The sequence below is a fragment of the Alexandromys fortis genome, unplaced genomic scaffold, assembly GCF_014885135.2.
Source record: "Alexandromys fortis isolate MF-2015 unplaced genomic scaffold, M_Fortis_MF-2015_v1.1 scaffold_62, whole genome shotgun sequence".
NCBI classification, from domain to species: Eukaryota; Metazoa; Chordata; class Mammalia; order Rodentia; family Cricetidae; genus Alexandromys; species Alexandromys fortis.
Genome location: NW_026067942.1, coordinates 6910255 through 6980778, shown reverse-complemented (window position 1 = coordinate 6980778; position 70524 = coordinate 6910255). Strand labels below are relative to the sequence as shown.

The 70524-nt window shown below is 50.2% G+C and overlaps 1 protein-coding gene and 1 long non-coding RNA gene across 5 annotated transcripts; one reads left to right on the top strand and one right to left on the bottom strand.

Moving 5' to 3' along the window:
* Positions 1-36208: 36208 nt before the first annotated feature.
* On the bottom strand, positions 36209-53466 carry Nek2 (NIMA related kinase 2). Of its 3 annotated transcripts, XM_050148217.1 has the most exons (9): positions 53163-53466; positions 51863-51970; positions 48698-48915; positions 48184-48424; positions 44916-44998; positions 44182-44308; positions 43152-43371; positions 40565-40690; positions 36209-37119 (listed from the first exon to the last, which is right to left on the bottom strand). In XM_050148217.1, exons 2-9 carry the CDS (start codon positions 51902-51904, stop codon positions 36899-36901), a joined length of 1278 nt encoding a protein of 425 aa, XP_050004174.1. In that variant the 5' UTR covers positions 51905-51970; positions 53163-53466; the 3' UTR covers positions 36209-36898. The 3 variants fall into 3 exon arrangements, with proteins under 3 accessions (XP_050004174.1, XP_050004175.1, XP_050004173.1); XM_050148218.1 differs by lacking the exon at positions 51863-51970 and having other exon boundaries at positions 53163-53462; XM_050148216.1 differs by lacking the exons at positions 51863-51970; positions 53163-53466 and adding an exon at positions 49516-51837.
* An 89-nt stretch (positions 53467-53555) lies between these two features.
* On the top strand, positions 53556-56640 carry LOC126505360 (uncharacterized). 2 transcript variants are annotated; one of them, XR_007592875.1, is made up of 4 exons: positions 53556-53640; positions 53760-53870; positions 55714-55901; positions 56024-56640. It is a non-coding gene; the product is annotated as an uncharacterized lncRNA (long non-coding RNA). The 2 variants fall into 2 exon arrangements; XR_007592874.1 differs by having other exon boundaries at positions 53605-53870.
* Positions 56641-70524: the final 13884 nt, after the last annotated feature.

Genomic DNA, 70524 nt, shown 5'->3' with positions numbered 1-70524 from the left:
AATATTGTCATAAGCATGAGATCCAGTGTCAGCTGTATTTCCAATCCACTCACCTATGCACCTCTGAGTGCTGATCTTGCCTTTAAAGGCTGATCACCCTTTTACATGCTGAATTAGCATTTTCAGAAGCCAAATATTTAATTAATATTTGTCTATCTTCTGGATCTGATATCATTCTACTTACAACTGAAGTCAATCTTTATAAAAAATCAGTGAGGGCTCCTTTTGGGCCTTTTACATTTTATAATTTGGGCCTTTTATAATTTTATTAAGTGGCTCGGTCCTCTTTCCTGATTCTTCAGTCCCATCCCAAGCATTCAAAGCTGCTCTACAGCATAGGGCCAAGGTGTGATTGTCAAATGTAATCTGTCCACATCAGCGTAATGGTCCTCACTGAGGACTTGATCTTGGGAAATCTCACAACCTCTAACCCTACCATGTTGTTCAATGGCCACAGCTTCATCTCCCCACCAGGTTCTCTATGTAACTGAGGACCAGCTTCCAATACGGCTGTAGCTAAATCTTTCCAGTCCTGTGGAATAATTCTGTTCTGAGTGAACCATGAATTTGGCATCTGCTTCACAAAAGGTGAACGCATGCCATATGAAACTATTGTTTCCTTAAATTTCTTCAAATCTAACATTTCTATAAGTTCCCTGTTAATTTCTGCATAGCCTTGGGGGTGCCTGTCATCTAGTGGTCATTCTCGAATGGTAAATGGTTAAATTAAGGTTGGTTTTCTAATACCCTTGGGCCTCTCCTCTTCAGTCTCATAATGCGATGGTGTGGTAACTTCTGCGCTAAAGTCCTCTGTCTGTGTGTGGATATTTTTCTTAGATCCATTAGTGTGTCTTTCTGATGATTTTATCTTACCAATTTTTGATATTTGGCACTGATATCAAACAAATTTCTTAGGGATAAAACAAGAATTACCAAACTGATAGTGATTATAATTGACATTATGTAAATACCAGCTAAGTTAATTATCCCTTTGTTTAATTGTTCCATTTTTAAATTATCCATTGTGGAATCATAAAAAACCTAATTCCCTCGATCATATTATTTCCTATTTTAACGTGGAGGAAAAAAAATGTTTTCTTTTTCTTTTTTTGGTTTTTAAGACAGGGTTTCTCTGTAGCATTGGAACCTGTCCTCTTGTAGACCAAACTGGCCTCAAACTCACAGAAATCTGCCTGCCTCTGCCTCCCGAGTGCTGGAATTAAAGGTGTGCGCCACCACTGCTCAGCTCCCTTCCTTCCTCCCCCCTCTTCCCTCCCTTCGTCCCTCCCTCCCTCCCTCCCTCCCTCCCTTCCTTTATTTTAAGTGATTCTCCCCTTTAAGAATTCCCAGGTGTCTCACCAAATCTGCTGACGATGACCATGAGGTGACAGCCGACTCTGCTGGCTATAACTGCAGCTGCTGATGGTGGCTGCCCTTGCAAGAAGCAGCTTCAGTGGCTGCAAAGCCAGGAGCGAGTGGCTATCTTGTGATTTTGTGCCCTGAGTTGTATGCCAGGCAAAGAGTTTATCTAATTATTCTTTATCAATAAAAAATCGGGAGTCAGATATGGTGGTAAGGACCTGAATGACCAGAGAAGCAGTGGGGAAAAAAAAAAACCAGTGACCTCCTGTCTCTCCGTCCTCAGTCCTCCAAGACCTCTATAGTTAATTTGGGTCAGCTAGTGGCTAGTTTTGTCAGAATGCGATCAAAACATCATACAATAGCCCTGCCCAGCTTTGCTGTGCTTTTCCCCCATGGTTCTTTCCTCTAACTCTAACTCTCATCAAGTTGTGAATATTAACCCATTTCTTTCCTCCCTGCTTCCTATGAGAAAGTAAGCAAAGGAACACCATCCTAACTGGTGGTGGTGACACACACCTTTAATCCCAGCACTTGGGAGGCAGAGGCAGATGGATCTCTGGAAGCTTGAGGGCAGGCTGATCCAGCACAGCCATGACAATACACAGAGAAACCCTGTGTCAACTCCCCCTCCCCCCAAAGAACATAGTTTTGCCCTCTTTTCCTGAGGCTAGCGCTGTAAGACGCTCCTTGGGTTGGGGAGAAGGCTGTGGTGAGTCCTAGCTCCGGCATAAACTACCCCCTGTGGCTCCACAACTGGAGAGGTGGAGAGAAGCAGGTGCCTGGGGCAGGCTCTACTTTGTGGGATCCAGGCCAATGAGAAACCTTGTCTCAAAAGCCAAGGTGCTGCCCATGAGATGACTCAGTCAGCAATGGTACCTGCCACCGAGCCTGACAACCTGAGTTCAAGCCCCATGACCCACATGGTGGACAGAGAGAGCTGACTCACGCAAGTTGTCCTCTGACCTCCACGTGGGTGCCTTGGAAAACATGTGCCCACACACATATACACACATGCACATAAAATAAACATGGAAAAAAACCCAAGGTAGGTAATTCCTGAAGAAAAGCACATGAGGTGGTCCTCTAGCAAACACATGTGTATACATAGGTGTGCATGCACACACACACACACACACACACACACACCCATTGAATGAGTAAGAGGTTGTGGACATGTGACTGTCTCCCGTGTAAGAATCCAGAGCTCCCTGGGGATGCAGTTTCCCCACAAAGCATTATCCAGAGGGCCTTCTGAGCCCTGCTTCTTCCAAAAGAGGCAGACACTGGAGCACGTGAGGAGCCGTTGTTGAGACCAATTACAGAAGAGACACAGTCCCCACCCAAAGAGAACTCTTGTGCTTGAGGGTTTCCTCGTAGGATTGGGGCAGCTTTGCTACCAGATTTGGAGCTGAGGGACACTTTGAGGAAATTATGGACCATCCCAGCTAAGCCTGCTGGCCCACTGGGTTCATCATTCCCAGAGGATGAGCTAATATGAGCGTGGGCAGTGCGCAGTTGTGGCTAATGTTGTTTTCTCAAGCTCCACAGATAATGAACCCCTGGACATGTTCAGGTAGAAGGGGGCTGTCTTTGTAGAGGGTTGGGTTGCCAATCCCACAGAATTCCTGGAACAGGAAGCTTGATTCTCAGCTCATGATTCCCGCCATTGTAGAGATTAAAGACTTCCTGTCAGAGAGAGCAACTCTCCTGAGCCAAACAGTGGTGATGCTTGGCTTGCTACCATCCTGTTAGGCCAGCTTTCTGTCAAGGTTGGAGCAACTGACTCCCCCTCAGCTAACCCACAGGAGGCAGAATCCAGGCCAGAAGCGGCCCCTTAGGGAGCATGGTGCTCGAGCATAAGTGCTTTTTTGGCCTCCTCAGCAGAGTCCACTTTTTTGAGAGCAGCTCCTTGGCATAGCCTGTGGGATGGACTGAGGCCCTTGCATGCTTGGTTTTGCAAAGGTACCCAGAGAATGTCTGCTATGTGTTACCAAAGTGGAAGGACCCAGACCAGGAGAAACCAAGAGGTGGGACAAGGTCTCTGCCCCCTGCATTGGTCACATTTGCTCCACCAGGAGCCTGAACTAGCTGGATCTCGGACTCCTGCCCTGTTGCCCCAAACTGACTGAAGATTAAAGTCACTTAGAGTTCTTGGTGAGGAGGCAGAACTCAGGAGCCTCCCTGGGATTTCTGGCTATGTAGACCTGGGGTATGGCCTAGAAGTCTGCACTGTACTGGGCACTGGCTAGGAAGAGGCATTAATGTGTTCTCCCCCAGACCCCGGTACTGGGCACTGGCTAGGAAGGGGCATTAGTGTGCCCCCAGACCCCGGTACTGGGCACTGGCTAGGAAGGGGCATTAGTGTGTTCTCCCCCAGACCCCGGTACTGGGCACTGACCAGAAAGAGGCATTAGTGTGTGCTCCCCCAGACCCCGGTACTGGGCACTGGCTAGGAAGAGGCATTAGTGTGTTCTCCCCCAGACCCCGGTACTGGGCACTAGGTGCTCCTGGAGCTTCAGTTCTGTTACCAGTGTCCTCTAAGCCCTGACGGGGACTCTCCTGAAGGTGCAGCACCTCTCCCAACACTTCCATGAGGTAACCAGTATTGCACCAGTTGCACAGATAAAAAAAACCTGAGGTTCCGAGTGATGATGTCACTTGTCCAAGGTTCCACTGCCTTGTTAGTGAAGGAGCCAGCAACTAAGTTCATATTTGTGTGGCTCCAAGGGCTGATCCTGTCGCTTCTGCTGTTTGTGATGCACGAGGGAGCGAAAGGGTGTCACACTGAGTCCCCAGGGACACTTCTAGTTCATTGTCTCTTCTAGGAATGAGACACAGGTCTCCTCACTCCAGAGCCTTCCACTTGCCTGAAGCCCACAGAGGTTTGGTGCTCCATGGTCCTGCTCCACCCATCCAGGTCCCTTAAGAACCTGGGGGGGGGGGGCACCTCACTGCATTGCTCAGAGGCGGGCTGTTTCTGGCTTCCACGGGAATTAGCAGAGACCCACAACTGGCAACTGTGCAGAGTGGGATTCTCAGAGCAGTCAGCCCTGAATGAAAGGTCTTTTCCAAACCCCTCTTCTCAGGGCTCAGGGATGTATGCAGAAGAAGAGGTGAAGGCTGACTCCCAGGAAACTGTCTCCAGACACATCAGGGCTGATACACATGTGAACTCAGAGAGTCCATGACAGCGTGCTCAAGGCCTGCACAGGTTCAATCCGGGCAAAATCTCAGCACAGAGGAGCGGAGGTGGACGCAAAGTTCCACCCCTAGCCCAGAAGCTTTTTGTAAGTGATACCTGCTAGAAGAGGGGAAATCAGTTTTCTCCAGTGGAGTGTCTCTGGGTTTATCAACCACACAAAACAAGTTGAGTGGAAAGGTGGTTACCAAGGTCTGAGGTGCTGAGGGCTGGATTGAGAGATGCTTTCTGAAAGACACAAACTTGAGTAGGCAGTAGTAGCAAGCCTCGGGGATCTGTTAAACAGTATTCTTACATATTTGAAAATACAAAAAGTGAGCCAAGTGGTGGTGGCACAAGCCTTTAATTCCAGCACTTGGGAGGCTGTTGGGAACTGTGAACCCCCAGATCCTGAATTTCCTGAATTTCCTGTAAACAACGTGTTATGCTTGCAGCTGCTCTGAGCACGAGACCCTCAGGAGTTCCTGATGGCAGAGGAGTGGTTTCTGGTGGGTTTGGCTGGGGCGAGGCTATCAATTAAGGGTCCGTATATAAGCTGCCACTGGACACAATAAAGGGGGCATTCCTGTTTTAAGAATGACCCATGTCTCTGTCTGTGTGTTTTTGTGTGCTTAAATCTCCAGCCCCTTGCCCGGCTCGTGAATGGTCCTGTAGTGTAGGTACAGGAGTAGTACCATACAGCCACATAGTACAGGCGGGCAGTACAGGAGGCAGAGGCAGGTGGATTTCAGAGTTCAAAATCAGACTTGTTGACAGAGTGAGTTTCAAGATAGCCAAGGCTACACAGAGAAACCTCATCTTGGAGAAAAAAAAAAAAACAAAAATACTTAGAGTAATCTTAAACATTCGCTCAAGAGAATAAATACCAGATAGGCATGGTGGCTCACGCCTTTAATCCCAGCACTCGGGAGGCAGAGGCAGGCGGTTCTCTGTGAGTTCGAGACCAGCCTGGTCTAGAGAGCGAGTTCCAGGACAGGCTCCAAAGCTATAGAGAAATCAAAAAAAAAAAAAAAGAAAAGAAAAGAAAAGAAAAGGACTGAATACCAAAGAAGAGGTCATGAGTTTGGGAGGGAGCTGGGGGAGGACACGGGAGGAATTAGATGGGGAGAGGTGGGAACGATATAAATAATATAAATACTCATGTTCAACTCTAAATACGTTTTAAATTTTATTAAAAAACACAGCTTCTCAAAAGTTAAAATAGAAATATACAAGATGATGGGCTGCCAGTTCGCTTCAGTCATCGCACAGTTTATATGGCACCCAGCATCACACACACATAACGTGCTGCCTCATCCCTGCGCAGCCTCCAGGGACTTGGATCCTCAGTCCGTGGGACTCTTTGAAAAGTGTTAGGAGGTGTGGCCTTGTCGGGGGAAGTGTGTCACTGAGGGTGGGCTCTGAGGAATTCCCAGGGTCCCCTGACTCTGCCTCGTGGGTGGAGATCAAGACGGAAGCTCTCCTACCGCCCCTTGCTCAACCACAGGCAGATTAAATGCTTTCTCTTGTCAATTTCCTAGGTCATATCATAGTGATAGAAAACTGACTGAAGACCTGGGGTTATTAGACACAGTTGAACAAAGAGGTGAGGCTCTTGCAGACGGACCAGGAGGTCGGGCCATTACAGCGAAGATAGGCGGGTCTTGGTGATCTCGACAGGAGCAGTCTCTGTAGGGGAGCAGCCGTCAGTCTGTAAATACGGGTGAGAGCCCGGGTGGACATCTTCTGCACACTCTGTCAGCACCCATATTTGGTCCCCAGGGAAGGCTCTATCATCCCTTTGAGCCTCACCCTGTTGGGGGAAGGGGGCTTTGCCATTTCCCTCTGGGTCTAAGGCTGTGGGTCCCTTACATGGCCACACCCATGTCAGCAGCACACATTCACTCAGGACCCCCCACTCAGGGTTTCCTCCACTCCCGACAGATATGCGCAACTTCGATTAGTAATTTTTTCATTAAAATGAATTAAAGCGTATGTGTTAAGCGAATGCAATAACCACTACAGTGAGTAAAACTTCCTAGGTATGCATTAGAAAAACAAGGCGTGTGCACTGTCCAGACTGAAGGCTGGGGACTGGGTCAGCTCCCTGGAGTACCACAGAGACCCACAGGCAGTGAACAAGGTGCGTGCGTGTCAGAGGGGTGGCTCGGCAGGCGAGACGAGCCTGACACTATCAATCCACGTACACAGAAAGGACTCTGTAGACTGGCCGTGCTCTTGAATCTCCAGGCTGAACCTTGTGAAAATATGATCTCTATATCCCATCAGCCCTCACCCAGGGGACAGCTCCAGGCCCCACTGCAAGAGTCGTGCGGATCTTCAAAGGAAGGACTTGACTCGGCCCTGGAGAGCCTGCTCTCCCATCCACTCACCCAGCATGTTGCCGCTGAGTCCCTAAGCAGTCTAACCAAGACTGGGCCTGGACCATGGGGATGAAATTCAATGCATGGTCAGGGTTGCAGCAGGAAGGAAGTGTGATTCCTCTGCTCACTCCTGGGAAAATATCAGCTATTTCCTTACAGTCCCCATGCTGGAGACCAGAGGGTGAGTGCCACATTTAGGTTTCTCCTTGGTGTCCAGAGCCCAGCTCACACCCAGGTGGTGAGGCTTCACAGTGAACGGATGCTGGCTGAAGGAGCAAGGGCATGCGGCAGTGAATGAGGTTCTGGACCCTTGGCTCATGCTCTCTGTGGAGGAGGGGCCCAACCCTGGAGAGAGAAGCAAAAATGGAGGCCTCATAGGGCAGCCGGAAAGTTCACTCTGCTCCCCGGGGAAAATCGTGTCAGTGGCAGCGCCATGGGTTGGCAGGCTGGGGAAGCAAGAAAGCCTGATGCTCAGGAACTGCGAGGGACAGTGGCAGTGGGAGGGTTGGCAGGATGGCTCAGAGGGCAGAGGTGCTTGCCACCAAGCACTTCAGCGCCCACATGAGAGAAAAGAATCAATAACAATCCAGCAATATTTCTTTGCCCCTCCCAGATGGGAGCATGTGTGTATACAAGCACATACATACACAATAAATGAACATTTTAGTTATTGAGTGGAGAGAAGGTATCGTGGTTAGTTTTGGTTGTCTACTCAACATTACCTGGTACCATCTGGAAATCAAGCTCTGGAAATCAAGCCTGAAGGAGGGGCCGTGTATCAAGTCCCCTTGGGCACGCTCTTGACGGATTTAACTGATGTGGGGAGATCCCCCTGAAAGTGGGCAGCACCACTCCCTGGTTTAGGGCCTGGGCTGGGTAAGAGAGAGAAAGTTAGCTAACTGCTACGTGTGCCTGAGATTAACCAGGGGCTGTGATTGACAAAGGAGGACACACTGTGAACAGCCTCCCAAGAGCCAATCAGGTAGACAAATCAGATAAGAAACTGGAGCAGCCGGCCAGGAGAAACGAAACAATTCGGGGCCTATAGGATCACTTTAACCTGAGACCGCAGGAGAGGTGACTGTACCCAGTGGCCTGAACCAGCATGAGCAGGGAAAGGAACGGCTGAGGAAAGTTCTCAGAATCCGAAGCTACCACTATGAAAACAGGAGGTTGCATAAGACTACAAGGGAATAGAAGCCACTGAGAACGAATTCAAAATGTCCAATACCCAACCGAGAAAATAAGGCAGAAAAGTCACTAAAGAAACTGCAAAAGACAGCGTGTGGTGGCAAATGCCTTTACTCCCTGCACTTGGGAGGCAGAGGCAAGCAGATCTTTGTGAGTTCAAGCCCAGCCTGGTCTACAGGCCAGCAAGGACTATAGAGTAAGGCCCTTCCTAAATAGAAAAGGAAGGAGAGTTTTCCAAATCTGAAAAAAAAGAAAAATGACAAATTTTCCAGTTTTGAAAGGCCCACCAAAGACTACCCAGGATGCCATGGGTGAGAGGGACCCACACCACAGGTGCATGTTTTTTTTTTAAATTATTTATTTTTAATTTTTTCTCTTTTTTTTTTAAATTTATTTATTATGTATATAGTGTTCTGGGCACCAGATCTAATTATAGATGGGTGTGAGCCATCATGTGGTTGCTGGGAATTGAACTCAGGACCTTCAGAACAGCAGTCAGTTCTTTTAACCTCTGAGCCATCTCTCCAGCCCCATAGGTGCATGTTTAATTTCATGTTTAATTACTGAATTACTGCCACTGTCACAGGCAGAGATACGTGGAAGTGGTGCCATTAGCAACTTCGGCCCCCTGCATTCCCAATGGCTGATTCCTGGCCCCAGAGCCTATCCAGCCCCTCAAAGTGGCTTTGGGGCATCTCTGGCTATGTGATCAGGCAGGATCAGTCTTACCTAGACATTGTTTTTTCTATAACATGGTCTTTTTAAGGGCACTAAAACTAGGTTGGCTACAGCTTGCTGGTTTATTTATGGTCCTGCCTCATTTTCCTGGAAACGTCCCTCCGACATCCTGTAAGCAGCTTTAGACGATGGTTCTCCAAGGAGAAAAACGTGGATCTGGAGCCACACCGTCTGGGTTTGAATGGTATCTCTGCCTTTTATGAGCTTGGGTGAGTTACCCAACCTCTCCGTGCCTCAGCTTCCTTGTCTATAAAACGTGAACGTAAACAGGAGCTACTTCAATGGACCACAGTGAAGACTCAGCCTTTAATATGTCCGAGGAGCTTAGAGCAGCACCGGTTCACAAAGGAACAGTGGGCCAGTGGCTACCAGTAGAGCTTCGAGCATAAAAGCAACAGATGGGAGAACCGCAGAGCCTGATCAGATCAACCAGACTGGGAGAAAGGGCGCGGTGGGAGTGGGTGGCCCTAAAAGTGAGGGACCTTTCTAGCCGTCGGCCCCCCCCGCCCCAGTCAGGCGTCCGTGGGGTCAGCCCTTGCTGCTTTCATCATGGCCGCTCGCAGTCTGGAAGTAGACCAAAGCCTAAACCCACTGGTGATGGGACAGACTGCACGGGGAGGGGAAGGGAGTTTCCTTCCTCCAGCGCTCTATGCTACATGATGTCCCACCACACAGACAGACCACACATGGGCTTTAAAATAAGTCCCCTCTGAGTCGCACGTCGCTAGCTACAGCTACTCCGCCAGGTACATCTAGAGGACCACGGTGCGTATCCATGTGTATCGGTGGGCCCTGGTGGAAATATTTTTACAGCACAGGAATGGGCGACCGCTGTGAGCCAAGGTGATGTGAGCTCTCCTGGTCTGTGCTCACTCCAAGACTTAAGATTTGCCCCTCTGCTCTGTGGGTGCTTCTCATCGTCACCAAGCCCCTGGAAACCGTAGCAACCTGACAGGTGTGGCTGCCTCTACAACATCAGGCTGCCTGGTGGGCTTATTAACTACACAGCTGGGCCCGCCGCAGGCTGGGGGGTCCCGATTCAGCAGAGACTGCAAGCAGTCCAGAAAATCCGTTTGTAACAAGATCGTGGGTGATTCCGCCACCAGCGATCTGGAGGCCAAATGATGGGTGAGCTCAAGGATTCCTGGGCAGGCGAGAGGTCATAGTGACGCTCAGTGAGCTGCCATTTCTCCTCTCATTCCGGAACAAACCTGTTTAAAGTCTCCTGGCAGACTAGGGAGAGAGCTCCACAAAGGGGATTTGCCATGCAAACACGCGGACTTGAATTCCATCCCAGCGCCCACGTAAAAACAATCTGGGTGTGGTAACTAACATCCTAGTCACTGTTCTATTGCTGTGAAGAGACACCGTGGCCAAGGCAATTCTTTGTTTGTTTTGTTTTGATACATGACTTCTCTGTGTAACAGCACTGACTGTCCTAGAACTGGCCCTAAATTTACTGAGATCTGCCTGTCTCTGCCTCCTGAGTCTGGAATTAAAGGCGTGCGCCACCACTGCCTGGTCCAAGGCAACTTTTACAAAAGGAAGCTTTTAACTGGGGGCTTACGTACAGTTTCAGAGGCCTGGTTCATGTCAGGAAGCATGGTGGCATATAGAACTGGTACTGGAGCAGTGTATGAGACCTTTATACTTATGCAGGCAGGGAGAGAGAGATTGGGTGTGGCATGGGTTTTTCACCCTCAGTGACACACTTCCTCCAACAGGGTCACACCTACTCTGGCAGGACCACACCTCCTAATCCTTCTAATCCTTTCAAACAGTGCCACCTCTGGTGACTAAGCATCCAAATACATGAGCCTATGGGAGCTGTTCTAATTCGGACCACCACAGGAAACAGGAGCTTTTAACAGAGTGTGGGGGGAGTGAGGACAAGACTAACTGAACCAGTGAGCTCCAGGTCCCAGTAAGAGCCCTTTGTCAAGAAAAAACAAGGTAGTTGAATGAATAGTGCTCGCCTTTAATCTCAGCACTTAGGAGGTGAGGGCAGAAGATCTCTGTGGATTCAAGGCCAGCCTATGCTCTCTCTCTCTCTCCCTCTCCCTTCTCTCCCCACCTCTATGACTGCTTTAGCCTGTGAAAGAGGTGGCCGATGAACTAAGGCACAGCTGAAAATGGACTCCAGCAACCCCAGACCTGGTGGGACAGACACCGTCCCATGTCAGCAGCAGCAGAGCAGGCAATCATATGTCAGGGCTTAGCCTCCAGTCTCCCACCAGCCCAGTTCTCCTCCCACCAGCCGGCTTCCTCAGTGAGCCGTTGAGGCAGCGATAAGCTGACCTCGTGGGGCTGCTCCTGCTAAATAGGAGGATCGTACACTGAGCCCCGGACACAGGGCTTATATAATACCCTGTTCGCAGCTTGAACAGAAATGATGGCCTGTTTGTACTGGAGGTGGCTTTGTATTGTTTAGAGTGTGTTCTGTTTGCCCCACCAGATGAGCATTTGAGGCAGGGACTGTCACCCTTTCAGATTACCTCTCCATGGACTTTATCTATAGAGACTCCTCTGGGCCAGCATTTACCTTCTCTAAAATGGGGTGTGTTTGCACGTGCATGTGTGTGTGTGTGTGTGTGTGTGTGTGTGTGTGTGTAGTGTTTAGATGTAGCCTTTAGAAGCCAGAAGAGGGCGTTAGATTCCCTGGAGCTGAAGTTATAGACAGTTGTAAGTGGTCCAGTGTGGGTGGTAGGAACTTAACTTGGGTCTTTAAGCTTCTGAAATAGCTATTTATTTTTTTTTTCTATAGAACTCTGGATATTCTGGAACTCACTATGTAGACCAGACTAGCCTTAAGCTCACAGAGATCCCCCTGCCTCTGCCTCCCTAGTGCTGGGATTAAAGACATGCACCGTCACACTGGGGCATAGCTTTTTATTTAAAGGCAGAAGACAGGAGAGAAATTGTATTTATCTGTCTGTATGGACACTTTATGTTCCTGCTTCCACATAAAGCACATATTCTGTCAAAGTTTTTTTTTTAAAGATTTATTTACTTTTATTTTGCATACACGGGTGTTTTGCCAGCGTGGATATCTGTGCGCTATGAGCATGACGTGCCCAAGAAGGTCAGAAGAGGGTGCCGGATCCCTGAGAACTGTTAGCTGTCACATCGGTGTTGGGAACTGAACCTAGGTCCTCTGCCGGATCCCCGAGAACTGCTGGCTGTCACGTCGGTGTTGGGAACTGAACCTGGTTCCTCTGCAGGAGCAGCCGGTGCGCTTCAGCCCTGAGCCATCTCTCCAGTCCCTTCCAAAGATATTTCGAAAGGTGCAGCTGTAAGTTCCACGTGGCCAAAGACTCTACTTATCCCATTGGTCACCACACTCCCTGTACCTCCGCAGCGTGGGACTTGGGAATCATTCAGAAAAGCACTCTACATGTCCGGAATGAATATTGGCCAGAGAGGGGGACGGTGCTGGAACCTGGGATGGAAAGGAGAAGCCCAAACCTTGGCTGGGCTTTTCCAGATGGCAACGAAGTGATCCTGGGAGAGAAGTCACCACAGCCAAGGCCTTGCTGGCTGGCAGGTGGGCTGTGACCCCCGGCCTCATTAGAACCTGTTGGTAAAAGTCGGCTCTGATGCTGGGGACCCCAGCTCCCCAATGTCTGCAAGCCTCACCAGGACCTGTTGGTGAAAGTCAGCCTAGTTGCTGGCGACCCCAGCTCCCCAATGTCTGCAAGCCTCCTTTTGCCTGCTTGCGCTCACTTTTGTTCTTTGCTCTTCTTCTTTCCTAGAATTGCCAGATGTAGCAACAAAAACGGAGATGCCAGCTAACAATGTAGGTGGCTGAGGAGCACCCTTGGGGTGTGCGGATCTCACTGCACTGGCGTGCACTGAAACTCTGGCCGGCTTGCTAGAGTTTGGACTTGACTGGGTATTCAGCTGTTTGGTTTGCTGGTTTTGCACCTGGGCAGGCAATGCCCTGTGCAGCTCGTCCCCTGGGAAGAGTGCTTGTCCTTCAAGACAAATTCCAATGTCACGGTTATTGCTTCCAAGTGCCCCCCTCCCCATCCCACCCCCAGCCAGGTGTTGAAGGGTGGGACCTTTAAGAGGTAAGCCGGCTATTAAGGCTCTGCCCTAGGGAATCTGTATCACTGATGTCATGGATAAGAGTGTGGGTTTGTTACAAAGTTAAAGCCTCCCTCTTTCCCTGCTCTGTTTCAGGTCTTCTCTTGTGTTGGCAGGGTTAAGGTTAGGTTTGGGGTTGAAGGCTGATGGTTAGAGAATTAGAGGGTTAGGACTGGGGGTTAAGATTAGGGTTAGGGTTGAGGTTAGGTGGAGGATTCAGTTAGGGTTAAAAAGTCCGAGTTGGGGATTGGAGTTGGAGAGCCAGGATAATTATGAGGTTAAGTTTGCCTCTGCTCTGAGCTAACCCCACAAGGATGGGCTTCCCAGCTTCCAGGTATGAGCCAAATGAATGACTGTTTCCTTTCTTTCTGCCTGCCCCCCCCCCCGTTTCTTCCTCCCTCCCTTCCTCCTCCCCCCAGACCTCTTTCTTTCAACAGAGTCCCACACAGCCCAGACTGGCCTGGAATTCATTCTATAGCCATATATGACCTTAAATGTCTGCTCTCCCTGTCTCTACCTCCAAGAGTGCTGGGATTACAGGTGTATACCTCCGTGCCCATTTTAGGTGGTTCTGGGAATGGAACCCAGGACTTGTGCGCCTGGCCATACCTCCATCCTCCACCATGAGCTCTCTGTAAGTGACTCTGCCCCAGGCATCTGTCACAGCAGCACAGAACAAAAGTTCTCTAAGACCCTCTCTGCCCTGACAGACGTCACTGTGAGCCTGGGAACCTGCCCAGCACTTGGTCACAGCTTAAGGCTGGTCTCTCCCTCCAAAGTCCCACCCGGGGCTCTGACAGCCCTGCACCTTAGATGCTCTGGTTTGACAGTCAAATACTCTCTGGAGAGGGATGGTCTTAGGTGGGTTTCTACTGCTGTGATAAAGCCCTGACCAAAAGCAGCGTGGCCAGGAAAAACTTTATTTCAGCGTAAGGATCTCAGGCCACACACCATACTGAGGGAAGCCAGAGTGGGAACCTGAAGGTAGGAACCTGAAGGCAGTAACCGAAGCAGAAGTCATGGAGGAACACTGCTTACTGGCTTGCTCAGCTTGCTTGTTCATCGCACCAGGGACCTCCACAGAGCTGACACTGCCCACGGAGAGCTGGGCCTTCCCACGTTAACCTGAAACATGCCCCCCACAGGCCAATCTTGTGGGCGTGATTTCTCAACTGAGGTTCCCCTCTCCCAAAATGTCTTTGGTTTATACTAGCCAGCACAATGACAAGGACGCATGCCTACGAAGGTTTTGTCATGAGGGAGCTTGAGCGACAGAGCAGCTGAAAGCTAGGGTAGCAGGCTGTCACCATCTTTACACCTTCAGAGTCTCGGTGGGAGGCGTGTGGCTGTCTGGTGGCTGACCTCATCAAGCCCTGCACACGAGCACTTCTCCGGCTGTAGGCGGTATTCCTCGGATGTGTTCTGACAGATAGGCAGGGCTGCACCCCCCCTCCTCACCACTCGTGTGAGTCATCACCCCAGAAGACAAGCAAGGCCACCGGTATCAGCTCTGTGGGGCCCCTGGATGGGGAGGCTACTGTCTTATCTCCACAGCCCGGGCTGCTCATCCTTCAGCAACAAATGGTCAAGAAGCCAACTTGTAACCAAGTCACTGTCCCTTGGCCAGTACTTTCTGGGATAAATTCCAGCCTGACAAGGCCCTCTTGCCCAGCGCCTGGCCAATGTGGTTGAGATCGCTCTCCTCATACAGCAGAAGGGCTCCAGAGCTAGGAGTCTCCAGAAGGAAGGTCCGAGCAAGGAATTGTCTGCAAGGCCCACTGCATGCCAGGTTGCGTGTGCATGCTCCCCAGGGGTGGTTCCTGTTGGTTTCTTGCGCCAAGGATTCAGAGGAAGACCCTTCTAGAACAGATGCCTCAGCTGGGGGGAGGGGGATGAACAATCCTCCAACTGCAGGGATCACCCGTATTGGATTGGGCCCATGAAGGATACTAAGTGGAGGGAGTCTGGAGAGGCTAGGAATGATCTTCTGGCCAAGTGACAGAGAACCCTCATAAAGGACCATGGGGGTGGCTGGTCTGGCTGGCTGGGCTGGGGGGGGGGGTCTGGGGGAGGTGGATAAGAGGACACTATGATGTAATTACATGCCTAATTTCCCCTGCAGTGCCAAGGCTGCGAGGCCTAGCTGCTGGAGCTGCTATAATTAGCAGAGATAATAATAATAATAATTCCTAGATACATGTTTCCACTCGAGCAGAGCTGCTGAGAGGGTGGGAAGAGAGGAAGAAACACGCGTCCTCCAGACGGCCTTGCCGCATTCCCAGATGGTATTCCAAGGCCCAGACAGGCCCGTCTCTCATGCTGCTCCCTACCAGGGAGACTTGGGGGGTCGACAAGAGAAGTGACTCAACCGTGGGTGGGTCTATACTGACCTCAGTGCCCTGAGGTCCAGGATTGGCCCTGTGAGGGAAGGGGGCTGTAAGCCAGCCATTCCTGCTCTCGCTCTGGTCCCCCTTGGGATGAGAGCTTGCTGCTCCCAAATATAGCCTCCATGTGATTCTGCACATGTGACTTCAAGGTCTGAGGTTTTTCCTTTAAAGATGACACCTCATCCTTGGACACTATTTGGATAGCGTGCAGATAGCCATCCTGGAGAGATGCTCTGACTGCTAACCTATCATAACTTTTTAACAAATTTTGCTTGTCAGTGCAAGGCCCTCTTGCGGCTGAGCCTTGACCCTGAGTCTCACCCTCCACCACGCTGTTCCAGCCTGACTCCTGACTGGGAGCGCAGAAGAGAAGCAGAGATGATCGGGGAGTGGATGGGACCCTGTGCAAACACATCAGTGACCGTTTTCCTCCTAGGCAGGAGCTCAAAATAGAGGTCAGAAAGGCTCAGCCACAGAACCCCAAGAAGATCAACGAACCTGCCCTTTGTGCTTCTCAGGAAACCGAATTGTCACCAGGAGGGTCAGGAGAGGGCTGAGGGCGCCACTCATGTCCTGAGGTGGTTATGTTAACAATGACAGCTCTTGTATTAGGTGCATACCACCCTCCCCAGACCCATGACACCCCTCCCCACCCCTACCCGCTAGAGTCCCCTCAGCGCCTTCAGCAGTCCTGGATGTCCTTCCATGAGATCCACTCTAGGGATGAGGAAGTGAGGCTCAGGGTGATCGATAACTTGCCGTAATGAGCAAAGGCCTAGAGTGTACAGCTGAGTCCACCCTTGGGGCAGAGCAGGACTCCACTTGGGATCTCTGCAGGCAGGGCCAGGTTCACACTTGGACACTGCACCCCCTGGGTGCAAAGAGGAGGGTACCCCTTGGTGTTATGGGTCTTTTTATCTCAGGCTTGGGTCTCCTAAAATCCTCTCTCCACCCAACCAGAGGGACCCAAATGTCCTGGTTACTTGAGGAAGACAGTCAGGGGTTGGTGACTCAATGGCCTTAGGTTCCAGGACCCTTGGAGCTATCCTGGTTCTGCTAGCCTGTAGCTACCGCAGCCCTAGCAACTGCCCCCAACTCCTCACACAGCTCAGGCCTCCAGCTGTCTGTGTGGGGAGCTCAGCACCAGAAGGATACTTGCTAAGCCAAGCCAAGCTCCCCCAGGCTGTCCCCAGGCTGCCCCCTCACCTCCAGAGGGGAAAGGGGAAAGCAGAGCTAGAACCAGGGTTCAGCCTGTCAGGAAAACTCATCTCAGCTCTACCACTTCCTGGTGTGACTTTGGCAAGCAGCCTGGCCCCTGCCAGGTCCTGGCCCTGCTACCTGTGTATGGGGATAGCACTGACTGGCCCATAGAGCGGCTTGTAGTGTCTCTCAGGCAGTAGGAAGCCACTGAATATCAACTTAGTATCGTCGTTGCCATCTTCTCTGGTTCTCTTCTCCCACCACATGGGTTGCAGAGATGGATGGAGGTCACTAGGGTTAGTGGCAAGGGCCTTTACTCCCCGAGCCGTCTCCACACCCTTGGGACAGTTTTTAAAGATAAAACTGAGGAAGATCACATCAGATATTGTGAAGCAATAGTTGTTGGCCACAGTGATTAATAACAGAAATGATGTCAGTCGGAGATTGAGCAGTTGCTGAGTAGGTGGCCTTGTAGAGGGTCTGCGAGTGAGTGGGAGGTCTCTGTGCAAGGTCACGGCAGGCCTGGGGCTCCTGTGACAGCAGCAGCCACCCTGGAGCTCTCCTCCACTTCCTGTCCTTTGATTTTGGCTCAGGTTGACACAGTGATTCCATGCTGACAATATTTACTTCAGTCTGTCCCATAGATGAAGAAACGGAGACCTAGGGACCACCAGGCTTTCCCAGGGCGACTCAGCTGGGAAATATCTATCCCAGGGCTACGGTTCAATTTGTGGCTTTTTTTCTCTTTCCTTTCCTTTTCTCTGGTTTTCTTCTCCTTTCTTGTTTTCTGTGTGTGTTTGTGTGTGTGTGTGTGTGTGTGTGTGTGTGTGTGTGTGTGTGTGTGTGTAGGGGACAGAGGTCAGCCTCGGGTGTCATCCACCTTGTCTTTAGAGACAGGGTTTCTCCCTAGTGTGACTCCACTGGCTCAGCCATCATGGCTGGCCACAGAACCCCAGAATCTGCCTGTCTCTTCCTCCCCAGCTATAGAATTACAAGCATATACCACCACGCTGTTAAATTCGGTTAAATTTGGGTCTTATGTGTTTGCGGTACAAGCACTTTACACACTGACTTGTCCTCCTAGCCTGGGTCAGGGCGTTTTCTATGATGGAATGCCACAGTACAGGTTAAAAGAGACAGGATGGGTGGGGTGAGGTGGGAGGGACCTCCGAGTCCCATCCCTGCAGGCCATCCATCCGCTGAAGTGGCAAATGCCCAGGGCAGGCTCATCATTTAATTCTTTATTTGTTTTTCAAGATAGATTTTATTTTGTTCTGTGCATGTGTATCTGTGCGTTGTGTGCTTGCCTGGTGCCTGCAGGAGCCAGAAAAAGGCGTCAGATCCCCCGGGACCGGCGTTACAGATGGTGGTGGGTGCTGAGAACTGAACCCAGATCCTCTGGAGGAGCAACCAGTGCTCTCAATCACTAAGCCCTCGCGTTGTACATTTCTCCATCAGCGCTCACATTAGTGAAGTACTTCCTCCTTCTTCTCATCTGGTTCTGCTCGGTTTCTGTTTCCCTGGCAGTTTCAAAACTAAGCATCTTCCTGAGAAACGCATCCGATAGCAGTTCACAGTCACGCGGTGCCATAATTTGGTTCTTTTTTTTTCTCTAAATATCCACACAGAATTTACACAACAAATCTATCAGACAACCCAAATTTTCCTTTCAGTAAGTCTTTCTTTAAAGGTCAGAAATTGGTGCTGTATGACGTGTTGGAAGTGACAGGGACTTTGTAATCTAACCCAGAATCTTGTTCCGTTTCCTCATCAGCCCCTGTGTCAGTCTGGTGAGCACGGGGTAGAAGCCACTCACGAATTTATAGGTACAAAATCTTGTTCAACACGTTTTACGTTTGTCATCAGCATTAGCAAAATACTTCCCCCTCCTCCCCCTTTTTCTCCTTCTTCTGGTTCTGCTCAGTTTTTGTTTTCCTGGCAGTTTCAGAACTGAACGCCTTCCTGGGAACGCACCGACAGCAGCTCACAGTCACAGGGAGCCAGAAACTCATCTGACAACGGAGAATCCTCATTTCATAGATCTGCCAGCTGAAGCGTCCCGATCCTGCAGGCTCAGCTCAGGCCATGGCTCAGCCTCAGTCCTGGCAACCAGTTCAGCTGTTGCTTTTCACACGCTGGCTTCCTTCATAGGCGGCCTCGGGAGCAAAAGTCACAATGAAGAGTCGAAGGATTGCAGCAGCTCATCTGTCCATCAGTGAGTGAGCGGGTAGCTGTCAAGGACCATGGCCAAGGTCTTGTGCATGCTCGGAGCTGAACCATATCCCCAGCTAGGATCTATGGAGAGATTTTAGTCAGAGAAAGTCTCATGTTCCTCAGGCTGGTCACGTATTCACTATGTAGCCAAGGATGGCCCTGATAGTCTGATCCTCCTGCTTCTGTTTCTGGAGTAGGATTCAAGCATGTGCCCATACTGAGTTGTTTTATTTTCTGAGACAAAACCTCACTATGTAGCCTAGGCTGCCTGCATTCAGATCCTCCAGCCTCTACCTTCCTGTACCCACCTCACCCTGCCAGGATCAATCTGTGAAAAACAAAAAGAGAATAATAGCACTCACCTGTGGATAAACAGAGCCCATGGCCATGTTGAACTTGCACACAGAGCCCATGGGTGTCTTCAGAGGGCACAGGGTCAGAGCAAAGGGCAAACTGAAGTGATCGGCGTTTTAGCCTCAAAGATGAGTGGCAGGGAATCAGAGGCAGGTGGATCTCTGTGAGCTCAAGGCCGGTCTGGTCTATATAGTGAGTTTCAGAACAGCCAGGATTACATAATAAGACCCTGACTCAAGCCGGGCAGTGGTGGCGCACGCCTTTAATCCCAGTACTCGGGAGGCAGAGGCAGGCGGATCTCTGTGAGTTCGAGGCCAGCCTGGTCTACTAGAGCTAGTTCCAGGACAGGCTCCAAAACCATAAAGAAACCCTGTCTCGAAAAACCAAAAAAATAAAAAATAAAAAAATAAGACCCTGACTCAAAGGAAAATTATATGTGTGTGTGCGTGTATACACTGTGTATGTATGTGTGTGTATGTATAGGTATGAATGCACGTGTATACGTGTATACTCCCACTTTTTAAGGACTACAGTGATCCCAGAGTTCCTATCAGTTCCCTCTAAGGAAGAAGATGCCCCTCTACCAGGAAGAGTGAGCACTGTTTTCTAGACAGGAGACAGTGGTGCAGGCCTTCATCCCAGTGTCTGAGAGCAGACGAAGGAGGCACAGAAGTTCCAGGCCAGTCTGGACGATACAGAGGAATCCTGCTTCAAAACAGAAAACAAAACAAAAGAATGTTTCTTTACCAGAAGCTGGAACCAAGCAACCAAAGAACTAAATCCCACTCTCTCACTGGGGCCACGCGCAGCCTTTCCAGAGTCTCACCCGAGACCAGGAAAACTGCTCTCCGACTGCCTTAAGCCCCTGTCAACCCAACCAGCATGGCACAGGCTTGGAATTATCTCCAACCACATCAGCTTGGCCAGGATTGCATGAGGGAGAAGTACTGTGTGGAGACAGTGAGAAGTGGGAGAGGAAGACTGTTGTCCGTCCTCATCATCCATCCCCCCTTCTTCCTGGACAGAGACTGGACATTTCCTGGTGCCCTCTCAGGTGTCTCAAGGCCTAAGTCTTAAGGGGAGGCCTGACTGCCCATCCCCCACATCTCTATCTCGCTCCCCACATCATGCCTCCCATCCAGTGAGGATAGGTGGTGAGGGGTAGACACACACACGCTCACACACGCGCACACACACGCACACACATGCACAGGTGCCCGACTCTTAGGGAAGGCAGGACAGCACAGTTGAAGTAACCTGGGTCCCTAACACTTCGTAGAGACACTCAGTTCACCATTGACACAAGAGCAATAAAAACTTCAGCTTCCAGCTGGCTTGAGAGGCAGAGGCCGGTGGATCTCTGTGAGTTCAAGGTCAGGCTGGTCTATGCACAGAGTCCCAGGACAGTCAGACCCTGTCCAAAAAAAAAAAAAAAAAACCTCTAGTAGAAAGAAGATAGGTCATCAGGTGTGCCCTCGACGGGGACATTAGGACCCCAGCCCTTTGACGTGGCCCCCTCTGCTCTCCCATGCTCTCCTGTCAGGACAGACTGCCCAGCAACCATGGCTAGAACCTTTGAAAACATAAACCAAAACAAACTTTTCTTCCTTTCAAGTTAATTTATCTGAGGTATTTGTTACAGCCACGGAAACCTGCCTGGTGCAACTACTTTCACTGTGACCAAGAAGTAGAGCAGAGACCACGTGACATGCAAGACTTAAACTATTATTTACTCACTGGCTCTTCACGGGGAAGTTTGCTGAGTTGCCGCCTCCGCCATTGCGGGGCCTCTTTATTATGACAGCTACCTCCCTTTGGCCAGCACAGTACCCAGCTAGCACTGTACACTAAGAGTCACGCTGGCGACAGACGGCTCCTCTCAGAAGCAGACACAGAGGGCATCCCACTCCAGTGGACTTGGGTGGTGACCTGGGCAGAGTTGATCCAGGAAGCCTGTGGGAACATCTCCAGCGTGCCAGAGGCTGGTCTCTGTCTTTTGTCTTCTCCAGGGCAGAACCAGAACCAACCTCCAAATGACAGTTGTAAAAATCAGAAACAAAGGCGTTGTGTGGAAGCCAGTGTGCTGGTGCTTTTTTTTATTTTATTTTTTATTTTTTTGTTTTGTTTTGTTTTTGTCAACTTGGCACAAGCTAGAGTTATCTAGGAAGAGGAACCTCCGCTGAGAAAACGCCTCCAGCAGCTTACCAGAAAGTAGCCTCTGCTGCATTTTCTTAATGGCTGGTTGATGTAGGAGGGTCCAGCCCCCTGTGGGAAGTGCCACTCCTGGGCAGGTGGGCCTCGGTGGTTTAAAAACAATACCTATTTTTCCCAATGTCAGAAGTCACCAAGTTCATTGCCTAGACCCCAGTCTTTCCTAGAGGCACACTGGTTGAACCAGAAGACATGATTCCTTACCAGGCTTTTAGTATTTCATTCAAAATACTTTTGCGAAAGTTAACACAATTTGTACATTATCAAGAATTTAATAATCTTTTAAACCAACTTTACCATTAAAGTTTGAGTGCGCAGGTGGGGTTTTTTGTTGTTATTTATTTCCATTGCGTGTATTCATTGTGATGCTACTATGATGCACAGGGACACTTTCACATAAGGTTATAATGGACATTAATCATACCCCCTCTTTACCCTGTATCTTCTCCATTCTCACGTTCCCATGAATGACCTATGATGAAATTCAGCTATGATGAAATGCAGGCTCCTCAAAAGACTAAAAATAGATCATCCATCTGACCCAGCTGTACCTATCACCCCTGGGTGATACTCTGAGGACAGAAGTCACCCCACCACAGGGACACGCGCATGCCAGTCTTTATTGTAGCCCTGTTCACTAGAGCTGAGTTATGGGTATTGAGCAGCACAGTGGTGTGCAAGGAAAACGTGGTACATACACAGTAGGATTTTCCCCCAGCCCTGAAGAAGAATGAAGTTACGTCATTTGCAGGAAAACAGATGCAACTGGAGACTATCATGTTAAAATGAATTCAGTCAATCTCAGAAAGACAAATTTCATATTTTCTTTCCTATGTGGTTCCTAGACTTTCAATAGATGTAAATCAGGTATGTAGGTATGACGTGGAAGCAGAAATAAACTGTCTGGTGAAGAAAGGACACATTTACTTGCTGTGGCCAGCACAGCCTGGATAGCCAAGACTGGTGGGGGGGGTGCCGGGATTGAGACGCAGAGGCTTCTTTTCAGGTGGAAGAACAGCAACCTTTATTTTGCCCAGCAACCTTTTATACCTCTATTCCTTCTGTGGAGCCCCACCAGCCAAAAAGAACACAAACATCTTTGTCAATTACAGACCTCAAGGAAGTTCCGCTGTCAGTCTGGGGGAGTGAGGGCAGCCGGATCACAACATTTACTGCTTGTTTTCTGAGACAGTCTCACTATATAACTTTGGCTGGCCTGGAACTCACTATATAGACCATACTGGCCTGGAACTCACAGAGATCCACCTGCCTCTGCCTCTCAAGTGCTGGGATTAAAGCATAGTGTTCCACTACAACCGGCTTAAAGGACACACTTTTTAATGCTTAGTTCAGGCTGGTTTCTGCCTTCCCTGATTCTTGTTATGGTTGACATGGGACCATAGAACACAGAAGAAGAGGCCTGCTTGCTGGTTCTCGGGGGCTTTTTGCAAGCGGGTTCTTTTACCATATTTTTTTGGAGACAATTCAAGCCTGCTGGTTAGATAGGAATTGTTGGCTCCAGGCTCCGAGTCCCAGAAAGGAATTCCTCAGGCATGATTAAAAACGTGAAGGTTCTCAGTGGACATCAGCTGAAAGGACGGGAAAGAAGTTCTTTGGGCCAGATCCAGCCAACCAACCCTTCATGTCCACCAGGAGACAGACAGCCCAGGAGTTAAGTGCAAGCACTCTGGGATCAGCTGCACAGACCTGAATCCCAGCCTGGGCAATCGCCAATGGTTATGCAATGCAGGGTCACTTGATGTCTGTGCTGCAGATGCAGCTGCCTCTCTCCAAGCATTTGGTGAGCTCTTGCTCAACAATGTAGCACTTTCCTCCAGAGTTTCCTTCTCTGATCTGACACAGTTTGAAGGACAGATACAGTAACATGTGAGTTACAATAACCAAGGTTCTTGAGAAAGGTGAGCCTACCCAGAGATAAAGCCAGGCTCAGGCAGTGGAGTCCTTAGTCCGGGTCCTTATTTGCGGCTCAGAGAGGAGCCTGGAGCCCAGAGAAGGAAGGCTGAGGCAGGAGAAAGACTGACTGTGGCTTCCTCTGGACGAAAGTGACTGACAAGTGAGTGGGAGTAGTTGGTGTGGGTTAAAAAATAGTTTGGGGGCTGCCAAGGCGGTGGCAGAGACGGACGAAGAGATGGAAAGACGGCTGCAGAGACAGACGAGAGAGAGAGAGATGGACAGAGAGACGGCTCTGCAGTTAAAAACAGCACTGCTCTTGCACAAGACCCAAGTTCGATTCCCAGCTCCCATGTCAGTCAGTTGTGTAACTCCAGAGGAACATGGTGCCTCTCTGGACTCCACCAGCACTCATGTGTATATACTAAAACACACACACACACACTTAAAAATAATAAAAATAAGTCATTGCCAGACATAGTGGCACACTTCTTTAATATCAGCACTTGGGAGGCAGAGGACAGTCAAGGCTACACAGAGAAACCCTGTCTCAAGAGAAAAAAACAAAACAAACAAAGAAAAAAATGATTTTAATGAGGTAGTGGTAGACAAAATGCCATTGTTTAAGGTAAAAATTTTCATTCTGCTATATTAAATGATTGCCACAGTAACACTATAAACATCTTCATCTGTCAAAACTATCGTTTCCTTCCTGAGTGTACAAATGTGCTCACACGTGTGTGTGTGTGTGTGTATTTTTATGCATGGCAGATCTCTGAAATCCATAATCCCTCTGTACCATTTGACTGGTAGTCACTATGTGGTCATTTCTGTGATTTCCACGGGTGGAGTCTGGAGTTGTCTCTGGGACTGATTTATGTCACCCAGAATAATGTCCATTTGTGTTCTGAGTGTGCATGCGTGCATGTGTGTGTGTAAATTTTTACAACCCGCAGCCTTTGATAGGTGGTATTTTGTCCTCAGAAAAATACATACATACAAACATACACATATACACATATATATGTACATATACACACCCCAATGGCCTCTCTACCCCTTCTCTCTACTCCTGTAGGTTTTTCATTCTCCCTCCTACTTTCAAGTCCCGTGTATTCAAAGGTGCTAACTCTTTTTTGCCTCCAGTCTTGGCCTCCACTTCGCCTCCCCAGGGAGGGCTGGGCTGGGTCAGACCCAGGCCCTGACTCCCTCATCTTGTATATTGCAGTTATAAACTCATCAGACGCCTACTTGCGCTACCTGTTCGGTAAAGACGCGTCAAGCACCTGCCATGTGCAGGTTCCCTTATATGTCTTCCCAGTTGACTGTGTCGGGGTCGGGTCTGGCCACCCCACTGCCCCGTCACACCTACTCCATGGTACTTCTCCACCCAGTGACTATTGCGTATTGTTCAGTGAGTGGGCGGGTCTCACTGGTAGGGGATCTGAGGTTGATCATGTTACCCTCACTCAATGATTCTGTGATGTGGACTTCCCTTTTTTTTTTAATAAAAATGATTTTTTTTTAATTTATGTGTGTGTTTGTGTCTGTGTAAGTGAATGCCACACATGTATGGGTGCCCTCAAAGGCCAGAAGACTGTGTTAGATTCCCCTGGAACTGGAGCCACTGGTGCTGGGAAATGAACCCAGGTCCTCTCAAGAGCAGTACGGATGAGCCACCTCCGCCTCGGAAAGCACATTTCTCTCTACCCCACTTACAACCTAACTGCTGCCCTGCTGGGTCACATGACCCCGAAGGGTCTCTGCAGCTGGACTTAAGAGAATTGCCTCAGTGCTGTCCTTGCTTGCTGAGAAGAGGAAAATCGTGTGCACTGGTTGGGTTTTGTTTTTGTTATTTTTCTTTTCTTTTTACTTCCCCTCCTCCCCAAGTTGATGTAAAGCATGAGTCAATGGGGAGAGGGGACCTCGACTGAGAAAAGCCCCCACCAGATTGGCCTATGGGACATTTTCTTGATCGGTGATTAATATGTGAAGGCCAGCTCACTGTGACCAGGTATCACCCTTGGACTGGTGGTCCAGGTTGTATAATAAAGCAGACTGGGCAAGCCAATATTAAGCGTTCCTCCATGGTCTCTACTTAAGTTTTTGCCTTGAGTTCCTGCCCTGGCTTCCTTCTGTGATAGGGTATGACCTCCTGAGAGTTGTAAGCAAAACTAAACCCTTTCTTCCCCGAGTTGCTCGGTCATGGCGTTTTCTCACAGTAATAGAAAAGTAACCGAGGTGGATGCTTCCAAACTGATTCAGCTTCAAAACAAAGCCAGTAGATCTCAGTCCCCTGTGTTTTCACACTGGCCTTCAGGCTCTTGCTGGGGCAGCTTCTGTCTCTAGGCTGAGGAGGGTCAGGACACGGACCTGCTCCCACTGAGTGGGTCTGTGACATGGAGCTCAGCAGGTGAGCTGTCCTTCTTTGAAAGACCCATTGCATGCAGCGAACTGCTTGGGAGGAAGAGGCCTTGAGGCCCTGGCGATTGGAGCTGGGGAAGCATCACTTGATGGGGCAGAGGTTGGAGCTGAGCCTCCACGCCTTCGCAGCTTTCACGGTGACCACGTCCGTGATTTTCCTGTGACAACTTGTTGAATTCTGAAAACCCCAGTGCTGGCTTCCATGTTCTGCAAGTCAGAGAGAAAACGCCCCAGTTTGGGTCTCGTGGTAAGAGTGACTTGGAGGGCTGGTTCAGAAAATCACAGAGAGATGCACAGCCCACCCGAGAAAGGGGAAGCCTGTCCACCTTTCCACCATAGGTTGTTCCCAGAGAACGGCTCCAGGGAAAGGGAAGAATGGAGGGGGGGTCCTTAGACAACTTCACTGCTACACACTTCCAATCCTCCTGCCTCAGCCTCTGGAGTGCTGTAATTACAGACGTGTGTCATGTATGGGCACCTGATTTACATCATGCTGGCGACCAAACCCGGAGCTCTGTATGTTAAGCAAGCGCTCTACCAAGTCTTGGCCCGTAAGCTCTGCTCTTAACCAGCCGTCCAAAGCCAGCTGGATCTCTGGTTGCTGAGTCTGAGGGAGTCAGGGATCAGTGGCCTGGGAGTGGGCAGTAGAACCTAGTTCTAGTCTAGCAGCTTTGTAGTTGCTTACTCTTTTCATAATCCCTACCCCATTTCACAAAGGAAAATCAGGCTGGAGAGGGAGGTGTGGGCTCCTTGAGCCCGTGTTGGAGGCGGAAGGGGGCAAGTCACATGCCACCCCCGTCTGTGTCCTATTTGAAGAGGGCTCTGGCCATGTTCCCAAAGAAGACGTACTCCATCTCTGGAGCCAGTGCAGACAGGCCCTGGGAACTTGCTTAAAGAAGCAAGGCAGGGGTGATGAGGTCACCAAGAAGTGACCTGGGGTTTCGGTGTCAGATACATGGCAGCGGTCCCATAATGACACAGGGTTGGGGCAGATTGCCTAACCCAGGAGACTCCTACTACTACTTCAGCTTGGGATGGAGGCGGGGTCTCCCAACCAGGTCTTTGTTGTTGATGATGATGATGTTTATGGAGACAGGGTCTCTCTGTATCCTGGAACTCACTTTGTAGACCAGGCTGGCCTTGAACTCAGAGAGCTGCCTGTCTCTGCTGGAATTAAACCACACACCACCAAGCACCCAGCTGGGTCTTAACTGGTTGGTTCTCTGCTTGTGTCCTCAACTACAGAGTAGAGGAACCCCCAGCCACTGCCGGAAGCAAGATGAGGGTGTACCTACACCTGAGACGGTCTACGCTCCAAGTACACTGGCTGCCCTGTGGCTTTCTCCACTGTCTCTTCCCACCTGGGAGGCTGTCCCCAAATGTTCCCTCATAAACCAGAGTGGAGGCCACAGTCCATAGTGAAAGCAGGGCCAGCCTGCAGAAAGGTCTGTCTCTGGCCCAGATGCCCTTAGGAGGTGTCTTGTGTAGGCCCTGTAGCACCAATGGCAGAGGATATACCAAGCTTGTAGTAGGTGTCCTCTGGGGCCCAGGTGCTGGGGACCGGCCCCAGGCTTGGCACCCGGGCGTACATAGCAGGTTCAACCCCGTTGACCCCTGAACAGTCTTGGCCGGCCTCCGAGTGTTTCAGCTACCTGTGTTCACACTCTGTGTAGCATCTGCTGAGAAGAAGAGCTGCCCTTACAGGCCCCAGGGGAAGAGGAAGTCTCCCGGGTCCATCCCACCCAGGCCTCGCGTCCAGTCCCAAGCTGGCTCCCGGCCAGCTTCCCGTCGCTAATTTGCTTATCGCTGCTTGTTTGGGAGACTTCTGGGAAGAGACTCCACCTGAGGGAGGGAATCTTTCACACCTGAGACTTTGGACTCTCAGGGCTTCAGCGGGCCCTGGAGTGGTAAGGCTGTCACTTGCGTGTACTGATTTGTAACCAGCCATCCCCACCCTTCTCCAGATCGGCCCCAGGCAGAGCCTGTGGAGGGCGGCACAGGAAGCCGTCACCAGCTCTGGTCCCCGCTGCCCAGGTGTCCTACCCTGCACAGACACTATAGGATTTGTGTTTCTCCCACAACTCACTTGGAATTTTTCTCATAGCTATAAATTTAGTTATTATCTGTCCTAAATGGAACTAACTCCAGTTTTGTAAGGCTGTCGGGAGTTATTATTTGTTTCAGTTTTGGGGATTGAACCGTTTACATGCTGGGAGAGAGAGAGCACTCTAGCACTGAGCTGTACTCCCCAGCCCTAGTTGCCCAGAGATGCGCACACTCGGACAAAGGGGATCATCTGCTAATAAGGGGAATACCACAGTGTGTTCTACAGTTGGTTGAATGCGAATTTTGTACTCCACCCTCCCTACACCTTCACGTTTCAACGCTGTCACTGTAAGTGGCGTCTTTTCGCCACACACTTTCAGATTGGTTAGCGCGGTGCAGGATGCTATGGCAGCGGGTCTTACTGCTTCTCACGCTCAGCCTGGTGGGTCCCTGGGAGAGCCCATTCAAGTTTAGAGCCGTACAAAGGGGTAGCGGTGTCGTGTTCCAGCAATGGAGGCCCCCGTGCTTCCCAGAGACAGTGTGGGTTCAGCTTCAGGTCTCTTGACTTGGTGCTTGCTGCCCGAAGTCTTTTCTGTTCAAGGGCAGCAACAACATCCCCAGGCTGGCCATGTCCTTGGCCACGACCCTGCCCGTTACTCTGAGAAGGCAACAGGTGGCACCACCAGCGGGCGGTGGTGGCGCACGCCTTTAATCCCAGCACTTGGGAGGCAGAGGCAGGCGGATCTCTGTGAGTTCGAGACCAGCCTGGTCTACAAGAGCTAGTTCCAGGACAGGCTCAAAAACCACAGAGAAACCCTGTCTCGAAAAACAAAAAACAAAAAACAAAACAAAACAAAACAAAACAAAAAAAAAAAAACAGATGGCACCATCAGTAGGCATGGCTGGCCTTTGGCTGATTTGAAAGTAATTGTTTCCCCAACCCAGGTCAGAAGAGTGTGATAAATGCGGAAGGCGACCAGAAAAATGTCCGTTCACTGACCCTTCCAAAGAAGTCAAGGACAGTCTCCAAAACACCAGCGTGTGAACAAGCCCTCCTGCTTCAACACTGGGTCAGGCGGGGAAGTCCGCTGTGGTGCCTAGGGATGGGACCGGAGTTCTCGGCTCCGCCCTTTCCCTCTCACAATCTCCTTTCCTGGGTGAGAATAGTATCCATCCAGATCCAGCATATTAGGACTGCCGAGGCCACGTTTGGGAGCAGGCTCCGCGCACTACAGCAGAGCCACAGGAAGGGAGGGAAGACTCACGCCGGAGAGAAGCACAATAAAGCCCAGCTCTGAGAGACGCCCAAGACATCTGGATTTCTTCGAGAGCGTTATCAGCTCCTGTGCCGCCAGCTGCACCCAGTGAACTTGGCCTTTGCCCCCAGGAACAGCAGATAAAGGCCCTCACCCTACTCCACTTCTGAGGTTACAGGGCTCATACTCTGACCCAGCCAAAACCGCGATTAAGTGGTTGGAGGGTGGAAAAGAAGTGTGGGGGCTTGTGGTCGACAGACACCAGCATCTGTGGAGTCATAAAAATTAATAATTAATTCTGCCCCAAGTGTTGGAGGAGAACAGCCAGGAGCCTCAGCATGGCCGGCTGTCAGGCGCCGCAGGGGATCCCTGGCTCTCTGTGCCGTCTGTCCGTGGCCCTCCCTCACCGATCGGCGACAGGATCCCTGAAGGTCGCCGCAGCTGAGCTGCACCCTTTACAAGTGATTCCAGAGTCTTCCAAGCTGTGCCTCTGCCAGCACCTGTTACCTCCTGTCCTCCTGCGCAGTGTGTTTCAAGGGCAGACATGTCATCGTGCGTGCGTGCGAGCGTGCGTGCGTGCGTGTGTGTGTGTGTGTTGTTCACACATTTGTGTTGGAACAGGACTGGGAGAAGAGGGGAAAAGAAGAAGAGGATGGTATTCCCAGCACTCAGGGCGACTGTCTCTCCCTGGATACTTTGTAGCCCTCACGCTGAAGCTTCCCCAGGAGTGAGGACCGGAAGATGCCACTGAGAGATTAGCACAAGTACTTTGAACACTCTCAAAGCCTTTGCTGGAGTTTGTGTCTGAACTGTTCCCTTAAGGCTCCTGTGCTAAAGGCTTCGTCCCAGCTCTTGGTATAATTGAAGGGTGGTGGGATCTTCAAGAAGTGCAAGTTAATCAGGTGACGGTGGTACACACCTTTAATCCCAGCACTGGGAAGCAGAGGCAGGCAGATCTCTGTGAGTTCTAGACCAGCCTGGTCTACGGAGTTCCGGGACAGCCAGAGATACACAGAGAAATCCTGTCTCCAAAATAAATAAATAAACAAAACAAAATAAAAGAAGTGGAAAGTGGAAGTTAGATCACTGGGGACATGTCCCTAAACACTCTCTCTCTCTCTCTCTCTCTCTCTCTCTCTCTCTCTCTCTCTCTCTCTTGTTAAGGACCAAACCCAGGGACTCCAATATGCTATGCTAGTCAAGCGCCCCATCTCCAGCCCCCCTAACCTCCCTCGTACCCTAACCTACCTCGTAGTCCCTATGCCTATTGGAATGTTTCTGCCCCTCCTAGATTCTGCTGTTTGCCCCTCTCCAGGACGTTTCCAAGGGAACCCCCAGTACTCCCCAAGTTGGGTCCAGCCTCCTGTTCTTGCGTCTTTGTGGATTCATCAGGCAGCAGTGTAGGACTTAGCCCTCTGCAGTGGAGAGCCTATGTAGACTGGTAGGCCCTGCTGAAATATACACATCCCGGCCAGGGAGCAATGGCGGCTGTGTCTCTGCTGGCTTGTGAGGGAAACAGTTGATGCTGGTCAATTAACCGGTTTACAATAACATTGAGTGAACTCCACAGTTCAACTTTAATGAGCCATTTTTCCCCTTCCAGGTCCCCCTAGTATGTCTCTTTAGGAGAATGACCATAGAGGACCATTGCCCCTGACTGGCTCTGGTATGGCTCCACGTCCTGGGCCTGGACTGCCCATGCGCTGGGCTAGACCAGACTGCCCCTGGACACTCTGGGAGCATCTGGGAACATCCAGGTTGAGTGTAGACAATCCATTAGCCACTTCCTCTGATCCTGGAAGCATGGTTGGGCTCATTGGGCCCCTGGACGAGTCTGGCCCTCTCCTTCTCTGGCAGATTTGCCTGAGAAAGCCCTACAAGGCAGATGCAGAGAGCGGGGTGGGCCGCCTCTAGTTTCTTCTCTACCCCATGATGCCAAAGGTTTTGAGGATGTCAAACCAAGCTCTCTCCACCTTAGCGCTTCACTGCCTGGCAGGAAAGGCCTTCCAACTCTGCCTTTCTTCTGGGTTTACCAGCCTGTCCCTGTTCTGGGACGTCAGCCTCAGGCAGGGACAGCAGCAATCACAGGGGTGCCACTTCCTCCCTAGCTGAACCCATCTGCTTTACAGGGCTCTCGGAGCCTGGGGGACTCTGAGCTCTGCCTTCAGTCAGAATATCCCAGCCAGTGAGCTGGTTACAACAGGTTATCTGGCCCACCTGGATAGGATGAATTAAGTTTGCATTTTAACAACATGTCCAGGTGGTACCTCCGAGCCCACTGACGCCCGAGATACAGCAACGGCTTCTGCCACACCTCAACACTGCCTCCCACCTCCTCAGCGAGTGGTCTGCTCCCTCAAGGGGTTGGCTCCCAGTGTAATTACTGCAATTATCAAGTTGGACTCATTCCTGGTTTCGCCTAGGCCTCTTTCCCCCACCTTAATTTAAATATTTGCATTTTATTGTAACCCAAGCCCTGTGAATCCTTCCCAAAGCTGAGTAACATACATTTTTGTTGGGAACTGGTCCAGGTCCTTAAACACACTAGGCCTTTCCAGTACTAGTTTCTGTTGTCCAGGGAGGAACTGAGGCTGGGAGGTTAACAAAGGATCCAGCCCAGGGTAGCTGCTGACTGACTCCACCTTCTGACGTTGTCTTCAGGCCGGAGACCATCACTGCTGGGAGGCAGCAGAGGGTCAGATTTGTGCCTGGCCTGAGGTTTCCCACAGATGCCTGTGGCTCTGCCCCCCTGCTCTGTGGGGTGGTGGGAACCCTGGTCATACGGGGAAAGGGGAAGAGGAGAAGGTGTGGGCGGGGGAGGTCTCATCAGCACGCCATCAGCTGGCAAGACCTCCCGGGATGAGGGCTGGTTTCAGCATCTTTCTGGGAAAACCACCCTTCAGTGCGGGTCCTGAGCATCCCTGGTACATCATACATTTTCGTCATTCTTCTTAAAGCTGCTGCTGTGTTGGCTCCCATTCCTGTTGGGAGCCTCGCTTCTGGTCCCGCGAGAACTGGGAAGAGGCCCGAGTGACGTTGCCCCGTGAGGTTACCGGGCATCTGACCTGGGCTTTTGAGGGAGCGGGACTCCACATGGCGGGGAGTGGGAGGGGAGAAAGACCGTTCTAGACACACCGTGTCCCAGGGTCTTGCTTTAAAGTCAGCACCGAGCCTCTACCCCACGCCAACCTGCCCAACCAACTCGCTTAGCAGCAGGTCTACCAGGTCCCATCACGCCACTCTGACCCACCTTCATTAACCACAGTTAGTTTGGGTTGGGGGTTTGCTGTTTTGCTTATTTTGAAAGGGTTTTTGAGATAACCCAGGCTGGCTTCAAACTGTGTAGCTGCAGGTAGCCTCAAACCCCTATTACCGTGCCTCTGCCTCCGTAGTGCTGTAATTAGAGGCTTGGGCCACGCTCAGGGTCGGGTGTTCACCCCATCCTACCTTAGGTTCTGGGAAGAAGTCCCGCTTCAGGGGGTGTGGAGAGCTGGAATGTTTGCAGGTCCAGACCCAGATCTTGGGCCACTTTAGCCCCGTACACGGCCACGTGTTGCCCATTTCTGTGTGCGTGGGGGCCTATTGTTGTGAACAAATCTCTAGCTCCTTCCACCCCCAATGCTGAGACCCTCAGCAGATGGCATCTGAGGGTCCCCTGCCACACCCGCCCAGCAGGTGTTCCCACCTAGTAGGAAGGAGTGTACGTTTATGACTTTCTTTGTTCTGTTACTATAAAAACTCCATGGAACATGGTGTTTGGGGCTCCAGAATAAACATCTCTCGTCCCCCGCTTTCGAAGCAAAAGCTGTTTTAGCTTCAGCACCCACTGTGGGGAACAGAAGGGCACCTGGGCTGTCCTGGGAGGGGAGCGAGCAGGGACAAGCCAGCTGTGCCTGGGTTGCTCTGTAATAAAATGCTGCCTTTGACGCCTCCCCGTGCCCGGCTCGCGGCGCTCCGGCGCCCCCGTGCGGCCGCTCTCTGCCATTGCCGTGAGGCCGCTGCAGCACTTGGGTGAACCTGTTTAAACCCTAACGTTCACAGAGGTGCTGGAGCAAGGCCGCTTGAAGCAGCCCCAACAAAGAGCTTCCTCTCTGGTCCGACACACGGTTCAAATGCCGGCTTGTTGTCGGCTCTTCAGGGGCAGGATGCAAATGTTGGCTGTGCAAGATCAAGGGCTCTCCGACGGTTAAAGGGTTAATGTCAGCGCTTCAAAAGGCACCAGCTGGTGGTGGGTCCATTGACTGAATTAATGAGGAAGGGTGGAGTCTGAGGCAACCACGTCTAGCTGACTCCAGACTTCAAAAGGAAGTAGGAAAGGTCCGTCTTATTTTATTATTTATTTTTATGTGCCGTGGTGTTTTACCTAGAAATATCTATGTCTGTGTGGAGGTGGTGTTGGATCCCCTGGAGCTGGAGTTACAGTTGTGTGTGACAATGTTGGTGCTGGGAATTGAACCTGGGTCTTTGAGCAGTCAGTGCTATTAACCTCTGGACCATCTCTTGAGCACCCCAAAGGCTGATTTTTATGGGTGACCGAGCAGTGTGGAAGGTCTTGGGCCTATGGTTACTTAATAGTTCTTTGAATTGGTGTTCTGTCAGAAAACCAAACATGGGAACTGGTAGGGATGGGGAGAGCCTGCAGCCTCACACAGCCCTCCTTCCTGCCACTTCCTGTTGGGACCATTTGGAGTCCTGGCCTCCAGCTGCTCTTCCCTGCTAGAGATCTTTACTTTCCTTCTGATTTGAGTTACTGAAAGCTGTGTCAAAGTTGTTTACCAGCTCTGCTTCACGAGCACGTGTTGCCTTGGCCTTGAGGATCAGAGGATGAGGTTTTCACCTGTTGGCCCACCTGACTGTTGGGTATATATGCCTCCTTGGTGCTATTGAATAAGGGTCTTTTTACCAGTGACTAGAGGTCCGTGTCTCTGTCTCTCTGTCTGTGTGTCTTTGTGCGTTTTGATCTCCAGCCTTTCCCGAAGCTTGCGAACTGTCTGGTAGCACATAGAGTGCAGACAGGCGTCGTGCGCTGCAACTTCCCAGGCTGCTCAGAGCTTCCACAGCCCCCTCTGCCCATCCCCTCTCAGCAGGGGCCTGGGCACAGGTGTGAAGGGGCCAGTGAGTCCATGGACCACTTGCTCTGTCCTCTGCCCCATGCTTGATTAGACCTGCTGGAGGGTGGGAGCCTTGGCGAGGGGCATCCCGCATAGAAGAAGCTCATCTAGGAGAGGTGAATATGCCTTGTCTGGGGCAGCGGGCCTGTGGAAAGCAGGGTACCTCGCTAGGCTTGAGACCTGGCATTGCGTTACACAGGGCTGGAGAGGGGAGCAAGACCGGGGCACAGGTGCTGGGCACCTGCTGAAGGCTGAGCGCAGTCCCTTCTGGCTTGGGTTGGGGCTCTCCAGGTGTGAGCTGTGCAGTTCACGTGCACAGGCTAAAGCTCTGGCATTTCCACCTAAAACTGGCATTGCAGAGTGAAGACCATAAAACTCGTGTTAATAATTTCCCAGTGTTTCTTAGAACACTCAATAGCAAGTAACACATTAATCGGGGAAACTGTAGAGAAAAGTGAACCTGCCCTCCGACCGTGCTGGCAGGGAGCGAGACTCGACACAACTCTGGAGGGCGCGTGGGATTAATCTCTGTGTCTGGCCAACAGTGCCATTTGTGTGAGAGCTGCACTCACTGCCTGTGTGCTTGCTACCTCTGTACATCTGAAGGAGCTCGCTCTTCTGAGCCTTCCGCAGCCTGGTCTATACTAGACTCACACAGTCAGCAACACCAGGAAAATGTTACATAAAAATATGACGGGCAGAGGAAAGCTAACTGCTTCATGCTCAAGGAAAAGCTGGACCAGGAGAGGGCTTGTGCACAAGATGCTTCCTGCATAAGCCTGAGGGCCAGAGTTCAGATCCTCAGAACCCATGGGGAAACTGCTCATAATCGCAGCAGGGAGGTGGATGGGGTCACTGTGGCAGGCTGACTCACGGACTAGCTGGACTAGTGAGCTCTGGCTCAGGGAGGACACTCCCTTCAATGAAGTGAAAATCGAGAAAGACACCCAACATCAACTTCGTGCCTCCACACAGGCACGTGTCTACACACACGCATGCATGCAAACACACACACACAATGTCACTAAACAAACCCATCAAAAAACAAATTAAATCCTCTGTGAGGGTGGTGGTGCATTCCAGCCCATCCCAGCTTCCTACTCAGTCAGCAGCATCACCGGACCCTAGCAACGGACACGAGCACCCTCTCCTCAGTACGACTTTCAGAAGTGTCCAAACATGACCCGGTGTTTCCCAGAGAGCAGACTTGCTCGGGTCCACACTGCTGGCCTGTGTGACCAATGAGAGGGTGCATTCTACCACAGCTTACCAACAGAACACAACTCCCTGGGCATCGCCCACTTTTCTTCCATTCAGAGACCAAGAAACAAAAAAGACATGACTGTAGGAAACTGATTTACACCGTGGGAAAACGGGAGATAACAGCAGAATAAAAATAAACACAAGATCTGGGCTACGGAGACAACGGCTCGGTCGGAAAGGTGCTTGCTGTGGAGGAACTAAGTTTAGGCCTGCACCACAGAAAACGTTAGATGCGGTAAAATGTGCTTGTAATCTCTACACTAGGGAGGTGGAGACAAGAGTGAGCCCCGGGGACGTGGAAAATAGCAAGTCTGAAAAAACCTGGTGAGGTCCACACCAGGGAGGGACAGTTTCTGAACAATGCCACCCGAGGTTGCCCTCCAGGCTCCACAGGCACCTACACACAGCATGTGTACACACGCAGAACACAAACATCACAATGACGAATTTCCATAAAATAGATTTTACTGTACTGGAAATGTTATAAATAAGATGACTGGTTATTCATAAACAGTTGTATCCAGTCAAGTTTTCTACAGTTCAGGAACATTTAAAACCTCACACTTATTCTGCACTTGCTACACCAATGCCATTATAGCCCAAAGGAGAAAAAAGAAAAAGTAGGAAAAACCACCACTGAGTTTCTAGTCCCACCTGGCAGACAGAGCAGACAGACAAGATGCTCCCCATATTTTAACATGACAAGCTGCCACCAAAGACCTAGCTTCCGAGAGCCAAAGGCTTTGCGTTCGCAGCTGCAAGAGATCCCTGGCACTGCTTCTGCAGCTCCAAGTGCCAAACAGGAGAGAACTTACACAGCATTAGAACAGTCAACCGTGCAAGTTACACACCCAGGCAAGTTTTATAGGTCTAGGAAATAAAGGACACAGAATTTTAAAATGCAAGAAGTCTGGGTATTTAATCATGAGACGAACCGCATTAAAATGCTGGGCTGTTGGGTCGATGGCTGGGTCTCCGGTCTCTCCCTAAAATATCCCATACTAAAAAGGCCTCCCCTGCCTCCCTGACCTCTAGAGCGTGACCCTAAGAGGGAAGAGTCACAGCGGCAACTGCAGTGAAGGCAGGAATCACCAACACCCGACCACCACTAGGCAGCTGATGACAGTAAGAGGCCAGACCATGTTCCTCATCATGGTTGCGGACAGCAGGTGCTGGGCACACCGCTCCTGCTGCACAGATTTTCAGTGTAAACCTAAGCGTGACAGATACAGGCACACCACTCAGCCATGTAAACTGCTCAGTAGGCCTGCAGGTTTGTATTCCTTCCCTAACATCATCTTCCAAATCTGCACTGTCCCATCTCATATTCCCAGTAGTAATGGCACACAGGATAAAGGCCTGGCCAGCAAAGGCACCGTGTTTTCTACACAGGGATATTAGGGGGAAAAGGGAGACACGTCCATCTTGTAGCCCTGCTGCTGAGACAGAGCACAGACAATCCCAGCATCACACTCACTGTGCACAAAGGCCAAGCTCAGAACCAGACACACAAACTACAGCAGCGAGGACCAATCTCCAGTGGGCTGGCAGCGTCAATACTGCCCAGCTCCACCCTGCTGGTCTAGCGCATGCCCAGGATCTGCCTGCTCTTTAGCTGGTAGTTTTTTTCTATATCCGACAGGGCTTGGGCCCGCAGCTGGGCAGCATGAAGCCTCTTCTTCAGGTCCTTGCACTTGGACTTGGCAAGCTGGCTCTCGGCATCCTCGCTCCTTGAGGCATTCTCTTTGCTCTCCCCACGGAAATGAACCTTCTTCCTCACTGCTGACGATGGAAGGTCAAGTTCTTCAGAAAGAAAAAGAAAGGGGTCTGTGTTAGCAGAGAACCGCCATACAGGTCAGACATTGCTGACACCTGTGTGAAGCTGTCTGGGACAAGTAGTTAGGAGCATTTTAAAACAGTTGGCTTTATGATTTCTAAATTGTGTGTGGGTATAAGCATGTGAATGCAAATGCCCTCAAGTCCAGAGGAGGGCACGGTACTGGGTCCCCTGGAGCTGGAGTCACAGGTGGAGTCAGCTGACGTGGATGCTGGGAGCTGAGCTCAGGTCCTCTATGGAGCAGTACGTGCTCTTAACTGAATCGTCTCTTTAGCCCCAGCTTTTTCTTTTGTCTGTCTGAGCTGTGATGCTCCTGCCTCTGCTCCCCTCATTGCTGAGTCTATAGGTTACACACCATGCCCCAAAACACACCAAATAATAAAGGAAAAATGCTTCGATCTCTGACGAATCAACTTTTCTCTTAGGGTTCAACGCACTGGGGGTGAGGGAAATCAGTGTTTACTCTGTTCCTGAGAACCTACGACAGGACACACCACGGCACAGAAGCTTTCTCACAGAGCACACCTCCAACATCCAAACAGCTCAGGCACCAGAATGTGTTTCTAAGCAACTGCAGAGTGAGCCGGAGTGGATGGGTGATGTCCCTCTCGCTCGTACTGATAACCCCGCTGACATCCAGTGACACCCCTAACCACAGAGGGAGGTTCCCCTGGCGTATCTAAAGGAAATACGCTTACAGACTTACTGGGTTTATACCAGGGCCACTGTGAGTGAACAAAGGCCCTGTGCTACAGGGGATGACAGGCCATGAACAGTGCAGACCAAGTAGTCTAAGTGACACGCTTACAGGGAGAAGGCACAGAAGCGCAGACAGCCAGCTGTGCGTGCTCGTGAGGAGAGGAGGGAGCCCTGGAGACCAAGTGTGAGCTGAGCCCGAAGGAAGACAAAGGGAAATAGCTCGAGGGAGAGGCAGGAGGCTGACTCCCGGAAGGGCCCTCAGTTCCTCCATCACTGCACTTCGAAGCACAAGCTGTTGCCAGGGACCTTACCACCATCGTGGAAGGTGCAGCTGCCTCCTGCCACCACAAACACGGCATTCTCCTAACGAGACGGTCCCGAGGAAGCGTCTAGGCAAACAGCATCGCATCCAATAGCAGGAGTGCTTTAGTGAGTAGACAGAGGGGGCTTTCGAGATGCGGCTGCCCACTGGCCGCGCTTAGTGTAGCTTTACAGCCCCACTGTGTAAAAGGACATCTCATGACTCCATCGTCCCGGGCCTGAGCTGGCACCTGCTTCCCTCCGCTCTGACACACTCAGGTGAGCTGCAGTGGGCTCTGTAGCTTGCTCTAAACACCACGACCCACACTGGTGTCGTTACACACCCATCTGTGCGGCCCTAAGGTGGAGCCCAGCACCTCACCCAGCTATTACCTTTGCTCCAACACACCCTACGTGAAGCGCAGTCCCAGAGGTTTCGGTAATTATCCGAGTGGGAACGAGGAGTGCACATGTTTCTTTTCTCCTCAGTTTATCAACCTAACCCTGGTTTAAATCTGTCCTGTCTTTATGGATGGCAGTGTGCTCTCTAAAAGTTGCTGAGATTAACCAGGTGTGGTGTTGCACATGGACAGGTAGACAGCTAGAGGCCAGCGAAGCCTCCATGGCAGGTTCTATAAAGTGAGACCCTGTGTCTCCAAGAAACGAAACAAAAAACTCAAAGGTTTTAACAAAGATCCAAAGTGCACTCTGTGGTTGGCTTTTTTTTTTTTCTTTTGAGACAGGGTCTTGTTCTGTAGCGATGGCTAGCCTAGAACTTGCTATGTAGACCAGGCTAGCCTAGAACTTGCTATGTAGACCAGGCGAGCCTAGAACTTGCTATGTAGACCAGGCTAGCCTCACACTCAGTTATCTGCTCACCTCTGTCCCGAGTGCTGGGATTATAAGTGTGCAAGTCAGGGGCCAAGATTTGGGGGTCAGCGCCCCCTTCTACGAGGGTCCTAGAGATGAAACTCAGATACCAGGTTAGGACAGGCACCTTCACTCACTGGGTCATCTTGGAAACCCAAGCCCTATTTTCTGTTTATTTTGTAAATTATGTGCATGTGTGAGTGTTGGGGGAAAGAGGGGTTACGGGCACATGAGTATGGGACCTGCGGAAGCCAGAAAAGGACCTCAGTCCCCCGGAGCTGGGGTTCCAGGCAGGTGGGCTGGCTATGGGTGGGACCCAGACTCAAGTCCGCAGGGAAAATGGTGTAGAGGTCTGAGTAAGAACTGACTCCACAGGCTCAGATATCTGAATGCTTAGCTGTCAGGGAGCAGGGATACTTGAGAAGGACTGGGAGGTGTGGCCTTGCTAGAGGAGATTCAACTGTCACTGTAGGTGGGCTTTAGGGTTTCAAAAGTCCATGCAGACCCAGACTAAAGATGTGAGCTCTCAGCTCCTTCTCCAGTGCTGCGCCTGCGGCCATGCGCCCGCCTCTGAAGCTGAAGTCAGCCCCAGCTCAGCTGTCCCTGAATGGTGTCTCTCACAGCAGCAGCAAGTGACTAGGACAGGCAGCAGGCGTGCTCTTACCTCTCTGGCCCCCTCCCCCTTTCTCTTGCTATGCAGAACAGGATGGTCTCAAACCCCCAGCTTCTGTCTTCCAATGCTAAGGTTACAGATTTTCCCCACCATGACTGCTAAGCCACGCCTTCTAAGATGACCGGAGTGTGGCAGTTTTAAAATACGAGGGCTTTTGCTTAGAAATGAAGAGAAATACAGTTTTCATAACACAACCAAAAAAAAAATAATATCCAGGCAGGCAGTGGTGGCGCATCCCTTTAATCCCAGCACTCAGAAGGCAGAGGCAAGAGGATCCCTGTGAGTTCGAGGTCAGCCTGGTTTGCAGAGTAAGTTACAGGACAGGCCCCAAAGCTACACAGAGAAACTCTGTCTTAAAAAATCAAAAAACAGGGGCTGGAGAGATGGCTCAGTGGTTAAGAGCATTGCCTGCTCTTCCAAAGGTCCTGAGTTCAATTCCCGGCAACCACATGGTGGCTCACAACCATCTGGAATGAGGTCTGGTGCCCTCTTCTGGCCTGCAGACATACAGACAGAATATTGTATACATAATAAATAATAAATAAATATTTAAAAAAAAATATTAAAAAAAAGACAAAACAAAAAAGAAAAAGAAAAAAATTGAAATATATAATTTTGAAAATGTTTCAATTTCAAAAATTAAATACTGAAGTCTGAACCATGTCGTGTGATAGAGTGAGTGAGGAGGAGACCAAACTGCGACTCCCGCCTTGGGTCTCTCACCCAGGACACCAGCAGACTCTCATGGCCACTCAGTGACGTCACCTGAGATCTCAGCCTGCGAGACTAAAGCACCATGAACGCCTCTGCCGGCCATGCCAGGTGCGCGTGTCCACGCGGGCCAGTGTGTGTGTAGCTGACGGACATACCTGAGGCACTGGCCTGGGACAGGAACCTCTGCTCCTTCAGCAAGCTGTAGCTCTTCAGCAGACTCTCGGCTCGGGCCAGCTTGTCCTCTGCCAGTCTCTCTCGAATACAAAGCTCACGCTCCTTCTCTTTAAAAAAGGGAAGGAGAAAAAAGAAACAAGTAAGGGGCTCTGGCCATCAAACCGCTTACGTGTGTCTGGCAGGCTCCCCACCCCCCTGGCTGGGCTCCAGGGACGGTTCTCAGTCTCCGAATGCCGCAACACTTTCCCCAGGTCCTCATGCTGTGGTGACCCCAACCATAAAATTACTTTTGCTGCTACTTCATAACTGTAATTTTGCTACTGTTATAAATCATAATGTAAATATCTGGTATGCAGGATGGGCTTTCATTGCTACAAACTGAACATAACTAAAGCATAGTGACTAATCACAAAACAATATGTAATTATGTATTGTGAAATTGTTCTAATTACAAAAATCTGAAATCTTTGTCTGAGTGGCCCTGCACAGAAACTCTCATTGCAACTTTTGATCGGTTCATTGTCTTGTTCCTCAAGAAAGCAAATAAAAAGGTAACATGTGAGTTCTATCTTCATCCAGTTTGCTTCTGTTTTCGCCACAGCTCAAGTGTGATTTGGACTGGTCTGGTCTTTTCGGACAAATTGAGGCATAGTGCGTTTGGTCCTTGCCGTATAAATTCAACTCATTCAAGATGGCAAAGATGTCAACCAAATAAATTCTTTTCTGCAATTCACTTTTTATCACTGAAGAGAGCTTTGAACCACAGCCTTGCTTTCTGATTAAAAACATCTGAGTTCATCACGAATTTCAAAAGCACATTTTAAAGCTTTTCCTCTCGACACCATCTCTCTTCAGTGTGAACAGCGGAGCTTTGTGCACAACTGGCAGCACAGCCGAGAACCGCCAGCGTTTACAGCGCTCGCCTCTACGAGACTGGCAGAATTCATGCTTCCCACGGCTTCTCGAAACTCTTGCAGCATTGTCTTCATTGCTGATATTCGCCAATGAATCACACGTGGGTTCAAATGACTTTGGTGACTCTCAGTACCAAACGCTGGAGCCCACAGCTGAAGCACCATCTGTGCCAACACCACAACCTTTCCCAAGAGCTCCTCTACTCTTTTAGAAATGAACCGTCAGATATGTCAGGTGCAATCGTTGTTTCAAGGTGTTTACAAAAGAGAAACTCATCTTTAAAGTCAACACCATTAACATATCTCACGGAAACCAGTACTGAAGAGTTTGCAACGTCTGCAGATTCATCCAACTGGATACTAAATATTGGAAGTGGAGCAGATTTAATTCCCTGGATTACCCAACAAGAGCACCAGCAGACGTGGCGCCTACTACGTGGACAGTGTTGTTAGAAAAGGAAACTGCATTCACTGTGTAACAAATTCATCTCCGATCAGAACTCAGAACACTGTCTCTGGCCGCTGGCGACAGCAGATCCTCAGCAATGGTCTGAGGTTTCTGGCCTGACGACTCTGAGCACCTCCATACAGGATGCTTCAGCGGCTGCCGTCTTGTTTGTGGAATTTGCCACCAGTGTCAAATCTGGCTCTCTTGAGTCCGTCAGCTTTGGTGTCCTTGCCAGCAAAGCGTGGATGCTGTTATCAGTTATCAGCAGGGCATTCCAGTGTCTTCAGCTTCTGCTGACGGAATGTCACAACAGAAAACATGCCGCCAGCTCTCAGTTCCTGCTGTAATTATTGAGGTAAAACCATCCTGTAAAAAATCCTCACTATGTTTTCTTAATGTTCCTCTCTACACGACCCATTGCCATGGGATGGTTTTCTAATGAGAATAACATATAACCAAAGCTTTACTGATACAAAAGAGGATGTACGGCATACTTCAGTCAATACAGTTCATCCAAGTTGCCTGTGTTTTACCCGTGTTGATTTTTCACATACCAGTTACTAACACAAGGGGGCACTATTCACACCACATCTGAATATAAGACTTCGCAGCATCCACACTGAGTTCCCATGGTCTGTTCCGGTTGTTGATAACTTTAGAGCACATGATTTTACGTCTACTAGTAATTATAGCTTATAAAGCATCGTGTTATCTCAAATACTGATGTTTCTAACGCAGCTGCTCTCTCTCTGTCTGTCTGACAGGTCCGCAGACACACATCAGGCACCAGCCCTGCCACATACCATACACCTGTCTTGGTTCCAGATTTATGTGACAATGATTTCATCATGCCGGGTACTTGTAGTGGGTGTATCTGCATGTGGGCAGACCTGCCTGGAGATAGGCAGAGGAGGTCCCTAAGAGCGTTGAAAGCCAGTATTTTCTAATGGTCTTGGGTCCTATGAAAAGGTCGTTGGACACCGACCCCCAAGAGGGTTGTGACCCACTGGTTGAGAACTACTACTCAAAAGAAAAGGCTGGGATGTGATTTGGCGGTATTCAGTCGCTAGCACCCTGTCCCACCACCAGACAGAAACAAAGTTCCTATCAAAGAGGCCCGCACATCCAATCTCCTCTGTTGGGACCCCAGCGGCACCTCCCCCATGGCATGGGCAGCTAGCTCCCTTGGCCCTGAGCACCACTCACGCTCCAGACTGTCCTCTCGGGCTCTGAGCGCTCGCTCTCGCTCCTGCAGCTGCTTTTCCTTCAACCTGAGCTCACTCAGCACAGGGCTGGAGGCCTGCAGCTTCGAAGGCTCGCCTAAGCGCTGTCCTCTCCTCTCCAGATGCTTCCTCTGCTCCTCCGCAACCAAGTCTGCTATCAAAGGGCTCTCCAGAATTTCTTCCACTGAAGGTCGGTGGTAATCCTGGAGAAACAGTGTGGCAGGCAGATCATGGAACAGTCATCAAGAAAAGCAGTTACGTCAGGAGGATAAACAAGACAAAAGACAGTTCCTGTATCTAGAAACATCTGGAAAAACAAGTTCACTGGTCACAAGGTGACACAGGTTTAACTCACCTCACCCCACCCCTCCAGGAGGCTCAGGCCCTACAGGACTGAACATACTACACATACACTGGGTACCACTGGGGTCTGCTCAGGGGAGGCGGGACCTTTGTTTCTCTAAATACCGTTAAAGAGGACGTTCTCACCAGCCTTCAATTTCTCTCTCTCTCTCTCTCTCTCTCTCTCTCTCTCTCTCTCTCTCTCTCTGTCTCGCGCGCGCACACACGAGCACGTACACACACACTGTATGCTTTGGAACCCCACAGCACCCCCTTCCACTTCTTCCTCTGCTCACAACAGAATATCTGCCTCTCATCCCATGGGCCAGAAAACCTGTTGTCAGGGTATTTTCCTTCTGCTCTGTCCCCTTCTCCCTTGTTCTGGCCTCTAGTCCCTGAGACAGAGAGTAAACAGGCCCTTATCTACCACTGTACTCTGAGTTCTGCCTTTTTTCAATCTTTCCATGCCATTAACCATCAGCTACTGTGGACAAGGTGGCAAGGAAAACAGCAAGTGAGGCACAAGGGTTGATCAGGATGTGTTCCGCACCTGTGAACTTTCACCTCCGCTGAGCACTGAGCCGGGAAGGCTGATGACCAGTCTATGGCAAACCCAAAGTTTACCCAGGAGACTGAAACAGACAACGCACACATAGCCTCGCAACCGTTACCTTTAAATTCAGCATCTGAGTGATGATGTCATTCAGCCCATCAGAGTAGCGGTAGGGGATCCGCCTGAATCTCCCCTCTCTGATTTTCCCAGCTAACTCTTTCTGATTGAAAGCTGTGAATGGAGGCCTGGGATTTAAAAATAAATAAGAAGGAAAAGAGGAGAAGGGAGTGAAGAGGAGACAAGGGAAGGAAAGGAAATTTAAAAAATGTTAAATGAATGCAAATAAGAAAACGAGAGCCGGCTCCGCCCCGCATTCTGTCTCCAGAGCTGGGACTCTTCTGCTTAGCCGTCCCCTGGGACTCCTACATTTCGGGTGGAAGAGCTGTGACTTGGGATCCCTATACTCTGCAGTCTGCAGCACCCTGGTTTCCACCTGCTGATCCAGTGTCAGTGGGGAGCAGAATTCTCTCCTCCACCCCTGGAGAACCGTGGCTTCGTGGAACAGCTTAGCAGTGGAGGAGGAAAGTGGCTCAGAGTCCTTCCTGTTCTCCAGACCCTAGGCCTCCCTGGGACCCCTGCTGCATTCTTGCTTTGTCCCCTTGACCTATGAACTCTGCCCTGAGCTATGTATGTTTCACTGGGAAACAAAGATCCTTGACCAAAGCAGGACCCAGCCCCATGGGTTCCACAGTTAGTGGAGAAGTTGGGGAATGTCATTTTTAACTTTTAAGTTTCCAGTGACAGATGACCGCCAGTGTCGGCTTGGGCTCGGACGCCGTCTCCCCTACTCACATCAATGCACACAGCTCATACAGCAGGCAGCCCAGCGACCAGATGTCCGACTTCTCATTATAGGACAAGCGGCTCATTTGCTCCTAGAGGACAAGGTAAGGAAGATCCAATGAGTTGAGAGCTTGCTTTGTTTCAAAGTTTAAAATTTTCAATCTCAAGGCTGGGGAGGCAGCCGGGCTAACAGAGCTTGCCTAGCATGTACAACACCTGGGCGGGCTACCGAGCACAAAATCAATGACGCGTGGTGGCTCACCATAATCTCAGCACTCGGGAGGTAGAGATCTGGAGAGATTCCTCAGCAGTTAGGGACCAGCCGCTCTTAAGAGGACCCAGCTTTCATTACCAGCACACACATAACAGCTCTCTGCAATCTTTAATTCCAGTTCCAGGGGACCTAAAGCCCTTTGGTCTCCCCATATATACATATGATGTACATACATACATGCAAAGGACTTATACACATAAAAATAAAACCTTCTAGGGCTGGAGAGATGGCTCAGCGATTAATAGTATTGGCTGCTCTTCCAGAGGTCCTGAGTTCAATTCCCAGCAATGACATGGTGGCTCACAACCATCTGTAATGAGATCAGGCGCCCTCTTCTGGCCTGCAGACTCTCTGTGTACATAACGCGTACACAACGCATACAGAAACTCTCTGTATACATAATAAAAAAATTTAAATAAAACCTTCTAAAAAATTCAAAGTTATCTTTAGCTATAAAACAAGTTCTAGGGTAGTCCAGGTTGTGTGAGTTACGTCAAAACACAGCAAAGAAAGAAAACAACCAACACAAAACCCACAATAAATCAATAAACTGAAAACGAAATGGAAACTCAAACTCTGGTAATATTCACTTAAGACAGAAGAAAAAATGTTAAATTTTCTATCTGTAGCAAAAATTTTCACTATTTCATATCCAAAGGACTCAGGTAGCTTAGACTACAGGAGAGAAGATGTAGCCTCACTGTAGCCTCAGGTTTATATGAAAAAGGGGAGCGATCTTAGCTCGGCAACTCTATCATACAAAATCTCACTTTCACAAATAAAATGCTCACTGACAATTCAAAGGCAAGCGCCTGAGAGCTCTCCCCCACGGTCCTCAAGGGAAGAAAATGGCATTTTATTCTGTTTTGTTTAAGAGATAGGGGTTCCAGACTCCTCAGTTCGGACACAGGCCTCAGCCTCCAGGTAGAACCGCCTAGATATTTCATTTTAAAAGTCAGAGAAACTGGCTGATGGAATACACCCGTGATCCAGCACCTGAGCTAGAGGCCAGGGGCTCAGCAGTTCACAGTCATCCTTAAGTAACAAGTTCAAGGCCAGCCTGGGCTGCAGGAGACTGTCTCACAGATAAATCAAAACAGGGGGCTAAAGAGATGACTTACTAACTCCAGCTGCAGGATCTGATGCCCTCCTCTGGCCTCCACAGGCAACACACACACACACACACACACACACACACACACACACGCACCCACGTGCACACACGCGTGTTTTTTTTCCCCTTCAGTCCACTGCTATAAACCACAGCAGGAACTAATATTCTCCTTGGGCTGGCATCACTTCTCCCAGCTTAAGCCTCAGGGACACTGAATTCATCTAGTCACAAGGGCCGATGGGAAAAAGAGGCACAAAAGAATTGTGCAGGTATTAACTTCTGATTCCCCTTTGTAATCAGGCTTTCCGTGTGGAGTGTGACACCATGGGAGAACCTGTTCTAGACACAGTCACACACTCAGAGTTTGATGCTGTCACCGGCTCTACTAGCGTATTATATATCCAGGAAAGCCTAGACTTCTCTGTGAATTACTGGAGAAATCTCTAAGATTTTATACACAGCAATGTCCCTTATGGACTCAAGGTTGGTTGGTGTTCGTTTATTTGTTATTTGCTTTGCTTTTGTTTTTTTGAGACAGGGTCTCATTATGTAGTCTTAGCTGGCCTACAACTCCCTATGTCGACCAGGCTGGGGTTAAAGGCGTGCCCTAACCTTAATGACAGCTAAAAATGGTCATGCCCTAGCCTCAACAATTTCATCTTATGTTCTACAATCCAATCAATACTAAGAAATGAAGAATAGCTGGGCAGTGGTGGCACATGCTTTTAATCCCAGCACTCGGGGGACAGAGGAGGGTTCATCTCTGTGAGTTCAAGGCCAGCCTGATCTATACAGAGTGAGTTCCAGGACAGCCAGGGCTACACAAAGAAACCCTGTCTTAAAAAAAAAAAAGAAAAAGAAAGTAAGGGAGGGAGGGAGGAAGGAAGAAAGAAAGAAAGGAAGAATTCACACAAGAACATGCACAGAAGCTTTCTGTAAATGCAGGCAAGGAGCAGCAAGAACAGAACAGGCACAGAAACTAACACTGCAAAAACGATGCCCACGTGTGAATGCCTGAGCCTCAAACATCAAGTCACTGTGATGGGAGCCGAGCCCATGCCTTCACCTCTGCTTCCTGCTGGTGCAGTGTGACCCGCTGCCTCCAGTTCCTGCCTTTGGGGCCAGGACTCTGCACTGTTAAAAAAAACCTGGGGGGTAAGGGGTACTAGAGAGATGGCTCAGTGGTTAAGAGCATTTGTTGCTCTTGCAGAGGCCCTGGGTTTGATTTCAGCCCCCACACAGCAGCTCCCATCCATCCAAACTCCAGTTCCAAAGGATCAGTGCTGTCTTCTGAGCCCTCGGGCACCAGGCACACACAGGGCACACTTACACGTGTGCAGGCAAAACACTCATACTATAAATAAATCTTTACTCTTTTTAAAAAGCTCTAGTTGAATGCAGAGGAACTGAATGACCAGGCAGTCCCTTTGAACAAACAAATCTAGGAGGGTGAGAGAGGGAGTCATGCTCTTCCAGAGGACCGAGTTCAGTTCCCAGCATCCACGTCTGATAGCTCACAACTGCCTGGAACTCAGCTTGTGTGTGTGTGGGGGGGACAACTCCATTTCCTCTTCTAGCCTTCACCATTACCCACACACATGGCATACACCCATCACCACACATACACAACCCACACACACGTATACATAAATACTAAAAATGTTAAAACATATATATAACAGAACTTGGGTTGTAGCTCAGTGGTATAGTACTTGCCTCAAATGCCTGAAGCTGTAGGCACAAGCCCTAGTACCGAGAGGGAAAAGGAAAAAGTTAAACTGTACTGTGAATTCTGGGCTGCTGGGTTTATTAGCAACCCAAACCTCAGTTCCCTTGCATTTGATGCTTCGCCAAGATATTAAAAAGTCCCTAAACTCTGAGATACTCACAGGAGACATGTAATAAGGTGTGCCAACAAATGTTTTTGCAAAACTCGTGTCGTGGTTTAAAATTCTTGCAAGTCCAAAGTCCCCAAGCTTGACGTTGTGTTTGCTGTCCAGGAAGACGTTGGCTGGCTTCAGATCCCGGTGAAGCACAGTATGGCCACCATCGCTCCTTCTGTGACACTCTTTGAGGGCCAGGGTCAACTGAGTCATTACTCGAAGCACAAACTCTTCCTCTAAGTACTGCCTGGAGCAAAAACAATCATATGTTTCATGAATCTCAATAAGATCATGTCAAATGCAGGATAAAATATTTAAGCTTCCCAAGTCTACAAATATGGAAGAAAATTATTATTAGCTCTGAAACATGGCTATCATCTCACTAAGGATTGTCCAGTGTACTGTGTACCCAAACAAGTACAGGAACATCCTACCACATTGTTAAGGGCCCTGGCCCTGTCCCCAACACAATGTGCTTACACACCAGACCCCTTCAGCTTACAACCAAGTTACCACTGACCTTTCCTTGGTCCCCTTAGTGATGACACTGGCCAGGTCCCCTCCTTCACAGTACTCCATCACGATGTACAAGGTTGTGTTAGTTCTGTCGATGATGCGATCATAGTAACGGACGATGTTGGGATGTTTCAGCTCCCGAAGCAAGTTCACTTCAGACACAAGCATCTGCTTCTCCACCTCTGTCATGGAGCCATAGTCGAGTTCCTTCCACACCAGGATCTGAAACAACGTTTCCAAGGTATGAGCATGTATTATCCTTGGAGACAAATAACGAGATTTCCAAACTAAAAAAAAAAAAAAAAAAAAGCCACCACTATCTCACATTTCAACATATATTACAACTCAAGGTCATAATGCTGATGACTACTGTGGATTTGGATTTGGCAGGGTCTAAAAACATCTAGGAGACAAATCTGGGAAGACCCAGCCTAAATGTGGGTGGCACCAAGAAGCAGCAAGCTGGCTGAGCACACGCATTCATCTCTCCGCTCCCTGCGGGGATACACAGTGACTAGCGGCCTCGAGTTCCTGTCACCACTTGCGTTCTCAGTCGCGATGGTCAGCATTCCTTTTTTTTAATAGATGTATTTATTATGTATACAGTGTTCTATCTGCATGCGTGCCTATACGCCAGAAGAGGGCACCAGATCTCTTTATAGATGAGATGGTTGTGAACCACCGGACCTCTAGAAGAGGAGCCATCTCTCCAGGTGGCTTTTGTCAGGTCCTTCCCGTGAGTTGCCCTGCCCCTTCCCCGCTGTAAGTGCGGTTTGCTCCTCCCAAAGCGGGCAGATCCACTGTGGACCAGAGACGCCTCACCTTGCCGTCGCTCTTCCTCCGAATCTTCTGGCAGCGGCCGTAGGAGCCGGTGCCGATGCTGTGCAGCACCTCGTAGTCTTCCACCCGGGACGGCATGGCGGGTGTCCACTCCCCGGGATCCTCGCAGGACCCCGACCCACGACCCGCACAGAATTAGCCGCGCCGCCCGGAGCCCAGGCTCAGCCCGCTGCAGGTCCACGGCGCCGAGCAGCGCTGCCGCCCGGGGAACCGCGCCGATCCCCGACTCGCCAGCCGCCTGCCGAGCCCGAGAGCTACCGGCCACCGGGTCAACCGTCGCGGGCCGCGGCCTCGCCATCTATTGGTCGACGGCGAAGCTGCCTCTTAGCTCTGATTGGCTCAGAAGACACAACACTGCTAAGCATCTTGGGAAAATACGTGTCTCTAGGCAACCGCGTCGGCGTTGGTGTGGGCGTCCGGTCGCTTTACGGAGCATGCGCCCGGCGGGAAACCCCGGGGACCTCGGACCGCAAAGCACCGAGACGCAACTTCGGTGACGCCGTCCCTCCGCCGAGGTCGCCGAGGCAACGGAGGTCCCGAGAGCTCTCAGACCCAGGCTCGCCCCTCGACCTTTCCACTTTGACCCTCACCCTTTCCGGTCTGAACCCGAACCGATGTGTGTTGAGGACCCGGTAATTCTGCACACAAACTGCACACAGACCTAGAGAGCGAGAATCCCTGTTCCTGCTGGGAGTGGGGGCGCACGCAGGTGCATCTCTGTGAGTTCGAGGCCAGCCTGGTCTACAAAGTGAGTTCCAGGACAGCCAGGACTGATACATAGAGAAACCCTGCCTCGACCCCCCCACACACACACCAAAAAGAAAAAAAGATAACCAAAAGTTAGGGGTGGAGTATGGACGCATGCAGCACACACTGCTCACCACATAGCGATGGTCACATTTTACTTCTAAGACATCTGCCGGGAAAAAATGTGCTAGAAAAAAGTGTTCCCAATCAGCCTGTGGGGTACTGAAAGCAGTTTACAGTCTACTGACTTCTGCTCACCCAGCCAGTGAAACGGCCCGCTTTTGACAGAGAGGACAGCTAAAGGCCTCCGCCCAGGGCAGCTGGAGGTTAATGTGCTTTTCCAGAAAGCTAACAATCTGGTGCATAATTAGGTCATTGTTCTTAAAATATCTGGTCATGGTGCGATCGAAAGGAACCTGATGGCCTATTAATAAGAATTAGAAGCCTCCTTGTGTTAAAAATAAAGAATTTATTTCGTGCCCCGAATTTAGTATAAGCTAATTGGAACTGTCAGCCAGGAGACCGTTTGAATTAACGTTCAAGGACACCGATGCATTTTGTAAGGAGCTCCAAATGGCTGAGGTCATTTGCGTGGTGTGTGTTGTGTGTTCTCTGATGTCCATGTTGAGCTCACTGGCCAGCCTGTTCCTCACCCAGCCCGTGACCTTTCTGGACGCCATGCGCTTACTCTTTGCTCCAAACCCAGCTCACTTTCTCGGCTCCTCAACACCACCGTGGCATCTACTATTCATGTTTACTGTTGTTTGCCACTTGACAAGAGACCAGCCTTTGGGCACCCCTGCCCTGGTTTAGATTAGGTTAGCCTCTGAATGTGTTGAATTAATTGAATTGCAAAGACACCCCTAAAAGTGAGCAGCAGCTTTCCTTACACTTGAGTCCTTGCTAAATTACTTTTTTTCTTAGACTTTTTTAAAGATTTATTTATTATGTATACAGTGTTTTGCCTGCACATCTGCTTGCAGGCCAGAAGAGGGCACCAAATCTCATTACAGATGGTTGTGAGCCACCCTGGGAGTGCTGGGAATTGAACTCAGGACCTTTGGAAGAGCAGTCAGTGCTCTTAACCACTGAGCCATCTCTCCAGCCCCCACTAAATTACTTTTCAACGGCAGCAAAGAGACACCATGACCAAAACCGTAGTGATGAGGCAAGCAGGCCTGCTTTTCGTCCCACCTGGCTCCCACATGGCTAGCTTTACACCTGAATTAACAACACACAAATTGTATTCATTTAAACACTGCCTGGCCCATTAGCTCTAGCCTCCTACTGGCTAACTCTCACATCTTGATTAACCCATTTCTAATAATGTGTATCACCACTTGACTGTGGCTTACCGGCATGAGTCTAACCACCGTGTCTTGGGTAGGAGAAGCATGGTGTCTGCCTGACTCTGCTTTCTTTCTCCCAGCATTCTGTTCAGTCTACTCCACCTATCTAAATTCTGCCCTATCAAAAAGCCAAGGTAGTTTATTTAGCCAATGAAATCAACACAAAACAGAAGACACTCTTACATCCCAAAACGACTTACAAAAGAAAGCATTTAAATTGGGGGCTTGCTTACAGTTTCAGTGGGAGAGTCCCCTATCATCACGGCAGGGAGCATGTTGGCAGGCAGGCAGGGTTCACCCTGGAGCAGTAGCAGAGAGCTCACACGTTGAGTTGATAACCACTGGGCAGAGAGAGGATGGGGAGAGAGGGAGACCCCAAAGTCCACCCTCAGTGATATGCCTTCCCCAACAAGGCTGTACCTCCTAATCCTTCCCCAAACAGTTCCTACCAAGTGGGGGCCAAGCATTCAAATCTGTGAGCCCTTATCATTCAAACCACACAGTCCCACACTACATAGAAAGAGAAAGCTGGCTAAACACACACACATGCATTTATCTTTCTGTTTCTTGACTGACATGCAATGTGACCAGCTGCCTCAAGTTCCTGCTTTCCCATCCTGATGGACTTGAACTGTGAGCTGAATAAACATCTTTCCCTTAGCTGCTTTTGTCCGAGTGTTTGATCAGAGAAACAGGATGCCCTCCGTTATGTTTATTCAGAGGACACAGCCACAAGATGGAATTCCAACATTGTCACCTCTGCTCTGAGGGGCCTCATCCAAGAGGTTCGGAGACCACTGTGTATGTAAATCTACTCTAACTTGATATTTGTGATTGTTTCCCAGCTGAACCCCGAACCAGTACAAGTCCTAGAATAGACAAGGCAAAAAAATAAAAATAAATACTAATGAAGACCCAGGAAGCTTCTGATCAGGACTTCTGTGAAGATTTATACTGATTCCTGAAATATTCAACCACAAAACACCCCCAGCTCTGAGCCTGCATATCTTGGGGGAGCCGTCCCAAGGGTATGGAGAGAGGCCCTGGGCAAGCGTGTTCAGCCACCATGACCACAGTAATGGCTGTGTCGCCTCAGCATGACAAATCCTACCTCCTCCCAGCACTGTGGGAAGCTGTTGGGTTAGGGATTCCTCTCAGAGGTAGAGGTTTACCTAGCAAACCCAATTTGAGTTCAAGTCCTGAGTTCAGTCCCCAGCATTGAGGAGGGGAGGGGCAGATCAGCAGAGAACAGCTATTGTGGGGTATTTGATCACACTGTGAAGAAGTCTCTGTTTTACCTCACCTTCCTAAGGCACCTTCTGATTGGTTTCATACAGAGCTGAATGGTAGCTAGGCAGGAGAGGATAGGCAGAGAAAGAGGAACTTAGGAGGAATCAGCCAGAGTCGGTTATGAAGTACTGGGGAGAAGTAACTAGCCGTGTGGCAGAATGTAGGTTCCTACAAAGGGGTCGATTTCAGTTTTAAGAGCCAGTTGGAAACAAGTCTAAGCTAAGGCCAAGCTTTCGTACTTACTAAGAAGTCTCAGTGTCTTTATTCAGGAGCTCGTGGTCCAAAGAAAGTCCTACTGCAGAGAGACGAGCCTGGCCCTGCTCTGGGAAGCCCTCCGGCTCCTGCGGTGCTTGCCCAGTCTGCTGCTGCCGTCAGAGTCCATTAATAGCTGGTACCGTCTCAAGTGAGGGACCTCGTCTGCCTTGGGCGCACAGCGCTCTTCCTGGACGGCTCTGGGCTGCTCCTCTGTGTCATATCCACAGTCAGGCTCCTGATTTTTCTACTCTGTCTTCCTCGTCTCAACTAAAGGCAGCGTCTGTTAGCTCTGTTTTCTGAAGGATTCCCAGAACCTGAGACCCAGCAGGCTCTCCTCCAGGAGCCTCAGTGCACTGACACAGGGGGCCAGCAGAGGGCAGCAGAGAGCAGTCCGCCACGGCTGATAAGGAGCCACCTGCAGACTCCACCGGTGGCGCGGGAGGATGTGAGCTCAGACATTTTGCGAGTGAGTCTCGTCTTGGGGATTAAGTGGGGCAGCTCGAAATCTAGGATGATAGAAATGCTTTAACGTTATCAGTAAAGATCTCTACAACTTAAAACAAGGGGAGGGTTTCTTTGTTTCAGACGATAAAAGATAAAAGAAAAAAAAATGGTTGAGCCTAGAGTAGTGCTGGAGGTTGAGGACTCAAGTTCAAGGCCATCCTGGACGCCGTCACACTGTCTCGAAAATGCCAGGTAGGAGCCCAGCCCGCCTTTCACAGAGGCCTCTCCACAGCAAATGGAGACCATCACGGGAGACCACACCTGGACCTAAAAGCAGAGATGAGGGGATCACGGGGTGGCCAGCCCCAGTGCGTGCATCGATGTCACCCGTGGTTCAGGGCACAGTGACGGAGAGGGAGGGGAAAGACTGTCGGAGCCAGAATAACACCAAGACTTCGGTGAGGCCGTCTCTCCCAGAAGTGGCTGCCTGAGGAAGAAAAGCCCAATGCCAGTATCAATGGACATGTTCACATGGAAGAGGGAAATTTTCTCTGGGTACCACGTCCAGACAAAGAAGAACAGGCGATTAGTGACTGCAGTGAGGAGAATTAGCCTCTCTTAGGAATGAGACCCTTACTGGTTATCCAGTGTAGAGCGATCATCCTTGGAACCATATACACACAAACAACAGAAACAGACTCAGGAGATTATATTTATATGTATTTGTGCGTGCACATACATATACATGTATGTAACCATAGTCAAAGGAAAGGGGGGTTATCAACCTGAGATTGGAGAGCATGGGAGGGGTTTCAGGAGAGGGAGAAAGTGGTATCATTCTATTTCAATTCAAAACATATTTTTAAAAATGAAAACAAGAGTCAGGTGGTGGTGGCACACGCCTTTAGTCCCAGCACTCGGGAGGCAGAAGCAGGCAGCTTTCTGAGTTTGAGGTCAGCCTGATACACAGTGAGTTCCAGGACAGCCAGGCTTTACTGAGGAACCAAAGAAACTAAGGCCATAAAACATAATAACCTGAGGAAAGGAGCGCAGGGATCGAAGTCAATCATGTCGGTGACTGCGGTGCTGTGGACAGGACAGGATTCAGACCAGGGAGGAGGCAGGCAGCTATGGGAGAGTGAGGAAACCGGTCGGGTGGGAACCCCACATGTGCAGAGCCTCCCAGTGTTTAACAGAGTCCAGACTTGCACACGAGAATACAAATCAAGGACTTTAACACAGAGATAAACTTAGCCTTTCATACATCATACATGTTTTGTTATTTAATATAACTTTTTAAATATTTTTTAAACATCATTATCAGTTGGATAAGAACATTAAAACTAGTCACAGGAGTTAGGGCTGCTGTGGTCTGAGTGTCAGGTCTCTCCACCCCAGGTTCACACATGCTAAAACCGCCAAGAGCCTGGGCCCTGGGGGAACTGGGTCTCAGGGGCCCTGACCTTATAGTTGGGTTAGTGCCCTTATAAAAGAGAATGAAGACTTTGGCCTTGCATTCCGTGAGGGCACATTAAAGTCACCAAGGAGGGCAGGCCCTCACCTTGGTCACGATTTCTCAGTTCTGTAACAGCGAGGAATACATTCCTGTTACTGATGAATCACTAATTCAAAACAATTTGCTTTAGCAGCCAGACTGTAGTTACAACTGATGTGTTTACAGGAGTGTGTGAGCCACTGTGTGGGTGTGTTCCCCGAACCCGGTCCTCTGGAAGTACTCCTAACCTGCAAGCCGTCTCTCAGCTGGGCCTGGGGAGGCTGACGCTTTTGATGGAGCCTCACAGTGCAATCTCAGCTGCCTTTAGACAGAGCTTTCCAGGGCCAAGGCAGGAGAAAAAGCCTGAAGCCGCAGCCTGTGGCTCTAAGTCCCAGGCTGGTCCCCCAATGCTGAGGTACTGGGTGGTGTCCCTCCTTGTCATAGAAGGTGCTTACAGCGGCACAGGGTGCTGAGTGACAATACAAAACTTTGCCAGCCGAGGGCCAGGAGGAAGAAAGCTGGTTTATGTAGCTCGTGGACTTTTGGGTGAAGGGAATCCAAACAAAATCCAGCAATAAACCAATCTCCCTGTTCTGACAGTTGGTGCCAAGAGGCCAGGCATGTGTGCTCTGAGAGACCTCACCATCCTTGCTGGCCTGCGTGGGGACCCAGGGTTCTGAGCTCTTCCAGCTGCACAGACCTCAGGCTGCCGCACACCTCCGCTCCACAGCTGGACGAGACCAAAGCCAGCCACCAGGTGTTCCTCGGGCATGGCGGCTCTTATGGACGTAAGCACAGTACTGACCGGAGACCTTCCCTGCTCCTGAGCCAGAAGACCCAGCTCTTTCCTTGTGCTCAGAGTTCATTAGTGCCCTCAAGCTAACAATTTCCTCTTTCCTCTCTTTTCCAGGAGAGATCTAGAAATTCCTTGGAGGAGATCTGCCTCAAAGCCTCCAGTGAATTTGGATCCTGCCCCACCCCCGCAAAAACAAAAACAAAACCTTCATTTGCTGCACAGCATGAAAAAAAGGTAGTTTGAGCCCAGGCAGTGGTAGCGCACGCCTTTAATCCCAGCCGTAGGGAGGCAGAGGCAGACGATCTCTGTGAGTTTGAGGCCAGCCTGGTCTGCAGAGCTAGTTCCAAGACAGGCTCCAAAAGCTACAGAGAAACCCTGCCTTGAAAAACCAAACAAAAAAGATGAAGAACCTGTACAGGAAAAAGCTCTCAATCCCCTGTAATTCCAGCTCTGAGGGTTCTGTTAACTTCTTCCAAATTCTGAGGCCCCTGTGTGCACATGGTATTTACACACAGCCACACACACAGATGCACGCAAATGAACATGAAAGTAAATTTTTTTTTTTTCGAGACAGGGTTTCTTTGTGGTTTTGGAGCCTGTCCTGGAACTAGGTCTTGTAGACCAGGCTGGTCTCGAACTCACAGAGATCCGCCTGCCTCTGCCTCCCGAGTGCTGGGATTAAAGGCGTGTGCCACCATCGCCCGGCTCCTGAAAGTAAATTTTAAGAAGTAATAAATATGTAAACTAAATTCCTCACACCTTTATTTTAATGTATACAGGAATTCGAGGAGGGGGCCATCAGGCCGCTCTAGGCTGGGGCACCAAGGGTTTCTTCTCACAGCCCGGGGCAGCCCGAGGGCTGAGGAGCCCAGAGGGCTGAGTCCGCAGGCACTTGTGACATGGGTGTGGCCTGCAGAACTGGACAGCAAGGGCACCCACATGGTGCCAGTTCTTATCAGGGGCATGATTGAGCTATTGCTTGTTCCCATTTGCCAGGAAAGAAAACAAGGCTTGAAGTGGTTAGCCCTGATGTTTCCGGCCATGTTACCTCTCAAGTAAAACGGAGACAGCACACATGTCACGAATGCCATGTGTTCCTGAGGTTTGGCTCCATGGGCTCTGAGGAAGCCCTGCTCCGTGGGTGCGCTCCTCATAGAGGCTGCAGACGGCCCTGTGAGTGGGCATGGGAGGTGGGTATGCAGGTGAGGACCAAGCCGCAGCTTTTGACATTTTACAAAAGCTGTTACCTCATACCCTACTCTTGGCTTGACTGTTCACCACTGAAAAAGAGAAGCCAGACTGAAAACCAAATTGATGGACCATGGCCAGGTCTGCCCAGCAGGAAGCCAGGCAGGACTCACCTGGAGAAACAGAAACTCTCTATGTTCTCTTCACGACTTCTCTGTAAATATAAAACTCCCCAGAAACAAAGCTTGCGGGATGCTTGCCAGATGGCTCTGTGGGTGATGCCTTGCCTCTCAAGCCTGGCGGCCTGAGTTTGGTCCCCGGAACCCGAGTAAAGTGGAGGCAGAGAACTGAACTTCACAGAACATCCTCTAACCTCCACACTGGCATTGTGGCGGCCACTCACCCTAATACAAAACCAGAGAGAGAGAGAGAGAGAGAGAGAGAGAGAGAGAATCCACCCACGATCTCCATGTAAAGACCGGGTAGCTCTCTGACATATCTCTTCAAGTAGCAGTTCTCCTGGGAGCCTCCAGTGCTGGCAGTGAGTTAGAACTAGTTCCCGTCCAGGAAGGCCACTTCCTCCGCAGGCTGGACTAGAAAGAAACGCTGATGTGGCCCCAGGTTGAGCATCTGCAACAAGGATACCCAACAGGCAAGATCAGTTTGCCAGGAAGTGGAAGAGATGGAGTGCACTCAGCTTGCCCAGAACATAAAGCTTGAATCTCTGCCAAGAAAATGAAGGCACACTTATTTCCGCCTGGTTTATAGGTCAGAATATTCCGGGCTCCACCCCCAGGGATACAGTTTATTACAACACCTTAGGATACTACCTGCTTGAGAAACCCAGGACTCCCAAGTTTTCAGACTCAGACCAGAGCACGGCAGAGTGTGGCTGCACTCCAAAGAGCGTGTGTCCTTTCTGTCGTGATGTACCCGTACAGGGCCCAGCTTGTTGGACTTGTACCCACGACACCAGCAGGGTGGGGACAGGTCAGACCCATCTCAGGGCCGTGCTCACCAGGTGCCCTTAGACCACCGCACGTGTAATGTTCTCTACGGGCCACTGGGCAGGAAGGCAAGGGCAAACTAAGTGCCGACCTAGAACAACTGTCAAGGAAATAAAGGGGCACAACAGCACCAGGGAGGTGACTCCGTGAGTGAGGTCCCGGCTTCCATGACCAGCAGGGGAGAAAGAAAGTGAAGGGGACATGGAGACTTATTTTTTTTAAATATTTATTTATTATATATTATGTATACAATATTCTTTCTGTGTGTATGCTTGCTGGCCAGAAGAGGGCACCACCAGACCTCATTACAGATGGTTGTGAGCCACCATGTGGTTGCTGGGAATTGAACTCAGGACCTTTGGAAGAGCAGGTAATGTTCTTAACCACTGAGCCATCTCTCCAGTCCCCAGTGAAGGGGACAGAAAGGAGATGGAGCCTACATCAAATAGATGGGGGCGTGCAATATAAACACTCGAGCAGACTGGACACACACATGGCAACCAAAGCCTGCTTCCCCATGCCCTGTCTTCTTTCTCTGGTCCCCTTGCTTCCCCTTCAGGTCACAACTCTCCAACTAAAACCCCACTTTAGTCACAGGAATTAGTCCACAGGGCCCTTGGTGCTTTGAAAGTACATCCCCAGGAGCTTACTCCGACTGCCCTCATTGGTTTGAGAGCACATGTCTGTGGGCTTAGCCTAGCTGTCCCGGTGCTTTAAAAGCACTTTCTCCAGAGTAGAAGAGTTTGAACACTTGTTCCCCCCATAAGCATCCTTGAAGCTTTCCCAGCCGTCTGTTTCAAGACTTCCCCTCACTGGGACACACACACATCTACACACAGTGACCAAGCATCCTGCATTCTCTGGGATTGCCACACTAGAAGTCTGCATTCCAGGAAACCCCTGAGGCCCAGGCAAAGAGAGGCTCTGACTTGCAGGCTCCCAACCCTGTCCCAGGGGAGTGGTGCTGGTCAGGGACCTGTGAGCAGGCAGAGAAGGCTGACAATCACCTGGATCCACCTCTGCCCTTTCTGGGGCTTGAGTATGCTTTGCTCCCCCTGGGGAGTTGACTGAACTCTAGGTACGAAGTGTCATTAGTGGGTGGAAATTTAATCCAGTGTTTGCTGGGGGCAGTGACGGTTTGGGTGATGACCAAGATTAGTGAGGCAATCAAGGTGGACAGACTGACCAGAGGTCATGTGTTTATGCACAGGCTTGCATATGAGCCGCGCGCGCACACACACATACACACACACACACACACACACACACACACACATACACACCCCTCTTTTTTTTCCCCAGACGATTCCCTGCCCTTTCTCAGAACTCTGGAAGCAAGGCAGCAATCAATCACCAGCTGATGATCTTTAACCTATCAGAACTGTGAGCCCAAACAACCCTTTCCTTTTAAGACTCACCCCGGCTCCATTTGGCTCTCGGTTTCCAGATAGAGTCTTGTTGCACGTTGTCCAGGCTGGCCTTGAAGTCAGGCTCCTCCCATCTCAACCAAGAGAAGCTGGGACGTCAGGAGCACACACCACAGCAGTCTGTTGTTCTTAGGATCTTGGGCTGGACCAAGGACCCAAATTGACGCCAAGCAGATCAGCAGGAGAAATACGTGTATCAATCCATGTGCGGGGTGTGTGGGTGGGGGGGGACTGGAACGATGGCAGCTGAGCAGTCAGGAGCACTCGCTGCTCCTGCAGAGAACCTGGATTTGGTTCTCAGCACCTGTGTGGTGGCTGAGATTGTTTGGATGCAATCAAAACATTTATAGACACAAAATAAAATATACATTTTTAAATGCATGGAGATCCTTAAAAATGAGCGAAGACCAGAAAAACAGTCAGACAGAGAGGCCTTTATTGGTCCCACCACAGATGGCAAACTGTGTTAGGAAGCCATATGAAGGACTGGAGAAATGGCTCGGCGTGTAAGAGCGCACCGTGCCCTTCCAGAGGACTATGAGTTCTCTTCCCAGCATTAACAGCAGGAAGTTCACGACTGCCTCTAACTCCAGTGCCAAGGGGTCTGGCATCCTTCTCCGGCCTCCACAGGTGCTCACACATGTGGCAGGCCTTCATGAGCAGACATACACAGAAATAAAAATAAATCCCAACCACAGGAGAAGGAACAGGACAACAGAGTCCAAGCTAGGGCCAGCACTTCCCGCAGGGATCCTGGGGGCAGAGTGGAGGGCATGATTGGGTGTGAGGCTCCGGTACTGCTCACTAGCTGCGGCTCCAGCAGTGAGCTTCCCGCAGGGATAGCCATGGCTCCTTACCTGCAGAAAGAACAGACCAGCCTGAGATGGCCAACATCTAGAGCTGCCATATTTGAGGCCAGATGGTACTTCCCTCCTTCCGCAGTGCCAATATTCCCGGGCCCCTGTCAGAAATGCAGCTCAGGCCTGCTCTGGCCGTCCTCCACCAAAGTCTGGCCCTCAGCATGGTCCTGAGGAATCCCCTGCCAGTCTGTCACTCTGGTGGTGTGGCTTCCTGCCAAGCTACCCAATGTGGACACCATCTTCTCTTGAGACACGCTTCTAAGGGAGTTAGTTTCTCCTTCAGCGTGGCCTTGTAATGCCCTGCCTGCCTTGGGACTCTGCCAGCGAGGAGGCTGCCACCAGAGACAGCTCCTTCAGCTTGGCCCAAAACTGTGAGTCAAAACAAACCTCCTTTCTTTAAAGCTCGCCCCTCTTTAACACTTGGCGTTTGGGAAAGGCCAACTGGAAGTTGTCCCAGCTGTGAGCAGATGCCAGCCTCGGTTGTAGGGAAGGCTCTGGGGGCAGTGGGTTTGTAGAGCACCAGACAGTGTGGCCACACAGCCCTTCCTCGCTGAGAGTACCAGGAAAGCATCTTAGTTAAGAGCATTAGACACACCTTAAACCCGCTCAGAGCTGCATGCTAAAGAGACAAAGGGTTAGCAGGTGCCGGCAGCTGCAGCATTATTGTCAAGAAATTATTTTTGCCAGGCAGCGGTGGCACACGCCTTTAATCCCAGCACTCAGGAGGCAGGGGCAGACAGATCTCTGAGCTCGAGGCCAGCCTGGTCTACAGAGTGAGTCCCAGGACAGCCAGGGTTACACAAAGAGACCCATGAGCCCCACCTCCCCACCAAAGCAGTTATTTTCAACAGCTCACCTCCACTCCGGTGATACCCTGATGCTTAGATAAGGTGGGGAACGCCTGGTCTATGTCAGCCACCTCCTCATTTGGGGCCAATGGTGATGTCTGGGATTCTGTAATTTGGGGTGGCCCCCTTAGATGGGTCTAATGAATATCCAGGAACAAGACCACCAATAGAGGAGAGGACCTTGTGACCCTGATCAGCTCAACTAGTTTTCTGTGTACTCACATGGGGGTGCCTGCATCTTCCAGGCACTGAAGGAGGAGACTAGAAATAGTTCAGGAATCTTTAGTGGGCTGACAGACTCTGTGTGTGTGTGTGTGTGTGTGTGTGTGTGTGTGTGTGTGTGTGTGTGTGTGAGAGAGAGAGAGAGAGAGAGAGAGAGAGAGAGAGAGAGAGAGAGAGAGAGAGAAAGCATACATGCTGATACAAGGATGTGAGGAAGGCGATTACGGATTATGAAAGCCTGCAGAGGGAAAAGCCCTCAGGAGGCTCAGAGGCTGCCCAGGGTCTGAATATAGAAAGGCTGACCGCATTTCTGGAACAGTTGGTGAACGCTGCTGTTCAATAGATCAAGCCACATCACTGTCACCCAAATTCAGAGGGCCTAGTTCAGTCTTAAATAGGTTCCCCACGTTGGTCCAGAGTCTGTGAGCTCCCACTAGCTCAGGTCAGCTCTCCCTGTGGTTCTTCTAATCATGGTCTTGGCCCCCCTTGCTCATATGACCCCTCCACGGGCAGCTAGGGCAGTTCACAGATCTCGGGGGATTGCCCAGGCTCTCTGGCTCACTATCAAGGGTGCAATCATAGAGAGGCAGATGGAAGTGGGGGGGGGCAGAACTGTCTTGTCCCCCCTGGACACTTCACCCTGCTTCTGTGCTCAGACCCCAGTGTGAAGCAGGCTGAGGGATCAGGCAGGCAGGTGTCAGGTTCGAATGTTTCCTCCTGTTTACAGACAGCTTTCTGATCCCTTCCTGGAGGTCACTGTGTGGCACTGGAAGGTCTAGATGGAGGTTGGAGGTAACCCACCTCCAGAAATGACCTGGGAAGAAAGAACTCAGAACAAAAGTTCCTGGCTCAGTTGGCAGGCAGAGTGCTTGCCCAGCATCCATAAAGCCCTGGATTTCATCTCTGGCATCACACAAACCAGGCATGGTGGCACAGACCTGAAATTCCAGCACTCGGGAGGTGGAGGAGCAACTATTACGATCATATGGTACATAGATCTTGTCTCAAAGCAGAAACAAACAGAAACCCACAAGCGTTCTTTAAGAGTGCTGGAGAGATGGCTCAGCAGTCAATAGCACTGGCAGCTCCTGGAAAGGACTCAAGCTCAGTTCCCAGACACAGAAGCAGGCTCAGGACCACCTGTAACTTCTGTTTCAGTGGCTCTACCACCCTCTTGTGGACTCTGTGGGCATTGCAGGCACATGGTACACATTTTTCAGGTAGGACACTCATACATACAGAATAAATAAATAAGTAAATAAATAAATAAATATTTTTGTTAAATGGAAAGAAATAAAGACAAAAGTAAATGAAGGAAAGGAACTTACCCAGTGCTGGAGTGAGGGCAACTGCCCAGCCTGACCTAGGAAGACCTTCCCCAGAAAGACCTTCTTTTCTCCCTGTGCCTCAGGAAGGACATGGCAAGAGTGTTGTAATCTTACCCACGATGGAAAGTTCCAGAAAGGGAAGTCTGAAATTTGAGCATGACTTTTTCCCCTGACTGCTTTTGTTCTTGCCAGGGGTGCAGCATTTGGGGACCATCGATACAGCCTGCCCCCATTTCTTTCTCTGGCCCCCCTAGAGAACTGGGCCTCCCACCTGTGGCACCTGCCTGGGGGCTTCACCCTAGTCCCATTGGCCCTCAGCTTTTCTCTCCCAGCCTCAGGGATCCCAGGGTGTGGAAGCTCACTGCCCAGAACACCCCAGTCTTAAGGACTACAGTCTCTGGAGAGCTAGCTCCCTAGGTCCTCCCCTCGCTAGCTTCCAACACACCTTCCTCCTAGATGTAAAAGTCTTGTCAACAGAAAAAGATTTGGTGTCCTGACCCCAGGACCTCAGCGTGTAACCTGACTCAGAACAGGATGAGTGCAGGTGTAGTTAGTCAGATGGACTCCGAATGACTGTTGACTTCCAGAAACAACCACACGAAGAAGGACCACACAGGAGGAAGACGAGGTGGGGATGATGGAGCCACAGGCCAGGTGTATAAGTTATTTCAGTGCTGAAAAAAAAATACCTGGTAAAATTGTCTTTAGGTTGGAAGGGTTTATCTGGCTCATGGTTTGAGAATTCAGTCCGTCATGGTGGAGGACACAAGGCAGCAGGAGAGTGAGGCAGCTGTCGCTTTGCATCTGTGGTCAGGAACCAAAGAGAGATGGACGCTGGTACTCAGCATCCGGGACTTTCAGGACTTTAGCCCACGGGATGCCGCCCACATTCAGGCTGAGTTTTCCCACCTCCATTAATCCAGTCTAGAAACACTCTCTCAGACATACCCGGGGGTTTGTCTCCTGGATGACCACGATTCTGCCACATGGATAGCCAATATTCACCACCACCACACCAGAGACAGCCCGCAGAGTACTGCACGCTTGGGAGAAGTCCAGGATTCTCCTTCACTGTCCTTGTCACTCTGACTTTGAAGCCACACTTCTGTCACGGAAACCGCCCCACCGCACCCACCTCTGCGGGGCTGTGAGAGTAACCCTACCAAACAGCTGAATGCCCCTCTGTCCAGATGAATTTGAGGTTGGGACCCACAGGCCACACCTTTCACAAGCTCGGAGGGGCTGGGTTTTAATGCAAGGGAAGGAGGCAGGGTTTACCAGGAGCCACAGACAAGTCACCCCAGTTCTAGTCAACCAATCTTCTTCATCTCTCATCTCTTCCCAGTCACCTCCTCCTCTTTCTCCTCCCCCTCCTCCTCTTTCTCCTCCTCCTCCTCCTCTTCTTCCTCTTCTTCTTGAGACAGAGTTTCTATGTGTAACTCTGACTATCCTGGAACTCACTCTGTAGATGTAGACCAGGCTGACCTCGAACTTAGAGAAATCGGCCTGCCTCTGCCTCCCAAGTGCTGGGATTAAAGGCGTGCGCCACCTCGCCCAGCTGTTCATCTCTTCATTCATCCCTCACTCTGTCCATTCGTTTTCCTGTCCCCACCACACATGCTGGCCACTATTCTAGGTGTTAGGCCCCACAGCAGGGGACTGAATCAGACAAGAAAGAGTCTGGCTCAGGTGGAAACAGAAGCCATCAGTCGTCAACATAGCTGAAACCATAAAAACCATGTGGTGACAAGAGCCGCCATGCTGGGTAAAGGTACAAGACCATCCGTCTTATTTCCTGCTGAGCTCTGCCCAGTGAGGCAGGCTTGGCTCAAGTTAAGCCTGGAACGACTTTACAAGCTGTTAAGTGTGTGTTGTCCTAGAAGTGGTTTATCGACTGACTGTGGTATCAATGTCTTCCTCCTCTGGAGGGCTCCCTGGCTGCGCTGGCGTGATTTCCTGGATTAAGACCAAGAAATGACCATAGCCGAGGAGGGAGAAGCCTGGGCAGTCTGCTGGAGGATTAGGCCCTGTGTACTGCTCAGAACAGTGTACTCAAGGCCCTGGGGCAGCGGCCTTGCAAGTTCTGGGACCCAGTGCTCTGTGCAGGACAGTGCATTCAGGGGCTGAGCCCTGCAGCAGCAGCCGTGCAAGGGAGCTTGTAAGAGCTGCAGGCTCTGACCACATCCAGACCGACCAAATCAGGGGTTGTGGGGGGTGGCCCAGTGTTGTTTCTGCGCCCTCCCCCTGGGGAAGGAAGTTGGCTCTGGAGGCTGAGGACACCAGCAATCAGAAGCGCTGGTTGGGGACAAGCAGATGTGCTTGAGAATTAGCCTCTGGCTTACTGAGGCTTAGTTCTCTTAAATAAAGGGGTAAAAATAGCCCCAAATCTCAGTAATAACTTCTAAAATTTGTGAGGATGGCGTTCGGTAATGAGTGTAATGTACTGCGGCCCTGGAGCAAGAGCCGCAAACAGGAGCTAGTTACAGTTTTCATTTTGTTTTTTAAGTGAACGACCTTCCCTATCTACAGTGCCGGACACCCCAGAGCGTAAGGCTTCTGGGTAAATGGTGCTATGTTCGTGGAACAGAACTTGTGAGGCCAAACGCTCCTTGGCTCCCAGCCTTCTGGACGCGAAGGTTTGTGGGACAAAGGTTGTCAGGAATCTGGACTTCAGCTTTGTCCAGGAGCAGCAGCCTGTGAGTTAAGTTACACAAGCAATGGGCCACAGGACACCAGGAACATTATTGTTCCTGTCTGCTCTGAACTCAGAAGGGTATGGGTGGGCAAGGGAGGAGGAAGAGGAGGAGGAGGAAAAGGAGGAGGAGAAGGAGGAGGAGGAGGAGGAGGAGGAGGAGGAGGAGGAGGAGGAGGAGGAGGAGGAGGAGAGGGACCCTAAGGGCAAGTGATAAGCAGGTGCCTGTGAAGGAGAAGCAGGGATAGCCTGAACCAATCTGAATGCCTCCTGTGGTCTCGCCGAAGGTCCCTTTAGGCATCCCAACGTGTCTGTCCAAATAAAAGATTGCCTTACACTGTAAGGAAGCCTCTCAGCTTGAATCAGCTCTGCCACTGCTGGAAACAACTGCCCCAGCAGGTCAGACAGGCAAGGGAGATTTGCAGACCCAATGAACTCATTTCCAGAACTTGTGTGCCCTGACCAGCTCCTCTGCCAGTAACTTTCAGGGGGCGATATTGGAGGGAACCTCCCCTGTCCTTAAGACTTCTGGGAGTGGGGGAGGGGGGGGAGGGCAGTCTGCATCAGCTATCAGTCAGTCAGTCTGCAATCTCCTCCTACACAGGGCCAGGCACAACCCTCACAGAGGATGCATGAGCAAGGTTTGCTCACCGCCTTCCAAGAAATCCCCCAGGCAGAGGTGGCTGACTCACTGGTCCTTGAGTCAGAGATGAGTTTTCCCACAGGGAGAGACACAGGCCACGCTGAACCCTGCATTCTAGGACTAGGACCTGGCCAGGAAGGGATGGAGTGGCCTCCTGGGGTCCCCCAGAACACCTTCCTGGTTAGGTTTAGACTGGCGCCCCTGTGTAGTGGGCTCAGGGCCCTTCCTCTATCACTGATCTTCCACCATGGAGGAAGCCGGCATCCCCTGGCATCCCAACAAGTGGTGTGCCGAGCTGAGGGGAAGGAAAGCTTCCGTTCTCGCAGAACTTTCCTTTAGCCACACATGTTCTGCAGTTTCTCTGCTTGTTCTTCTTCACTCTCGGGATTCCTGAAAGCTGCCCAGAGCTCTCATGAAGCAGGTAGACTTCTTGAATGAGAGTCTGGCCTGGATCGTGAAGAGGTGGGGTGTGACCTGTGACTGTGTGGAGGGAATCCCCCCGTGCCAGGGCCCAGTCATAGCTAAGACTCACGGGAAGTTAGGTGGTGTGTCAGCCTGTAGGGGCAGCTCCAGAAACACCTGCTGTACCTGTTTGGAAGAGGGTCAGATGTCACCTGGGGACAGCTCTTTCTCCCTGTGCCACCAAGGGAGATGTGTGTGCTCTCACCCTGGTGGCCCAGTCCCTTTGGTCACAGCCCCTTGTTGCTCCACCTTACACAGCTTCAACACCTTCTGCAGGTCCCAGCCTCCCCTCCCTGACTGTGGCTTCCTCTCCCTTCCCACAAACATCCCCCAGCATGTGTCCCTGTCTCCCACAGAAAGCCAGGCGTGTGGGGGCTGCAAATATGACTGCAGCCATGCTGACCCCCCATGGGATGTCGTAAAGGACCAGTGGCCTCAACAGCGACATAACTTCTGCTCAGCCTCGCCATGGAGCAAATCCCTTATTATCCTCAGGGGACTCGTTCCAAGACTGCCTCACCAAGCCCTGCGTCCCTCACGTACACTGCACATTCCCTACGCACTTCCTGCATATACCAATCTTCTCTGGACTTCTTAGGATGCCTGTGCAGTGTAAATTTCTGTTATTGGTGCAGGGAGCAGCCATAAGAAAGAAGCTGGTCCGGGTGTTAACATAGTACAAATCAACGTGTAAAACGTAAAAGAGAGTTTCTGTGTAGGACCTCTCACATCAGAGCAGCGCTAATGCTATACAGTTGATTTTTTTGTTTTTGTTGTTGCTTTTTTTACTTTTTTTGGGGCCCTCCACCCAGCTCCCAAATAAATACACAGAGAGATTTATTCTTTCTTTGGATGCCCAACCTTATCAACCTTAGCTAGCTTTTCTAATTTAAATTATTCTGTTTCTCTTTAACTATGTTTTGTCTTTGCCCTTTTTATCTTTCTTTAATCTCTATGTCTTTCTTTCCTTCTTGCTCTGTGGCTGACTGTGTGGCTGGCTGGATAGACCCTGGTGTCCTCTCCTTCTCCTTCTCACTCCTCCTTCTCATTTTTCCTATTTATTCTCTCTCCCTGGCAGCCCTGCCTGTCCTTTCTCCTGCCTTGCTACTGGCCATTCAGCTCTTTATTAGACCAATCAGGTGTTTTAGTCAGGCAAAGTAACACAGCTTCACAGAGTTAAAACAAATGCAACACAAAACAAGGCAACACATCTTTACACCATTGAACGAAATTCCCCAGCATGAACGAAAGCAAAACATCTTAATCCATGACCATGCTGAGTCAGCACAGGTCCCACTGTGTGGGCTTGAGTGTGCTCTCCCTTAGTCTCCGTGCTGGGGGGCAGGATCTCTTTTATGTTTGGTTGGCTCTAGGAGATCTTGTAGGGAGTTTTTTGAGAAAGGATTACAACTATGTAGTCCAGACTGGCCTTGAACTCACAATCCACCTGCCTCAGCCCTTCTGAGAACAGGGATTACAGGTGTGCATTTTAGAGACACAAAGAACATTCACGATGCTGTATGAGCCACCTGTCTATAGGTGTCTTACAAAAAAAGGGAAACTTGGGAAATTCTGACACACATCCATATAAGGAATGAACCTCAAGAAATTATGTAAAATAAGCCAGACACAAAAGGGAAACTGAGGGACGTGGCCAACCTTCCAGAGTGTTTGACTGGTATGCACAGCACACTTGGAGTCAGAAAGTATGTAACTTATTTTTGATCACGAGGAATCCAAATGTAGAGACTTTGGAATGTTAGAGATATTTTTAGATGTTTTAAAGATACTGAACTTTTCAAGTGTTTGGATTTTTTAAAGACTATGGGACTTGAAAAAGCTGGAATGTTTTTTATTGTGATATCAATATTGATATGCTGTCTTGGGGATGAACAAGGAAGGGTCATGGATTAGTAAATATGTGTCTGTGTGTCAGTGACAAGGGGTCATGGCTTAGTAAATATGTGTTCGTGTGTCAGTGACAAGGGATCAAGGAGGTTGGTTTGGTTTTGTCAACTTGACATCTAGACATCTAGGAAGAGGGACTATTGAGAAATGTCTCTGTGAGACTGGCCTGTAGGCAAGGCTGGGATCTCTCCCTTGATTGAGGACTGATGGGGGAGGGCCCAGATGACTGTGAGAAGCGCTAACCCTGGCAGATGGTCCTGCACAAAAAGCAAACTGAACAAGTCACAAGAGGAAGACAGTGAGCAGCCCTTCCCCACGGCTCTGCCTCAGTCCTCGCATCCAGGTCCTGTCCTGATGTTCCCCCGGTGATGGAGCGTGGCTTGGAAGTTGTGAGTGGAAATAAGTCCTATCCTCCGCAAATTAGTCATGGTGTAGACAGAAGTTTCTGTCCCACCAGGTCCCACGGTGTTCAGTCCCAAATAAACACACAGAGGCTTATATTACTATAAACGGTTTGGCCTATTGTTTAGGCTTATTATTAACTACCACTTACAACTTAAATTAACCCATAATTCTTATCTATGTTTGGCCATGTGGCTTGGTACCTTTTCTCAGTGAGGCATTTTCATCTTGTTTCCTCAGCTTCTAGATGATGACCGACTCTCTGCCTTCCCTCTTTCCAGAATTGTCCTAGTCTGGTTGCCCTGCCTATCCTTCCTGCCTGGCTACTGGCCAATCAGCATTTTGTTAAACCAACATGAGTGACAGATCTTTACAGTGTCCAGAGCAATCCGCAGCAATGGTGTTTTATCACCACAATAGAAACCCTAAGACACAAGGGGAGGAGACTGTTCTGAGGGGTCGCAGATACCCTGGGCCTTATGTTCTCTGCCATTTGCATTGGAAACCTGGGGTTTTTTCTCAGGAGACTCTGCAGCCATGTCCCCCAACAACACCTTCACAGATGCCTGGAAGAAGCCCAGAGCTTCCTCTAGAAGGTGAAGAGCTGACACATCAAAGAGTACCAAGGAGAGAAGGTGGGTGTTGGGAGGCCTGGTTAGAGGTTGCTGCCTGCCATGGCTTGACAGCTTTTCCCAAAGCTTGCTAGCCTGGGACTCCCTTCCCACCAGTTAAACTTCCAGCTCTCTGTTGCCCTTGTCTGGGGAGTGTCCCTGGGCCCTGAGGGTTGGCCTTATCTAAAAGGTGTCTCTAAACCTGAATTTATCTCTAGGGTGACCCTTGGCACAGTCAGCTGCTAGAAGGCTCCCTGCTGCACATATGATAACTAAGATTTGCTGAAGGACCCTGCTGCCGTATACAAAGCCTTATGATAGGACCATGACACTTAATGCAAATTAGGGTTTGTCACCGAAGTCATCTTCTGGAAGGCTGTCTGTCATATCCACGGTGGTCTGAACCCTGCTCCCTGCTTCTGCTCCCTCCACCCTTGTGGGTCAGTGCTGCCAACAATCCTGAGGAAGAAGCAGAGCCACAGGTGGGGGGACAGGATGGGGTCTGAGGATCTATCTAGGCTTCAGGGCGGGTGCGCATGGGGGTTCTAGGGCTGCCTGGGACGGAGGACCCATCCCAGGTCCCACCCACCTCTATCAGTGTGCACGACCACCCCACCAATGCTGGGAACACTGAAGGCATCAGCCTTCATTTTAGCTTCTCCTCCATGACTTTCTTGAGAGGTGTGGCTGATATACGTGTTTAAAATGCGCACTCTGAGAAGTCTTGACCTCTGAACCCTTGAAGCTGGTACTGGGTGGAATCTGAGCTCCTCCTTGCCTCCTCCCTAACTCAGAACCTCAAGACCACTGATCTGCCTTTCCCCACGGGAGATTCATTCTATAGAACACTGTGCCTAAGCAGCGAAACAAGGCAAACTTTTTTTTTGGCTGACACAATTCTTCTGAGATCCATCCAAACAATGTTTGTCAGCATATTTATTATCCCACTGTGTTAGCAGGTCATGGCTGGTCCATCAATGAAGGTGGACATGCAGATTGTTTGTGTCTGGTACCATT

Bases quoted from the DNA above. Each gene is read 5' to 3' on its own strand.
- Nek2 (XM_050148216.1), bottom strand. From the start codon at position 49,611: ATGCCGTCCCGGGTGGAAGACTACGAGGTGCTGCACAGCATCGGCACC. The intron at 48,916-49,515 runs GTGAGGCGTCTC...ACGTTGTTTCAG, and splicing joins GGAGGAAGAGCGACGGCAAG to ATCCTGGTGTGGAAGGAACT. The intron at 40,691-43,151 runs GTGAGTGGTGCT...CCTTTTTTAAAG, and splicing joins CCGAGAGGACAGTCTGGAGC to AGAAGGAGCGTGAGCTTTGT.